General features: G+C 34.6%; 1 protein-coding gene and 1 long non-coding RNA gene across 2 annotated transcripts; one reads left to right on the forward strand and one right to left on the reverse strand.

Moving 5' to 3' along the window:
* Positions 1-16,713: 16,713 nt before the first annotated feature.
* LOC141693829 (uncharacterized) lies at positions 16,714-26,497 on the forward strand. Its single transcript, XM_074498999.1, has 4 exons — positions 16,714-17,088; positions 22,353-23,432; positions 25,117-25,368; positions 26,175-26,497. The coding sequence occupies exons 2-4, from the start codon at positions 22,588-22,590 to the stop codon at positions 26,332-26,334; spliced, it is 1,257 nt and encodes a 418-aa protein (XP_074355100.1). The 5' UTR covers positions 16,714-17,088; positions 22,353-22,587; the 3' UTR covers positions 26,335-26,497.
* A 3,013-nt stretch (positions 26,498-29,510) lies between these two features.
* On the reverse strand, positions 29,511-30,137 carry LOC141690361 (uncharacterized). Its single transcript, XR_012562754.1, has 3 exons — positions 30,082-30,137; positions 29,712-29,753; positions 29,511-29,527 (listed from the first exon to the last, which is right to left on the reverse strand). It is a non-coding gene; the product is annotated as an uncharacterized LOC141690361 (long non-coding RNA).
* Between the last annotated feature and the right edge of the window lie 41,952 nt (positions 30,138-72,089).

Consider the following 72,089-nt stretch of genomic DNA (forward strand, 5'->3'; position numbering starts at 1 on the left):
AGGTGAGACTCGGTAAGGACCTGGTGCAAGTATCCAAATTATCTCGTGACTCTATCAGTGTAGCACCACTCCACCCATATCAAGTTAATGAGGGGACAAGGTGCACTCATAAGTGAAAGCTCGAGATCAGGGATGCATTGTCCCTCAACCGCACAATCATCGTAGGGCCTCCACCTAAAGGAATCCTCAGACATGGTATCTAGGTCATAACAAATGCCGCGTAAAGAATGTGTCTGCACAGTCGTACCATCCAATGGGACCATCCACCTAAAGCCAAATGTATTGTGTTAACGACATGGTTGTAATATTTCTGAACATGAAAGAAAGAGTCATAGTTAATTTAGCATACCTAAAAGCACGTGGATGCTGCATCAAATAAGCGTCTCGCTTTTTGGGAGCTAAGGCAGTACAATGCTCATATATCCAAACCTGGACCACATATGCATTCGAAAAATAAATATTTCTTGTACGCATGAAGTATGAACTATGGATAATGCACCTAATAGTATGCATGAAGTATGCAGTGTGTGTAATGCCCCCTACAGTACACATGGATAATGCACCCTACAATATGAAGTATGTTGGGTGGATATGTACTTGAAATAATGTCATGAACCCGCATAGCTTGGTCTTATATCCAATACTGGCTGAGCACAAGCTTCGGTAAAGATAAGTAAGACATGCACTGCCCCAGCTATAAGTACTGATCTGAGCCACATGGTACAAATGGGAGGAGGTTCTGAGGTATGCGGTAACCACTATAATTCGACATAGTAGAACCAATGAGCAGAAGAAACTGTGCACATGTGTGGTATAGTAGCTCACGCTCATGACTAGTAGATGAGTATAGACGTGAACAATCACCGGAATGACGAACCAACCAACTAATCTTAATTTCACCCATTTTGATGACATCTGTATCTTGTTGCGGGTCGGGGGAAACACCAAGAAGCTCATGTAATAATAATGCACCTGCATCCCCTGAAATAGGTAATACGGGACGTCCGACACTGTGCAACCCTAATATGTAGTAAACATCCTCAAGTGTCATAGTGGCCTCGACAAAATGGAGATGGAAAGTATGAGTCTCCAGGCGCCATCAATCAAAAAAGCCGATATGAGGCCAGCACATATCTCATATTTCCAGTTACCAGAACACCCATAAAACCAGCTTCTCTTATGGCATCCACGATAGGTTGTGGTAGTGGATTAGCCTCAATACAATCCCAGTATGTCTTAAAATTTGAGCGGAGCCGTAAATGATCGTCATTACCTTGCAAGTAATGATTATGTATTTAAAAAATGCATAATGAACTTTCAAAAGTTAATCGAAAATTGAGAAATGAATGTGTACCGTGCCAACCCAGACAATCTGTGAACGATGCATATTTTGTTGATTAAGTGATTCCTCATCGATTAGACCTGGGTTGATCGTTTTTCGTCCAACCATTTAATCATGTACAAGAAAATAATTTGTTATAAGGAAGTGTAAAATATTTTAAAAACTGGAAGCATTTCCCCTGTTCTATCACATTACCATGCTGGAAGCACAACTAACAAAATTTTGTCAAAATTTTTAAAATCTAAAAGAAAATAGACAGCATTTCCGCTGTATTATCACATTCCCATTCCAAAAACACAACCAACAAACTCACTATAACAAGTCTATAATGCAATAAATGTAAGCAACAAATGAAATAATGTTGCACATACGAATTACCCCGCTTTATTCAAATTATAAACAACAACTTTTTTATAATTACGAATAATTTAAATTTAACCAATGAATTAATTAACTACATTTATGCAATTAGGTAATTAATTAAATTTGAGCAAAGAATTAGTTATTGAAATGTAAGCAATTAATTAAATATATGGAACGAATTAAATTTAGGCATAAATATAAGCAATTAATTAAATATAAACAATTAATTGAAATTAGGCAATTACTTAAATATAAACAACTAATTAAATATAAATCGTCAAAATTATGTTGCACGTAAGAATTATCTTGCTTTATTCAAATTCTAAACAATAATTTATTTATAATTATGAATTATTAAATTTTACCAATGTATTAATTAACTACATTTAGGCACTTTAGTAATTAATAAAATTTAAGCAACGCATTACTTAATTAAATGTAAGCAGCTAATCAAATTTACACAATTAAATAAATAAAACAAACTAATTAAATATGAACAACTAATTAAATATAAACAACTAATTAAATATAAACAAGTAATTAAATATAAATCGGCAGAGAGAGAGAGATATACCTGAGAACGCCGGTTGTTCAGGGGAGGGGAGGAGTGTGATGTGCACCAGAGAACGCCACTTGTTTCGGGGGATTCCGGTTGTCACCTTCTTCTTTCCTCTCTCTTCTTTCTCTCTTTCTTCCTTATCTGCATTTTCTTTATTTCTTCTTTCTTTCCTACTCTTTTCTTCCTTATATTAGTTTTTATTATATAAGTTTTTATTATTCATATATAATATTACTTTCAACTAATATTATATATTTCATAAAACTTTAAAATCCCATAAATAAAACTAGTTATTTCATAATTTTAATTCATAAATTTGTATTTATATTATTACTATTTTCCTTAGTACTAATATATTATACTACCAAAATAATATATTTTTATTTTAATTTACAAGAACTTAAATTTAATTCCAGAAATTCATAAATTTCATAATATATTATATAATTTCAAAAATTTAATTCATAAATTTCTTTTGTATTTCATTAAACTTTAAAATTCGATAAATTAAAGTAAATATTTCTGTAATTTTTATGGATTGGATTTTAATAATGCTGCATTTTTGGTTAAAAATTTCGAGAATCTTATCTTCTGACGAAAAAGTAGAGTTCTCTTTGAAGGTAATCTTATCTGAAATCTTAACTAGATAGTATGAATAATTCATTCTTATCTGAAATGGGTAGTATCAGATTTCTCTTTGCAGAAATTATTGATACAATTAATAATTCACAATAATATTCGTCTTTTATTATACATCTCCTCATGCACTGCATATGTTTAATGCATACTTATGTTCAAATTTTTTAAAAGTTTAGCGAATACTTGTTGAGAGCTCCTACATATATAAGGGTATGTCGTCCTTACAATTATATGTGTGTTTAAACACATACATATATATACACACATTTTCTTCACTTCTGTTGCTTAATTGTTAATGTTTTATGTAAAGCATGGAAATGGAAGGGCACGTGAATGTCAAATTTTTTTGGGTGAAGTTGTTATTCGAGAAGGTACTAATATCAACTACTCTATAGATCCCAAAAAATGATGTTTATTATGTTTGGTACCACTTTTGATGAGCTTAAACATCTTGTGTACAATTTAATGAATATCAGCTCGTATCAATGGAATTTTAAATTGAGTTTGAAGTATCCTTACCATAGTCAATACAACCTAGTTGAAGGTTTTTTATCAAATGGATATATTATGTGATGATGATCTTACACGCATGTTAAATATCCCTGCCATGTTATTGAATGTTCAAGGAGATATTTCTTTGTTCATCGAAATAGAGGAAATTGCTGTTGATGACCCGTACTCATTCGAACTTAATTTAGGGTCACAACTGACACAAATAACATACGGTAGTAATGTCAACCTAGGGTGGTCAGATCTAGTTTTTAAAGGTAGAGAGTACAAAGGCGAACCTAGTGAAAAAGGTGGAAGATATGGAGGGGCAGTAGTCAACATGATGGAGGGTATGATGGAGGGACTAGTCAATATAGTGGAGAGTATGGAGGGGGATTAGTCAATATAGTGGAGGGTATGGTGGGTGGACTAGTCAATATGGTGGAGGGTATGGTCGGAAGACTAGTCAATATAGTGGAGGGTATGGAAGGAGGACTAATTAATATGGTAGAGGGTATGGAAGGGGGAGTAGTTATTATGATGGAGGGTATGAAGGGGGGACTAGTCAACATTGGAGGGTATAGAGGGAGGACTAGGCAGCATGGTGGAGGGTTTGGAGGGGAGAGTACTCAATATGGTGGAAGGTATGAAGGGGGAGTAGTTATGAAAATGATGAAAGTAATGGTGGAGGTAATGTAGATATGCCATTTTCACAACCAAAAAATATGGTGGGAAGAGGTTCAGGTAAGCGGTTAGCACTCATGGCAGATGAAGCTTTATCTAATTTATCTAGTAAGGAGAATTTTCACCTTCACGATGATGATGAAGAAGAATCTTCAGGCACCAATGGAAGTGAAGGGCATTTAGAGAGGAACGAAGAAATTTCCAGCATATTTCCAGTAGTTGGGGAAGAGCATCATGTTCCAAGGGTTCCATGGTTTCGCACAGAAAAATATATTGCCCCAATAATAGATAACCCTAATGATATATTTGCTAATGAAGACCTCGATCAGGGGGAACTGGGTGAAGGAATGTGTTACCGTAACAAACCCACCCTCTTGTTGGTAGTGAGGCGTGCTCATATTTCCACTGATCGTACATATAAAATGACAAAGAGTAACAAAGAACAACTCATTGTACAGTCCGGGAGGAGGGCTGTTACTGGAGGATGTGAGCTGCTTTCATGCATGATTGTGGATACTGGAGGATAAATCTAAATAGAGAGGAACCATATAGTGGGGTACAAGAAAGCTTGGAGAGGCAAGCAAATAGCCATTGAGGCAAGAAATTGATGTGGAAAGCTGGAACAACAACGTAAGTCTCGAAACATGATGCATACATGGCAAGGATTGGTGAATTCCCCCCCCCCCCCCGCCCTGGACTATCTTGCCAGAATATCCGTTGAGAGGTGGACACATTCCTATGACACTGGTGTTCGCTATGGTCAAGCAACCACAAACATGCTTGAGGGTTTCAACGGCAACATAAGAATGTCCCGTTTCCTTCCGGTAACAACAAAGATGGAGTAACTCTTCTACAAGGTGGTCACAATTATTGACATAGATCGAAATATAGTGGATGACGATCTGCAACAGGGTCAATAATTATGTGCACGTTCAGCCGTCATGTTAACAAAAATTCAAAGAAAGGCAACTGGACATACAGTTATTACTTTTCTCCATGTACGTGGGATCTTGAAAATACTTACACAACAGTACACAACTACTAAGGAAAGGGTAAAGGGAGGTAAAACCCAGGTCGTCAACCTCAATGACCGTACATGCACGTGTGGAAAATGGGTGACCCATCATATGATGTGCTCTCACCCAATGGCTGGTTGTATAAGACATGGATTGAGTTGGGATCATTTCATTTAAAACTGCCATAAGAACCAGACAATAGAGAACTTGTACCGACCAATGATTTATCCATTGCAACCAACTGAATACTGGAACTATAAATTACCCCTACCTTGGAAGGTGTTATTCCCTAACAATACAATAAAAATTACAGAAGGGGGGTTCAATGTAATTCTGGCTTCTTTTTTAGATTCTAAAAATGTTCTAACTTAATATATAAATATATAACAGTGTTTGATTGGCAGTAAGGCGGAATAAAAGAACAATAGAAATCAAAACACTAAGTACTAAAACACAAGCTTTAAAACTTTCTGGTGGATTTGAAAGTATCCACTATATATATATATATATATATATATATATATATATATATATATATATCAGATTGAGAACTCTGTGATGCTTTGAATATCACAGAGCTGACAAGTTGAATAAACAAAACTATAGAGAAATTCTTACAAAATACAGCTTGATATGTTTCTCTGAAAATAAGCTTTCTTTGTTAATTATTTTACTTGCTACACTTGGTTTATATATCACCAAGTTACATGACAGTAAGACAAGATAATTAAACAAAACATATCTAGTCTAACTCCATGCTGCTTCACTACTCTATTCCAGTATCTTTGAAAATCTTCACATTTGCATGGAAATGGTAATGCTTCTCTGTTCTCAAAATCCTGATTAACAGGATGCCACATTCCTTTTACAAATACCTGATGCATATGACTGTGTTGTCACTATCAACAGCTATTTTAAATTTGATCATCCGTCGGGAGTCTTGTTGATTATCTGTTGGGAGTCGTCTACCTTCTTTGGTTCTTCCTTAGAAAGAAAGCTGCTCTATAGACATTCTTCTTGAGTTGCTTTCCTTGTTTGAACTCTAGAAGATGCATCACCAATGATGAGCTCAAAAGGGTGATCTCTAGTCCATTTTCTTTATTGAGGTAGATTAGCTCTAGACGAAGAGGCCTCATCATTGTCTTGATGTGTGACTGAGTTTTGATTATAAGAAAATCCCCCTGAGTTAGTGAATCTTTGATTTGAAGAAGGGGTTCTTTCTGTAAGTGATCTATTTTGACTCTCAACTTCTCTCATTGTTCCGACGGATGATGCACTTTGTATCTCGACGGATGAAGCTAATTTTCTACTGACAGATGAAGCAGATTGTCTACCGATGGATGAAGCATTCTGTAACTCGACGGATGTTGAATTATGTGCTTCATTAGTTATAGATTTTTCTGAATTATCCTTGGCCACTGTTTCTTGGTCACTTTCACCATCACTGTCATCACTAACTATCTCCACATTATCAAATTTGAGGCTTTTATGGAAATCTCCATCTTGAAATTCTTTAATCTTTTTATCATCAAACACAACATGTATTGATTCCATAACCATGTTGGTTCTTAGATTGTAGACTCTATATGCTTTTCCAATAGCATATCTAACAAAAATTCCTTCATCTGCTTTGGCATCAAACTTTCCATGTTGATCAGTTTGATTCCTTAAGATATAACATTTACAGCCAAAGACATGAAGAAAATTTAGAGTTGGCTTCCTATTCTTGAACAATTGATAGGATATCATGCATTTTGCTTGATTAACCAAAGAAATGTTTTGAGTGTAGCATGCAGTATTCACAGCTTCAGCCCAAAAATATGTTGATAACTTTAATTCTTCTAGCATTGTTCTTGCAGTTTTAATAAGAGATCTGTTTTTCCTTTCTACTACTCCATTTTGTTGTGGGGTTCTAGCAGCAGAAAACTCATGCATAATCCCATTTTCTTCACAAAATGATCTCATTACATAATTCTTGAACTCAGTTCCATTGTCAATCCTGATTCTTCTCACTTTGAAGTCAGGATGATTGATGACTTGCCTTATATGATTGATGATGATTTCACTAGCTTCATCTTTGGATTTCAGAAAATATGTCCAAGAGAACTTTGAGAAATCATCTACAATTACTAGGAAAAATCTTTTCCTTGCGATGGACAACATATTGACTGGTCCAAACAAATCCATGTGCAACAGTTGCAAAGGTTCTTCAATTGTTGAATCAACCTTCTTTCTGAATAATGCTTTGATCTGCTTTCCTTTCTAATAGGCATCACACAATCCATCCTTAGTAAACTCCACTTGAGGAATATGTCTAACCAATTCTTTCTTGACAAGCTCATTCATGGTTTTGAAGTTCAGATGGCACAGCTTCTTGTGCCATAGCCAACTTTCATCTTGGCTTGCTTTACTGAGAAGACAAGTGACTGATTCTGTATTTGATGAGTTGAAGTCAGCTAGGTACACATTCCCTTTTCTCACTCCAGTGAGAACTGTTTTATTGCTCTTTTTGTTTGTCACAACACAGGCTTCAGTATTGAAAGTGACTGAGATGCCCTTATCACATAGCTAGCTGATACTCAACAAATTATGCTTGAGTTCATCCACCAGGGAAACTTCTTCAATGATGACATTATCCTTTAAATCAAGCCATATCCCATAATATAACTCTTGTTGACATCTCCAAAAATAATACTTGGGCCAGCTCTTTCCTTAAACTCAGTGAGCAGGGTAGAATCTCCAGTCATGTGCCTTGAGCAACCATTATCCAGATATTAAAGATTCTTTCTGTTTCCCTGCACACATTAAAATTAAATCAAGTTGATTTTGGTATCCAAGTTTCCTTGGGTCCTTCCTTGTTAGCTTTCTTCTTTAGTTTCTTAGGCTTGACCTCATTTGACTTGGGAATTTCAGATTCATCCCTAGACATTTGAGTTGAACCTTTGAAACCAGCCATTAAAATAGAATTATCATGCACATTTTGGTTTACATGAAAAGGCATGCTATTTGCAAACTTGTTATTCCGGTAAGACATGCTAAATGGCATTTGAGGCATACTAAATACATCATAGTAAGGATTAGGTGCAAATGGCATATTAGCAAATTGTGCATTCATATTCTGAGCAGACATAGCATTCATAAGCATGGTAGTCATGTTGGGAAAAGAAGAAGGTACAGACATGGGAGTAGGCATAGCATTCTTGCAATTAATAGACAAATGATTAACACTACCACACTTAACACATATTTTTCTTTGAGCATATTTATCAGGTGTGTAGTTGTTATGTTTGTTAATTCCTACTTTCTCATTCCTATTGTTTTTCTTTTTGGATTCTGTTTTAACCTTAATCTTTTCTAATCTGTCATGCAATTGCTTGATAGACAGTTTCCCAACATTAACTTTCTTTTCTTTTGTAACTTGACTTGATTCTCCTGGAACAAAGTTTTTAGAAACTGATCCATATTTCTCATTCAATTTAACTAACTTAGCTTTGCTAACTGGTTTACTCACAACCAATAGATGTGGCTCCTTGTCTCTCGGCGGATAATCCTTTTGATTATCCGACGGATGATTTTCATCATCCGTCGAGTCCACATCTGTAAAGAGTCCTTCAACCAGATTGGAGTCAAGCTTCTCTTTGCTCTTTTTCCAGGCTGCATAACAAAAGGTTTCTATACCTTGAACTTTATTAATTTGAGCATGAACATCTCTAGATGATTTCCATGCTTTAATTACTTCATGTTCTCTCTCAAGCTGTTTCCTTAAAATCTCTTCTTTCTTCAAGGACTCAGTTAATTCATCTTTAGCAATTTTACACTCAATTCTCAATTTTTCAAATTCAATAAATTGAGACTCTAGCACATTATTCCTCTCACATAAAAACAAATTGTTTTCTTTTATTTTAGCATTTTCCTTAGTGAGAGACTTAAGTGTAACACGCAGGTGATATAATTCTGTAGACATGTCATTTATTGCATCATTACACTCAGCTTTTAATAAATGTGCTAGATTAGTGGTGATTACCTGATTGCTTGAAGAACTAGTCTCTGTTTCATCTGATTTGGCCATTAGGGCTAAATTGACATAGCTTGTTTCTTCATCTTCATCCAATCCATCTGTAGCCCGGTCATTCTCCTGTGTGATGAAAGCCCTTTCCTTTTGTTTGAGAAACTCAAAGTATTTCTGTTTATAATCAACAGGCTCAAACTTCTTTTTGCTGGAATCAGACTTTCTACACTCACTAGCAAAATGACCTGCCAAGCCACATTTTAAACACTTAAATTTTGACTTATTAACCATGTTTCTATTTGGCTTGGCTGCTCTAAAATTCTTCTTAAATTTGAGCTTGGCAAATCTCCTGGATAAAAATGCTAGATGCTCATCAATATCATCCATGTCATCTTGACTCAACTGATCTTCATTCTCAACTACCAGCCCTTTACCCTTGCTTTCACAGACCTTTAATGTAGACTCAACAACTTCCACCTTTATCTCTTTCTCCTTCTCTAACTCAGCAACCAGTGCTATGGATCCTCCTTTCTTCCTTCCTTTCTCCATCCTTTCATCTTGCTCTATTTCAAGCTCATAGGTTTTTAGGATGCCATGCAGTCTCTCCAAGGTGAATTCCTTGTAATCCTGAGAATTTCTCAATGAGACTGTCATTGGCTTCCACTCTTTTGGGAGAGATCTAAGGATCTGAACATTCATGCCTAGGTTTTGGAACAGATGGTTCATTGCCAGTTGCAGCTCTCATAGGTACATGAGGACCTCTCTCTATGCAGTCCACATAGGCCTCATCTTGGGAAAGAAGACGTAGGTGCATCTTTACCTTCCGTGGTGATAATTATCTTTGTCCAGAAATGGGATCTTTACTCCAACATCCTTTTTGTTCATCTTGTTGTTTGTTATGATCTTTACACTCTTTGTACTTCAAGATCTTGCTCTGATACCAATTATTATTCCCCAACAATACAACAAGAATTACAGAAGGGGGGATTGAATGTAATTTTGGCTACTTTTTGAGATTCTAAAAATGTTCTAACTTAATATATATATATATATATAATAATGTTTGATTGGCAGTAAGGCGGAATAAAAGAACAAAAGAAATCAAAACACTACGTAATAAAATACAAGCTTTAAAACTTTCTGGTGGATTTGAAAGTATCCACCATATATATATATATATATATATATCAGATTTAGAACTCTGTGATGCTTTGAATAGCATATAGCTGTTTTACAAGTTGAACAAATAAAACTACAGAGAAATTCTTACAGAATACAGCCTTGATAAGTTTCTCTGAAAATAGGCTTGCTTTGTTAATTGTTTTACTTGCTACACTTGGTTTATATATCACCAAGTTACATGACAAATAGACAAGATAATAAAATAAAACATATCTAGTCTAACTCCATGATGCTTCACTACTCTATTCCAGTATCTTTGAAAATCTTCACATTTGCATGGAAATGGTAATGCTTTTTTGTTCTCAAAATCCTGCTTAACAGGCTGCCACATTCCTTTTGCAAACACCCGACGCATGTGACTGTGTTGTCACTATCAACAGCTATTTTGAATTTGATCATCCGTCGGGACTATATTGGTAACTCGTCGGGAGTCTTGTTGATTATCCGTTGGGAGTCTTGTAGATCATCCGTCGGGAGTATCTGTCACTTGACTCAATTTCACTTATACAAAATTACAAGATATCTCATATTTACAATTAGCCAACCTATTCTGCATATTTATTTAGAAGTCAACATGACTTGGAGAATCCTACAGAATCTACTGGACTAAAACATGTTGTTTGCAGGAATGTGCTACAGTACTTATTTGTTACATAAGCTACACTCTCGATGGATGTCAAATTGTCATCCGTCGGGACTATAAAGTTCATCCATCGGGAATGTAATAGAACATCCGTCGAAAGCTACAAAATTCACTAAGTTAAATCTACTAAGGTGTTTTGTTTAACTTATCATCAAGTTCACAACATATTCATAATAGAAGGCTATGGAAAGTTAGTGGTGGATGAGTCATTGAAAAAAAGTAAGAAAAAACGTAGAGATAAGGGCCAACCGGTGCGAATCCGAACGGAGACTAATGGTCCGCGGTCAGGAAAGAAATATAGTGTATGCAACCAATAAGGTCACACCAAGAGTAGCAAGAAATGCCTAGGGCACCCACACTTAACAACGTGAACTTATAGTTACTCATCATCGGATAAGTAGCAATCAAAAACATAGTCGGGACTCATAGCAAAATGATGATACATTCTTGCGCTATGATGGTCGTCATCTTCAGCAAACTCCCTACATTTTGTTTGTAGATCCATCCGGTTTAAATGCATTCTCACTCGATTCTCTTCCTCTCTTGCACGGAATAAATCTAGTTCTAGTTATTGAGGGGTGTCTCGCTACATGTGTATGGCGCGTTGTTTAGTTATTCACACTCCATGATCTTGACATTGGGCTACACATCTTTGCAAACACCCTACACGCCATTCCCACTCCCTATGCATCGTGATTACTGAACCTCTTGAGTAACGTAAATTCGGATCCATTGAATACCTAAAATCGTCATCACGAAACCATTTCCGACCAGTAGCTCGAATAATATCACCGGGAATGTAACTCATTTCTCTTTAACTAATATACATCATCAACTTCCAAACAACATTTTATTTAGATAATAAACAAAGATGAAAGACCACTTCATCTTATCTATTTTTTAGTATAAAGTAATTATTGTATTTTCAAATCAAAAACTATTGTACCTCATAAATGAAGTAGACATTCCAGTAACATTCACGTGCTACTTAATTTTCATACTGCTTTGAAACACATATAGTTGATTTGTCAAATTATACAGTTTTTACAACTTTTGCTGTATTTGACAAGATTACTCATTTACTTTATTGCATTCTGCATGTGGCTACCTAGCAGTGGCATGCCCTTACAAATTTGCATTTGCAAAGTGACATTCATACATGTAACTTTATTTAATTTCTTCTGCAAAAAGTGAAAACTTTTATCAAAGAGTTATCTGCATTTACAAAGTGACATTCATACATGTCATTATTGTTTTCCATGTCTCCTTTAACTTGAACCTTTTCAGTGTTTCACATGTCATTTCGTGTCTCAAAATTATTGAAAATGCTTGCATGTGCCTTATACTTTGTATTCATGGGATACATAACTCATTTACTAATAAGGGTCTATAAATTAAAACCTACACGGCCATAAGTCATATTGCATTTCTTTTGCAAATGCATAAGTAACAAACCATTTATACTATATTTCAATGGATTCAGTACAGTATACATCACTAAGAAACCTTCGGCCTGTAAGTCAAATTCAGTGGAGAATCAAAGTTCAAGTATCACGACAGTGGGATGACTATATAAATAACAACGTAGCATATCGAGGTTTGCAGATGATACTTGTTGATGAATATGTAAGAAGCTTTAAAAACTTAATCTTTCCAATCACCAAATTCATTTATATGGTTCTCATAAATCTATTCATGGGTCTGTACAGCGCAACCGTATGCATGCATGGATATCGTTTGGGGAGGTAGGTCGTTTTCATGGTTGAATTGTCGAAGGTCAAACTTATGATATTTCAAATTTTCTTGTGAAACCCTACGAGGGCAATTATAAATGTGTTGAAGGGGACATGCACATTCTCATTTGTTATTTAAATCAAATTACTGAAGTCCTCGACACTTATGAAGATGTATTTGACTTTGTTGATCTTTCAACAATTGATAAGGTTCACTTCCAAAATGATCACTGCGTTGGTAATCATTGTACTCCATTTTCATTGAAACTTTTCGTATTACATTTCATTATATATTAACATTTTCTTCTTTTCTGGTTTGTAGATGTGGTTGGATTAATTGTTGACCGAGGAAATGTATAACAAGTTACTAATGCAAGAAATGTACATCAAAGGTCATTCGAAATGGTTATTGGTGATGAAATGTAAGAAAAACAAGTTAAATCCATCCTAGTGCAAAGAGTTTTCAAAATATGTATTCTGTTTTCTCAAAATTGCTACTATATTGTAGTAACAAAGTTAAAGTTGTATTTTCGAAAGCAAATGTTATACTAGTTAATAGGTAGTTAAACTTCGCTGTTCTGCAACGTCTACACCCATATATCATTACCATTTCTGGATGCAAAATAAACCTTGATACTGATACAGGAGAGACCTGGCTGACCGATGCACCTTCAACCAGGTTTTATCTTAATCGTTAGAGTGCGGAAGACAGTGAGTTACGCTGCAGATTTAGGGTTAACAATACACCCCTTGTGTGGACATGAAGTATTGTTTACCCATGATCATGGTGATGTTGAACCTCGATCGCAGCATGTTGACGAGAATCATTGTGTTCTGATTTGACGGCATGCAAATTTCCCTTTCGTATTCTGTATCTGTATTATTTTTCCATTTCATTTTTTCTTTTTGCATTTATGCATTCTATATCTATATTAGTTGTATCTTTCTTTATTATAATGTTATTATCATTAATAGTTACGTGTTAATTTTAATTTTGTGTCGAATTATTGTTTTGTATTACAGTTAAACCTCGATGAAGTAATAATCGATAAAGTAATAACCTCGCTAAAATAATATTTTTCTCTGGTCCCAACATAATGGACACAGTGTATTTTTACTCCCGGTAAAGTAATAAACTTGCTAAAGTAATAATTTTTTCTTGGTCCCGACCCTATTACTTTAAAGAGGTTTAACTGTAGTTCTTTCTTAGTTTATCATGAATTTATCCTACCATTTTTTGGTAGTCAAAATTCATAAATTTTAAATTTACTTATTTTTAAAAATATAAAGTAATCAAAGTACTACAGAAGTACTACTACACGGTAAGAAGTTTTTACAAAAAAAAATTGCAACTACATTTGAAAACCCCGTGAAATTGTGTCTTCATTAAAAAATGCACACTCGACTCACAAGGCACCCTTTTGAAGCTACGAAAGTCATATATATACAATGTTTTGATTAAAATAACAAATACGTACTAAAAATAGGTTTAATCACTAACCAACAAAAAAAATTAGACCAAAATAAATTTTCTTTAATTCATTATAATAGTTCAAAACATGCACTTCACCATGATTTTTCACCTCGTAAATAATTGCACAAGGCACAAATGGAGGGGGATGAAAGAAAAAAAAGGAAAATGCCCCAGAACGCCACTTCTTGTGGGTATCTGTGGCAGAACCCCAAAAGTAGTGGCGTTCTGTGCCATTTTTGGAAGAGTTTGAACAACTCTGCCAAAAAATGAACTTTATGTTAAAATGTGCCAAAAATCTACAGGAGCCTTAGTACATGACACATAGATAAGTTAAGGGATCCGTTGGTTTTTTGACATATTTGAATGAAAAATTCATTTCTATAGGAAAGCTGTTCAGAATTTTGCAAAAATGGCACAGAACGCCACTATTTCTGGGGTTTTACCATTGTTACCTAGAAGTAGTGTCATTTTGGGGTATAATACCTTTTTTTATAGACATACTCACAAACCTATGTGCGCGGTTGAGTATCCTCAATGGTACGATAGAGTCACTAGGCGTTTTATGATCAACCCCAGGATTTGGAGGGACCAACAAAGATTCCAAGGGTCGCAGGGGCATCTACCCATGGCTGTAAGCTTTCTCTTCTTAGATTACTATCTCTTCATTTGTCACAATATAATTTTATGTAAATACGTTGTCATGTTGTCAATACAGGTTGAGGGCCTGTCCGCTACCTACCACCAGATTCGGAATTCCGGCGTGGCAGAAGATGATGGTATCGGTGAAGAGGCACTGCAGGGTTTATATGGCACATTAGATGCCATAGGTTTCACATATCTTGTACAAAGGCCCCCGCATCCACCTCCTCCTACACCACGTACTAGCGGTGCTCATGCCAGTAGGCTAACTACTTCATTTCTTCATGTCGCACCAGCTCCTCAGGATGGTTGGGAGCCTTGGCCTCGTCCATCAGGTGGAAAGGCTATTTCAGTATACACCTCCATTGGCTCAGGTTGGGAGCATAGTTCTCAGGGACATGGACATACTGAGCATATGTCGGACCATTTTGTTCAGGGAGAGGGAGCTTCTGTTATGTCTACTTGGGTCACAGTTCACAAGTCCATGATGCTGGTGGGTCTTCTTGGGGGCAGAGCTCTCAGAGCCATGATGCTAATACATCTACTTTCGGCCACACTACTCAGGCCCAAAGCCATATTGTCGGTACATCTATTATGGGCCACACTACTCGGGCCCCTGATGTTGTTCCTAGTGCTTGGGCTACTGGATCCAGTTGGGGGCATTCTACTCAGACCGATTACGGTCATGTGGTTCAGGATTTTCCATAGCCTACATACGGTTTTCCACCCGAGACATGTGGTTCGGGATTCTCTTTCCAGACATCGGCTAGGGGGTTCGACCCCCGGTTAGGACATGATACCTTCTCACAGAGGTTTGAGCAGGGGTGTCATATGCATACACCCTCAGTCATGCAGGAGGAGGATATGGAGGATGACGATGATGAGCAGGATGACGATGATGAGGAACCTGATCCTCCAGTACAGCTGAGGCAGCAGCCCCGTAGAGCAGTGAAAGGAAAGGGGAGACTATGCCACACCGGCAGGAGGTTCTGTAGTTGATTAGTACTGTTTTCATGTTTCCAGTATTTTCATGTATGACTTTCATACTTGGTGTAATACGTATTCGTTGATTACGCATTCAGTTCAGACTTATTTTTATTAGTTCTGGTCACTTCCAAACTTGTTGTCTTTATTATGCAATGATATGGTCACTTCCGTTTATGGTATTACTTTTCAAAGCGCTTGGTAAATAATATTCAAAAATTTTAAATTAATTGAAGATGAATGCATGTGACTTCTGCTTTAATTTTTTCCCAGAATTTTTCCCCCATGGTACCCTTTTCCAGGCAACTAAAACCATACAAAAAAAATTTAAAATTAAAAAAAAAATACATACTACAAATAGGTTTACATCACTACTCAACAAAAAAAGAATTCAACCAAAATAAAATTTAAAACTATATTTAAAACAATTGTGAAAATGTGTTTTCGTCAAAAAATGAGCAACCATTTCTCGACCTTCAAAAATCATATATATACAGTTTTTAAAATTACAAAAAAAATACATACTAAAAATAGGTTTACCTCACTAACCAACAAAAAAAATTAAACCAAAATAATTTTTTGACAATTGAATATAAGAGTTCCAAAACAAGCCCTCACATGATTTTAGGACCGCACATATTTGCACAAATACAAGGCAATAAAGGGGAGGAAAATAAAAAGGTATTATACCCTAGAACAACACCACTACTTCTGGGTAACAATGATAAACCCAAAAATAGTGGCGTTCTGTGCCATTTTTGTAAAATTCTAAATAACTATCTCATAAAAATAAAATTTTCATTCAAATGTGTCAAAAAAACAAACCATGCGAGACTAAACAATATGCCAACACTCAGCCCAAATCTGAGAAAACAAAGTCTAATGGCCCAATAAAACAAATATTACCGGCGAACATAGTGAGAATGAGTTAGTAGTCCATGAACGAACATCCCCAAATGAACCAAAAGCCCTCTGAAAACCCTAAAAAATGGCGATTCTACTGGGAATCACAATCACAACTCCCAATACTGAAATTAAAGCTCTTCAATCCTGAATTCAACCCTTTAACTCAGTGCACCAACCTAAAACTCCATTTACTTGTCCAAAACTCGGTGCTCCAGCTGCGTTGGCTCGACTCCGAAAACCAGGTGTTCCTTACAGTTCCTGTTCCTAATGTGTTGGTCGATACTGCTTCTCCGCTCTCTTTTAAGCTGTTGGAGGATTACATTGAGGTTAAGATTTCTTTGCTTCTTTCGGTTGATCATCCCATGCTTTCCACTTTGCACAATGTCATTCATTTCCATAAGGATGCTCCGCTTAGGATGGATTATGGTGAGCTGTTATGTTTCGGTTTGAGTTTCGTCCCGTATGCTGTTGTAATTATTTTGATGATCTGTAAAGTAGGAGTTGATACAATTGCAGAACTTGTAGTAAAGCTTTTGCAAGGTGTGTCATGTTGAGTATACAACAACGAAAGCAAAACCCAAAGCGAATAAACAAGAACAAGAAAATAAACGATAATCACACAAGATAAAGATTTACGTGGTTCGGAAATTCCTACTCCACAAGCCACACTAATTTTGTATTGATCTCTCACAATTTGTTGTGTTATGATTTTACAATTACATGAGTATTTATAAGAGAAGAAACTAGGCCTAAATCAAAATTACAGTCCAAATCTGAAAAGTAGACTAATCCATAAACTAATCTGAATCTGAATCTGAATAGTCTATTTTCATGGGCTTAATTAATAGACTCCACAAAATCCAACAATCTCCCACTTGGAGTCTGGCCAATCTTCACTTCACTCTTGTAAGTCTAGTAAATCAATTCTTCAATCAATAACTCTAACTAGTGCAGCGCCTTCTCATCAATCAATTTTGAAGGCCAGTTGAAGCTACGCAAAGCTTCAACTTTTCATTCATAACCACCTTAGTCAACATATCTGCAGGATTCTTTGAACCAAGGATTTTCTTCAAGGACAAAGTACCATTGCTTATCAACTCTCTTGTAAAGTGATATCTCAGCTGAATATGCTTCGTCCTAGCATGAAACACGGGATTCTTCACAAGATGAATAGCACTCTAACTGTCGCTATACAAAGCACTGTCCGCCTGTTTCTTTCCCAACTCCTCAAGAAAATTCTTCAACCAAATCATCTCCTTGCTAGCTTCAGAGATAGCCATATATTCTGCTTCTGTGGTTGAAAGAGCAACACTCTTTTGAAGTTGAGACATACAACTAACTGCGGTGCCACCCAAAGTGAAAATATAACCCGTTGTACTTTTTCTTGTGTCCAAACATCCACCCAAATCTGCATCAGAGCACCCTTCCAAGATAACATCTTTCTTACTGAAACATAGTGCAACCTTGGATGTGCCTTTCAAGTAGCGTAACAACCACTTGACTGCTTCCCAATGATCTCTTCCTGGATTAGACATAAATCTGCTAACAACTCCCACTGCATGAGCAATGTCTGGCCTTGTACACACCATAGCATACATTAAACTGCCAACTGCAGATGCATAAGGAACTTTAGCCATATCTTTCTCGCCTTCATCCGTTTTAGGTGATTGCTTCTTTGTGAGATTAAAGTGACTCGCCAACGGTGTACTTCTGGTCTTTGTATCCTGGACACTGAATTTCTGTAACAATTTCTCAACATACTTTTCTTGAGATAATTTTAAAGTACCTTCAGTTCTATCCCTTATGATGCTCATACCAAGTATTTGTTTTGCTACACCTATATCCTTCATCTCAAACTCCTCAGACATCTGTCTCTTTAACCTGTTGATTTCCCTCATATTTGATCCTGCTATCAACATGTCATCAACATACAACAACAATATGATATAAGATGAATCAAACTATTTAAAGTAACAACAATGATCCATAACACTCCTCGTGTACCCATTCTTCATCATAAAGCTATCAAACTTCAAGTACCATTGTCTCGGTGCTTGCTTTAAACCATACAAGCTTTTTATAAGCTTGCAAACAAGGTTTTCTTTCCCAGCTACCTGAAATCCCTCTGGCTGAACCATGTAGATGTCTTCCTCAAGATCACCATGTAAGAACACAGTCTTAACATCTAGTTTCTCTAGATGTAACTCCTCTGCAGCCACAATACTTAGCACAATTCTAACTGTAGTCATCTTAACAACGGGAGAAAATATATCGGTATAATCAATACCCTTTTTCTGTTGATAACCCTTGACTACTAACCTTGCCTTGTATCTCTTGCTGCCATCATGTTCTTCTTTGATCCTGAACACCCACTTATTCTGTAAAGCCTTCTTTCCTGCTGGTAACTCTGTTAAAGACCAAGTCTCATTCTTCTCAAGAGAACTCATCTCCTCATCCATGGTTGATTTCCACTGAACTGAATCATTCACTTGTACTGCCTCTGAATAACACTGAGGCTCCCCGTCCTCAGTCAATTACATATAATATGCTGAAGAAGAATATCTTTGTGGTGGCCTCACACTTCTGCTAGATTTTCTTACCTCAGTCCTGGAGTTACTGGAACCCTGTCATCAACATACTCCGAACTCCCACTATTTCCTGCAAGATCTGTTTCTGTAATATCTTCAAGCACTGCTTCCTCTTTCTCAGGTTATTCCTTTATAAACTCAGAATCGACTACAAGCTTATCCTTATACACTGCATTCTCATTAAAAGTAACATCTCTACTTCTAACGACCTTCTTAGTCAGTTCATCCCAAAAACGGTAACCCATATCATCTGAGCCATAACCAATAAAGATACACTTCTTTGATTTCGGATCAAGCTTGTCCCTGTCGGAATCTTTAACACGTACATAAGAAAACACAACCAAAAACTCGCAACTGTGAAAGATTTACCTCTTTTTCCTGCCACTCTTCTTCAGGAATCTTGAACCCCAAAGGACTTGAAGGTCCTCTATTTATGAGATACGCAGCTGTGCTAACTGCATCAGCCCAAAACATCTTTGGAAACCCTGCATGTAATCTCATACTCTTGGCCCTCTCATTCAAGGTTCTATTCATGCGCTCTGCAACACTATTCTGTTGTGGTGTCTCTGGAATAGTGTTAATCATTCTAATCCCAAATTCCACGCAATAACTTTTAAACTCATCACTACTGTATTCACCTCCATTATCTGACATCAAACTCTTCACTTTTAAACCGGTCTGATTTTCAACTTCAGTCTTCCACTTTTTGAAAGTAGCAAACACATCTGATTTATTCTTCAAAAAATAAACCCATACCTTTCTAGTGGAATCATCAATGAAAGTGACATAGTAGCGAGATCCACCCAACGACGCAACTGTTGTTGGACCATATACATCTGTATGAACTAACTCTAACTTCTTAGCTTTGGGGGTCCTCCCTGATTTTGCAAAAGTGACACGTTTCTGCTTTCCAAGAACACATGGCTCACAAAATCCAACTTCCACATTCTTCAACTCTGGAATCTTCCCCTTCGAAGTTAACAGCTTCATACCTTTTTCACTCATATGACCAAGCCTTTTGTGCCACAAAGTTGAAGACTCAATCTCATCAGCAACTGTATTTGCTTCATAGCTAGATTGTTCAACAATGTATAAAGTCCCCTTTTTCTCTCCACGAGCAATGACTAGATTCCCCTTTATAACCTTCCATTGTCCGTCTCCAAAAGTAACTCGATACCCTTCCTTATCTAACTGACCCACAGATAACAACATCTTCTTCAGTCCAGGAATGTACCTTACATCTTTCAACGTCCAGCTAGTTCCAAAAGAGGTTCTGATATTAATATCTCACATGCCCGCAATATCCAAAGTCTCATCATCAGCAAGACGAACTTTACCAAAATTTCCAACTCTGAAATTTAACATTAAATCCTTGCAAGGGGTAGCATGGAATGATGCACCAGAATCCATAACCCATGATTCAACCGAACATTCAACACAACAAATCAAAGCATCGTCATCCTCCACTTCTTCAACTACGTTAGCTGAATTATCCTCTTTACTCTTTCCTTTTGGAGCCGCGGGAGCCGTGCACTGATTCCTAAAGTGACCCTTCTTCTGACAATTCCAACAAACAATATCCTTGAGATCTTTGGATTGTCCTCTCTTCTGTGACTTCGATTTGCTACGCCCCTTATTCTGCCCCTTTTCGAACTTTCTGCCTCTACTCTCAGCACTCAACAAGGAACCTGACGACTCTCCTGAGTTTCTCCTACGAATATCTTCTCCAAGAATCGAATCTCGAACTCCATCAAAAGTCATCTTACCGCTTCCAGATGAATTACTTATAGCAGTGACAAATCCCGACCAACTGTCTGGTAATGAGGATGCCAACAACAAGGCTTGTACTTTATCATCGAATTTAATATCCACCTATGCCAATCTTGCTAGGATGGAATTAAATTCGTTCACATGATCAGCAACATAATCGCCTTCATTCAATCTAGTGGCAACTAACAAGCGAATCAAATACACCTTATTTGAAGCAGACGGCTTCTCATACATGTTTGACAAAGCCTTGATCAAACCATAAGTTGTCGTTTCCTTGACGATATTGTAAGCAACGTTCTTCGCCAAAGTCAACCTGACAACCCCAGAGCCTACCTGTCCAAAAGCTTCCAGTCTTCATCCTTCATTACAGTTGGTTTTTTCTCTTCCAGCGGTTCATGTAGTTTTTTCTGATACAAATAATCCTCAATTTGCATCTTCCAAAACCCATAATCTTTGCCATCAAATTTGTCGATCTTTACCTTCCCGTCTTCTGCCATCGCTCCCACTCGCCTGAAAACCTAGGCTCTTGATACCAGTTGTTGAGTATACAACAACGAAAGCAAAAACCAAAGCGAATAAACAAGAACAAGAAAATAAACGACAATCACACAAGATAAAGATTTACGTGGTTTGGAAATTCCTACTCCATAAGCCGCACTAATTTTGTATTGATCTCTCACAATTTGTTGTGTTATGATTTTACAATTACATAATTATTTATAAGAGAAGAAACTAGGCCTAAATCAAAATTACAGTCCAAATCTGAAAAGTAGACTAATCCATAAACTAATATGAATCTGAATTGGCCTGGATTCCGTTACTCCGTTACTGTGTAGGTTACAATCTTTTTCATGGACAGTGCAGATGACTATGAATTTCGTATGTAGTAGGATTGGTTTTATCATGGTTTAAAAAATCACTAAGAAACCATTACTTCATTAGTCACCCATGTCGCTATAGTTATAGGAGAGCCGTATATATATCATGTACTATTTGTTAATTTCCAACGATAGAGAAGATAAAGCAACCATTACTCCATTACCCACCCATGTGGGTCGTTCGTGTTAGTACATTTAAACCCCTTTGTCTTCTGATGCTCTAACTTTCTTTAGTAAGTGAGCATCTTCTCCATCTATTTTTTTTCCAAACGAAATTTTGTCCTTAAATTTGATATTGTTATTGCATGTAGCATGTGTTATCATGGCATTTAGAAATCTGTTATTGCCTGCAATGTCAAGTGCTCTTGATTTCTATTCTACATGTTGCTTTATACCTTTTAATCCTATTGTTTACAGAGTATATAAGTTTTTCTAATGTTTCAATCTTTTACAGATATTGAGTGCTTGTCGTCAACGGGAGATGTATCCTTTTACTGTAGAAATTGCTCCACCAAATTATCTACATCTCTCAGGTAAGATTATAATTATGATCTTACTTGCTGAATAATCATCAGTATAGTGGTAGTCGGCATTTCATTCCGAGTCCTCAGGTGGGAATACGATATATGATTATTTTAATCACGAGAAATGTATTTGAGTTTAATAGCATTCACCCAAGTTTTCTGTGAATGCAGTTTGCAAGTAGATTGTGTTGTTTTTTCTATAAAATGTTTAATGTCTGCAGAACCTTTGAGGAGATGCCGTCGGTTAACTGGCGAGAGGTAGCTGATAATTGGTTTGGGAATTGCTGTTGCTCTTTTGGAGGAATTAGTGAAAAATTGGTTATCAGTTATGCAAAATCTTATACAAGTACAACAGGTCTTTGTCTCTTAAACAGCTCATCTGTTATTTTAAGTAAAGATAATCTCGTGGGTTTTAATATACCTGACTGGAGCCGAAAGAAAGATAATGAACTGGAATTTTCTGTTAGCAATGGTGTACACCGGACCACTGAAAGTATAGATGACACGACCATGTCGTTTCATGGTCAAACAATTATGATGAATGAAATTGACCGAAGACTTAAAGAGCAATGTTCTTTGAAAGATACCCAGAAAATTGAAGTAAAACCTGAAAATATCGACTCTGACACTTCATCTCAAGTGTCGCCAATATCGGAGGATGTGAAGAATGTGGCATCAACTCCTGTACATTATATTCGAGACCTTGATATCAAATGTTGCGACCACACTGGATCTGAACCTTCTTCAAAGGAGCATAACTCAAGTGCCATTGGACTCCTAGAAAATCAGAAATCCTTTCTTGATGGATTTCTTGGGAATGTTTTCATGACTAAAGCCTCAAATTTATCAAAAGATGTTCAATGGGTTGAACTTTCCTGTCCATGCTGTTCTTTTCTGCTTGGAGCATATCCATGTGGTAATAGTAGTGCAGTCTTCGACAGTGGAGTTCACTTGTTGAAGTGTTACATATCAACTTGTTTGGATGCTGAAGCGTCAAAAAATCTCTTCAGGTATCTGGCATATCTCTGAAGTCACGTGTATATGTTTAAGTATGTAATTTAGTGTATACCTAACCAGTTGTGTGAAACTTGTACCCCTGGTGTCTTAATATTTCGTTTATTGTTGCTTTGTGAAATTTTGACTCGGAAGTTGACTGTGTCTGTGATTTGCGTAAGCTCCCCATTTGGATATTTCATACTACAGACCTTCCGGTGAAACTACTTGTTACTTGGTTTAGTTTTAATTATATTTGTGAAGTTCTGGTTAATTATGCTTTTGACCATTCCTTACATGTCAAGATAAAACTCTTAAATTTTGACTTCTCTAATTTTTTTACATTTCAAGATAAAACTCTTAAATTTTGACTTATTTCATTTTTTTTTTGCTAAACATGACTTCTCTCATTTTAAATGAATGAAAGAGATTGATGGATTAGCTTTAATTAAGGGCATCACTAGTGTAGACGAATTGATGTGCAATAGTAATTAAAATATTAATTAGTATTTTATTTTATTTTTTTATTGGGGAATAGATTTAATTGTAATTTATTATAAAGTAATATATATAAGAATATTTTAGATAATGGTAGAGAACAAAAATGGATTTGTTTCCATTATTTTTAATTGATCCCTAAGTTTTGGGATTTACTCATATATGACTATGTAAGGTGATGTAATCTTCTATTATAAGAAGACTTTGACTGATTAATGAATTGAGTTTGTTCTCTGATGTGGATCGCACCAAAAAGAAACGAAACAAGAAGAAAAAGATAAGAGAAAAAAAGGATATTTCAAAGGGACTCGATCAATCCGGAAACGTGAATTTTGAATTTCAAATTTCTTAGATCAATCCAGAAACTAAGTAATTCGAATCTAACATTTAAAACAATCCAGTAATTGAAATTTAGAGGAAAGAAAAAATTACTCATAATTTATATCAAAACAAAAGTTTTATATTATCCATTATCTGTCTTAAAAAATTACATTAGAGGGGCATTTATTAGCTTAGATAATAACTAATACCCAACAGGAATTCAAGAGAAATTCAATATCAGTTCGAATTAGGCAATATCTGAATCCTTCTAGGAAACAAATTTAAAAACCAAATCAGGATAAAAGAAAGACAAAAACCAAATCCGAAGAGGAAAACAATACCCTATGTCTTTCAAGTGAAAGGTAAAAAATAGTAAATAATAATTATATAATAACCAACTATTTGTTTAACTTCCATTACTCTTTTATTCCTTGTTGTCCAAGTAAACTTCATAACCCATATTTGCATCCTCTCCGATTGAACATCACAACAAGTATACATAGTCAAATCTCAATTAACATATTCATTCTTTGATCCTCATCATTCCTCTCTTGTTATGAGTTGCGATCCTAACAAACTTTTCTTCTCCGGTTGAGATATCCTAGAAGCAGTGATTCTTCTACGGTTAAATTACCTTGCGGGTGTGGGTTTTCTGTTGTTAATCCACAATTATCGATCTTTTTATTGTATTTTTATTTTTATTCTTTACATGCATCACGAATCTATGAAGTAGGAACTGGTCATCTACGTCTCCATTTTCAAAGCTGTTAGGATGCAGAGGCGTACATTATCGTGTGTCACTTCCGCTTAATATCCTCTTCAAATCTTATTGATTCATCTATTATATTGTACAGCTGCTAATATTTCATTATTATATATCAGGATGTACACCTTGGAGAGGATGTTTTCTAGTCAGTTGCTGGAATGTGCTAAAGATGAATTGTCATTTCGAACTGTGGTTAGGGATCTACAAACCAAGCGCCCTATGTTAAAAATTGTCCTCTTAAACCCGAGTTCATGGTGCTGCTTTGGTTACTGTTCAAGCCCTGTGGGGCAGGCTCCAAGAATAAACATGTCTCCTGCCATTAAATTGCTTTTCTCTGACTGTAGCAGAAGTGATGAATCTGAATTGAGGTACATTACTTGTTTAATTGTTCACATGCCTTCATATTTATACTTTTACTTCCTTTTTGACCAGGATGTTGATGAATTTGGATGTTTACTTGATCAATTTCTAGTACATAATTAAAAACAAGGTTTTACAGCACTAAAATTGTATCTACAAGTAGGGTTGTGGATTTTGTATGGAAGACATCAACATACATTAAGACACTATTCAGAATATAATTTTCCACAGATAATCTTCCTTAATAATGAAATACCCTCACTCCCAAATGGTTATGACTTATGGTAGTAGTGCGAACATTGTTAACTCTAGTCACCGCCATAATTCAAAATTTAGATGCACGGTATTATATATGAGTTTTAAATATAAAAATGGTGGAAAAACTCACGCATGATAGTGAACTCAGTTTTATTTAATAAACCCTATTACTTGCTTTACCATTAAAATTGGTCTTTCACATCTTAAATGTCAGTTTATTGTGCTGCAATATAATTTCTCACTCAACAGATCACTTCAAAGGTAAGAAATTACTAAAAACAAACTAATCAGAGCTGTGTGTCAGTTGCTTTACCATCATTTTGGTTATGGGTCGATCCAGGTCTTCATGCATTTCCATAGAATCCCCAAAGAAAAATGCACACCATTCCTTCTTTTTAATTGAATCAATTATAAACACCCCCCTACATTCCACGAAATTGTGCACCACATTTGTATCTATTTTTGCTGAAAGCTAAGAAGTTCCTTCCTGAAGTACTCTTGCATCTTCCTAGCGTTGTTTTCTCAGTTTCTGATGTGTGCCAATTGATTTGTGCAGGATGACAGAAGAATGGAAAGTCAAGAACCAAGCTGATGAAGTGTACATGTTAGCTTCTCAGATAAAAGAATTGATTAAATCATTAGAATTGGTAAAGAATGTTCTGCCACCTTCACATATCTTGCTACAGGGATTTTCATTATCTTCCTTAAGTGTGTGAAATCAACTTGCTTTTTAATTTTTTCAAATCCTCTAAAATGAATGGAAATAGATTTTTGAGAATCCTAGAACTTAAAATATTGGTACATTAGAATATTGATGTGTGTCAATTTTTCTTTGGAGGTGAGCTTTTAGTTGAACTCTAACCGTCATTAATTCTATAGACGTAGTAATTTCTTAGGCGAATCTTCCTGTATTGTAATTTTGTGCACATTACATTCATTTTATCAATCCATGAATTGCAAAAGCTACCTCCTAATTTTTAATAGCTCAGCTGAATAGCTAATAATGTAAACATGTAAAGTTATTGGGTTTGAGAATTACCATATTACATTGCTAGATGTTTTTTCTTATTTTGTGTCAAAATGCTAGGTTGAAGTCAAAAGCAGCAGAATCTTCAAATCTTAAAAGCATTATATGAAATAAAAAATTGTGAGTTTCAGCTGATGTCTTCGGATTGGACCATAGATTGGTAAACTTTTCTTTATCGTAGTGTTCGGTGTCTTGAAAATTATCTCAAAATATTTTCCGAATAATATGACAGGCCTTATGACATAATTTAATTTTTGGTGGTATAGAATACGTGCAGGATGTTATATTATTATTATGTTATAATATTATTAGTCAAGTTACCAATTACATTCGGTAATACATTAGCACCTTTTCTTTATAAAGTACTATATAAACTGAAGATCTATCTACCCTGATAACTGAAGTACTATATAAGGTATAAAGAAAGAGGTAAAAACACCTGTTAATCTCATTATTTTTGTGCCGCACCTTATTGGCCCAAACTTAAAAGTTGTGTCATTACCTAGACAAATATTCTTGGAGAATCTCTGATTTTATTTTAATTCAGATCCAGTTACTTGTTCTAGTTGTAGCTGCGATTAGTTGTCTATATATTGGTACTAAGGCCATTTTTGTTTTATGGTATTATAATTTAAAGGATTACAATATTATCCCTTAATATTATCCCTTACTTGATACCATAAAACAAACATGACCCAAGTGTTAATGTTATTGATTTGGAGGGCATATATATGTTTGACATACTAGGGTAAGACAGATAAAGCTTGTACTTTACAATTTGGAAATCCAAATGTCAGAATTCTGACACCAGCTAGCCCCTCGGCAAACATTCATTGTTTGAAATTGGGTCAAACAAGTAGACAGCTGACTGAATTACACCCTAGATATTAAGTGTGCTGGGAATATATTCGTTGCTTGGCATCTAGTAGTGTAGTGTAGTAACCAAGGGGTCTGGAAGAAAAGGTAGGTGACACTGAAATGGAATAACAAGATATTCTTAGGGGGGTTGCTACAGAACCAGAATTAGAGGGAACCAAATGCTATATAGTAGGAGCATGGGAATGCAATACAAGGTGGAAGAGAGGTCTTACATGGAAGGGGCAGAGTCTTTGGTCAGTAGCCAAGGATGATTTGCCTGCATATACATATATATATGCCTTACATGAAAAGAGTATTAGTTGCTTAGAGTTTCAGTAGTTGTTTGTAGAAGTATAAATCAAGCAAACTCTATGGTTTGGATTCCCTGGGGGAGGGGGGAGGCTGTCAAGTCATCTTGGCTAAAATGACAGCCTCCACCCTATCTGTCATGCTAGATCCATTTCTTCTCCACCTTCATCCATGAAACAAAGGGTTGATATCAAAACTACAACTATAATGTTTTTTGGCCGGCCTTCCTTACATTACATTTGCCTAGTTTTAGTTTGTGATATCTCTTCATTTTGTTTTTTTTTCTTTTAATTACTTGTGTAGTGCAAGACACAACTGAAAACTGTACTTGTGTACTGCAAGACACAACTGAAAACTGTATTTCCGGAAAACTACTATGTCACGTACACATGTTACTAATTTATTTTACAAAAATGAGATGTATTTTTGATGAAAAATGTGATAATTTCAATGTATTTACTAGTAATTTTTTTCCGCATAAATGTGTTTTTATTTACGAAACACAAATATGTTTGTACGAAAAATGTAAGGAGTTTTATGTAAGAAGAAATTTTATCTAAATTCCCCCAACACGTTTGTGTAATTAAGATCGACGAATTTCACACTTAATATGCAAGAAGTTACCAATTTACGATGAAAAACCGGACGATGGCTTTTAAATATTCCTAGCCTTAAAACCCGTGCGATTGCACGGTTGTTTTAAACACTACAAGAAATCTGGCCATTTACGACAGTTTTTTTGAACTGAAATCGTCGTAATTGAGCCATTTACGACGGAAAAAAATCGTCATTTTTGGTCGAGTAGTAAGTTTGTTTTTTCGTCACAAGATAAAATTGCGTCGCAAGTTAGGAAGTTGGGGCCCACATACTCAATAAAATAATAAATCTACTTACAACGAAATTTATCGTCGTAAGATACAATAATACGACGAATAGTAACGTCGTAAGTTATGTACTTACGACGGAAAAAACGTCGGATATTACTTTACGAAGCCCACTTTTAATGAGATAAAAACATAAATTTACGACGAAAAAATACGTCGTAAATTAGTAACTTACGACGGAATATGTGATGAACAACCGTCGTAAGTTTGTATTCACAGAATAGCCTGATTTTTCAATTTCCGGTCATTTTTTAAATTCTTTACAATGCCAAATAAAAAGTAATCAAAACTAGTGAAAGAACACATTTTTTTGGGTAAAGGAGAATGAGCCTCGTAAATACATATAAAATACATATAAAAAAGAAAGAATATACAAAGGGAGTCCCTAAATATTTACCTCTTGAAACAAACCTTTAAGAGGAAAACAAATAAGAAAAAAAATAAAAGAACAAAACCAACTACAAAAGAACCTAATCTCAATCCAAGCCTCGAAGGGTTAGAATAAAAAACAAAAATAGGCCGAAATAAATTAAAATACCATATTTGGCACCACCAAAAGGGCACCAGCTAATTCCCTCCAATCAAAACAAAATCAAAATAAAAACTAAGAAACCCAGGAAGAAAAGTCCACAACCACCTACTCCAATTGTTGCAGAACCATCTCGACACCTTCACAGGGAAACTAGACAAAACGGAAGCAATCGACTTTTGAAGGATCATAAAAAAATAAATCACAGCCAAATCCCAAGTAAACTCGCACAACCAGGCAACAAGTGAACTCCAACAGCAGAAAACTTGGAAAAAATCTGCACCTCACACGACTAAAAGTCCCTGCAACAATGAAAAGTGAAGAGGGGACATAAGTATGATTGTGCCTAAAACTATATTACCAAGTAAAACCCTGTACGAAAGAATGCAGTAGCTATAAGACATAAGTATGAATTAAGGAAGCAACTTAAAAGACATTATAGCGTAAATCATTAGGAGTGGACTCCAATAGCTTAGCAGTAACAACCTCCCCAACAAACGGTCGAAAAATCACCAATCTAAAACTCACCTGTCAACAACCACAAACACTACATCAAAATCCCACACTCTAATACCAAAACAAACTACACCCATCATCCATAACATTTATATGTTACCGTATAGGTAGATGCACCATCACTCACATCACTTAGAAACACAAACCCTCCATTAATGGACTGTATATCATAAACAGGTACAACAAGACCCAAATTAGCAACAACCTGTCAGAAACACATTAAACACTTGTACATGAACCGAAAACACAATGGCTCGAACTGAAATTTAAAGATTCAGAATCATCAACATATAATATTTAGGTAAAAGATACTTATCAATGCATTAGATGTTCAAATTACCTCCATTTACAATAAAGTTCATGAGATGGAATACTTTTTGAGTTGTCCAACCATACTCGGGCACTCTGACTTCAATCCTTATCAATTGTATCAGCATATACTTCTAGATTGTAGGTGATAAATACTTGAAACTGATTTAATCAAATAATCAGTCATTACCCCCTTGGATAAGCACTATACCTACCAACCTATGATGTGCGACACGAATTGTTTCAGTTGCATAATGTTGGGCAAAACCAAGCGTAAAAAGGAAAAAAACGTACTAACTAATTAAAATATTACACTAATAATATACAATAAAAATGTGTAATTACATAAACATGAGCATATGGCTAGAGTTGGCTATATTTTAAATACTGCACAAATACAATGTCCAAACAAAAAGTACCAAATATTAACAATTCAACCAAGAAGACATACTTGTAAACTTCCGGACAGGCATTTAATTTAACAATATTTTCATAACAAAATAGCAATCTATATTTAGGAATGCCTAATGAAAAAATGCAATACATTAATGTACTAGGAATATAATGGAACCAGTATAACAAAAGAAGACAGTGTTATAAAAAGAACAAAACAAACCTGCCAGAAGATAAAATTAGAAATAATGGTTTGTGCAACAGCCTCATTTGCCCAGGTGTCCCTGTTAAGCTATACAAACATTCAAAAGACCGCAAGTGAATTCCCTAAAGAAAAAAAAAGAGAGGGTTCCATGAATATGAGAAAGAGAGAATGATAGAAACTACAAAATATCAGCCAACAATATTAAAGAAAGAGATAATTAAAGAAAAAAAGAGAGGGTTCCATGAACACAGTAAGCAATTGCAATATTAGACTGTTGCACAAACAATCAAACAGTTGGTCTGCGTTGGAAACCAGTGGCTGGTTGATCACTACTCAGAAAAGTTTGGAAACTAATTACAACCGGGTGCTGAGAGCCACGACGACATCGTTGCTGCATCTCATCAACCGTATCAGAATCCCCGGAGAAGAAGACTTTTATTAGAGGGGAAGGTTTAACAGGGATGTTGCGATTTTTAGTTGGATTATGCTAAAGTTGTATTGGTTTGGGGTCTGATGAGTTGAAGAAGAGGTTAAAGAGAGCTGAGGAAGAAGCGGCCAGATGAAGAAAACCGGCCAATTAGGTTTATGTTTTATTGAACATGGAAGTAAAATTAAAAGGGGGAACATATAGGGGGAAGTGATTTGGATGAAGGAAGTCAACCAAATATTATTATAATAATATTTAAAATAAATATCATTATAAAGATAATGTAACCAAGATTATTTATATATATATATATATTAGTAATATATATATATATTAGTGAAATAACCAAAATTTCATAGTAAGATAATATTATTTGATTAGTCATTTTAACAGTTAAGCATCAATTTGACTAGTACATCTAACTAGTGTTTAATCGTGAATTGGTATTTCGATTATTTTAAAAATATTTTTCAACGATCCAACTGTATGGATGTATATATATATATATATTAGTGATATAACCAAAATTTCATATCAAAATAATTTTATTTGATTTGTCATTTTAACAGTAAAGCATCAGTTTGACTAGTATAACTAACTAGTGTCTAATCGTGAATTGATGTTTCGATTATTTAAAAATATTTTTCAACGATCCAACCGTATGAATGTCAATAGATATATATAGTAGTGATATAACCAAAATTTTATATCAAAATAAATTTATTTAGTTTGACATTTTAACAGTCAAGCATCAGTTTGAGTAGTACAATTAACTAGTGTTTAATCGTGAATTGGTGTTTCAATCATTTTAAAAAAAATCAACGATCCAACCGTATGGATGTCAATATATGTATATATTAGTGATATAACCTAAATTTCATAGCAAGATAATTTTATTTGATTTGCCATTTTAACTGTCAAACATCAGTTTGACTCCTACACCTAACTAGTGTTTAATCCTGAATTGGTATTTCGATTATTTTAAAAATAGTTTTCGACGATCCAACCGTATGGATGTCATTAGATATATATATTAGCGATATAACCAAAATTTAATTCTGATTAAAATAATTTTTTTATTTATCTGTGATATCAATTTTTTATATTATTATTAAACTCTTTATTTTAAAAAAATTTTAAGTAAATTTTATGAAATGGTTTTATTTATTGAAGTGAATTTTTTGAAGACTTGCAATTTTTTAGAGAGAAATGATTTATTAAAAAAGTCAAGGACAAATAAATATATATAATCAAATCAATTTTTTTAATCAGGTTAATTATAGTCAAATCATTGTTAAGCATCAGTTCTGAATATGTGGAAATTAGTTACTCAACCCCTAAATTATAATTTTTATAAATAATTAAGATTTAAATATTTAAATTAGTTAACTTTTCCCGTACACACTTTATTTTTTAGAATATTCACATCTGTACAGTTGGATTAATTTTATTTGATTTATCAGTTTAACAGTCAAGCATCAGTTTGACTTGTAAGGCTAACTAGTGTTTAATCCTGAATTGATGTTTCGATTATTTTAAAAATATTTTTAAATGATCCAATCGTAAGGATTTCAATAAATATATATATTAGTGATATTACCAAAATTTCATATCAAAATAATTTTATTTGTTTTGTCATTTTAACAGTCAAAGATCAGTTTGACTAGTACACCTACTAGTGTTTAATCCTGACTTGGTGTTTAGATTATTTTAAAAATTATTTTTCAACAATCCAACTGTACAGATGTCAATAGATATATATATTAGTGATATAACCAAAATTTCATATCAAAATAATTTTATTTGGTTTGTCATTTTAACAGTCAAGCATCAGCTTGACTTGTACAACTAACTAGTGTTTAATCCTGAATTGTTGTTTCGATTATTTTAAAAATATTTTTCAACGATCCAACCGTATGGATTTCAATAAATATATATATATTAGTGATATAACCAAAATTTCATATCAAAATAATTTTATTGGATTTATCATTTTAACAGTCAAACATCAGTTTGACTTGTACAGCTAACCAGTGTTTAATCCTGAATTGGTGTTTCGATTATTTTAAAAATATTTTTCAACATTCCAACCGTATGGATTTCAATTAATATATATATTAGTGATATAACCAAAATTTCATATCAAAATAATTTTATTTTGTTTGCCATTTTAACAGTCAAAGATCAGTTTGACTAGTACAATTAACTAGTGTTTAATCCTGAATTGGTGTTTCGATTATTTTAAAAACTATTTTTCAACAATCCAACCGTATAGATGTCAATAGATATGTATATTAGTGATATAACCAAAATTTCATATCAAAATAATTTTATTTGGTTTGCCATTTTAGTAGTCAAACATCAGTTTGACTTGTACATCGAACTAGTGTTTAATCCTGAATTGGTGTTTCGATTATTTTTAAAAAACAATTCAACAATCCAACCGTATATATGTCAATAGATATATATATTAGTGATATAACCAAATTTTATATCAAAATAATTTTATTTGATTTGCCATTTTAAAAGTCAAGCATCAGTTCGACTTGTACAACTAACTGGTAATTAGTTCTGAATTTGTGTTTTGATTATTTAAAAAAAAAATCAGCGATCCAACCGTATGGATGACAATATCTATATATTAGTGATAATCAATGTTTCATATTAAATTATTTTATCAAAATATTTAATTTTTTTTCTGAAATTCTTGAAATGTCACCCAAACAAATAAATGATGACATTAATATGGTTGGATCATGAAATAATATTTTTTAAAAATTGAAATTATCAAAAAACATGTGCTAATTTATGCCGGAGTCCGTCCTAAATTATTATCTACAAAAAATTGAGAAAAGTCAAATTTACCGCCAAAATTTTGGGGAAAAAGTTAAATTTCCCTCTTTAATAACTTACGACGAATTTTAATTTCCGTCGTAAATTAGATGTTCAAATATTTTTTGTCAAAAATATTTTATCGTAAATTTAGATGAAATATATTTTTTGTTTAATTTCAAATTAAAATTTTAATAAAAATATTTAACTTACGACGAAATGTTCAAACCGTCGCAATTTCGAATGATTTTTATTTTCCCGCCAAAAATTTGGGGAAAAAGTTAAATTTCCCTCTTTGATAACTTACGACGAATTTTAATTTCCGTCGTAAATTTTAATAAAAATAAATAACTTACGACGAAATGTTCAAATCGTCGCAACTTCAAATAATTTTTATTTTTATTTAATCGTATCGTCAATAATTTTATTAATAAAATACTAAACTTACGACGATTTTGGGTTTCGTCATAAATAATTACGACATTTTACTTTTTTCCGTCGTAAGTTGGGCGCGCATTTTTTTCCGTCGTAAGTTGACCGTCGTAATTGGCCTAATTTGTTGTACTGAAAATTTTGTTATTTTATTATTTTTATTTTAATATTATATTAAATATAATTGTTAAAAAATTAAGTAATATGTCATTTTTTTAGTTCGATATCATTATGTCGATTAACGAATTATTTTTTAATTTAAATTTTTTTATCTCAGCTCAATAGTATAATTGTTTTGACACCATCATTAATATCTATTATTTTATTTTAGCACGAACATCGTCTATATCTACGCAAATACTGTATCATACTCGCGTCCTGTATCGGGTTATATATATCTTTGTTAGGGGTTTCATAATTTTTAACCATAATATTATATAAAATAATTATGTCAAAATAATGAATTAATTCAGTGAGGCAATTAAGTAATTTCAGCAAGTATCGACCGACTATTAAATTTTTAATGTTTAGTGTAAACCTGTGCGATTCACGGGTGTTTTAAAAAAATTTTATTTTAATGTTAATATTTTATTAATTATATTTGTTAAAACCGTAAGTATGTCTGAATAAGTAAAGCAGAATATATTTTTTATTATATCATAATACCTATTTTATAATAATTAGATTTAAAAAAAAGATAATTTAATAAACTCTCAATTATATTGGTTCAATTCTGATCCGTAACAATTTAATATCAATGTTGGAGAACTATTCTCACGCAAAATATGTCTAGTTCAAACTTCGATGTTGATTTGATTTATCAACATTAATTTCATAGTCGTAAATAGGAATCTTATCAAATTCAAGATAAAACTCTCTTTTTACCTGTCCATTCTTTTGTAATATTATAGAAGATATTATGTTAAAATAATAAATTAATTAAGTTGGGCAATTATGTAATTTCAGCGAGTACCGACCGACTACCAAATTTTTAATATTTTTTCTATTTTATTATAGTATAGATTGATAGATAGATAATCAGTATATATTAAAAAAATTCAATGATATTCTTAGAGATATATTTGTTTTAGTTGGAGAAAATAAAAACGGCAACATGGTTTACTTAAAAAAAGGTATAGATTAAAAAGAATTGTCTAAAATACATTTAGAGAAATAGTTGTTTTAGTTGGTGAAAATAAAAAAAAACCAATGAATTTTACTTATAAAGGTAATTGGTTATATTATAATCAAGTAAGGGTAATTGAGTAAATTATTAAAAAATCTTAAGGAAGGGCAATTATATAATTAAAGGAAGGACAGTATCAACCAAACTTTTAATGTTTTATTTATTATATAATAGTATAGACTATAGCATAAAATCTGTGCGATGCACAGATTTTTTTTAATATTATAGAATTTTTTGAATTAATTTTGAAATGAAAATTTTAAGATATAAAATTATTTTATATAAAATTTCTAGTTATGATTTAATAATAATTATAAATGTACACATGTGTATAAATTAGTGATATTTTTTAAATAAGTGGTTTTTAGTTAAAATTATAATAAAATTAATGATTAAAAAATAAAATTTTTATTGATATTTATAGGTCTATTCAGAAAAGATAATTTATGTTTTTTTTAAAATATAATTTTAAATCGTATTAGTACTATTCGAATTATCTTTTGTTTGGTTTTAATAAAATAATATGAATATTATAAAAAATTGAAAAAGTATGTGAACCAAAACATTCTAACGTGTGAGGAATATGTTGTAGGCTTGATGATATTTTACCAAAACACCTTAGTAGATTTAATTAAATGTAATTGTAGTTTTCAACAGATAATCTCACTTCTCATCCGTTAAAAGAGTAGTTTATGTTTAAATAAGTTTTTGTAGCACATTTCTGTATACTGTAATGTCTTGAAGGACTAGAAATTGTAGGATATTCTAAGTCATGTTGAATTCTAGTATGATATGTAAAATAAGTAGGCTAATTGTAAATATTAGATCCCTTATAATCTTGCTTAAGTGAAATTGAGTCAACAACTATGAAAATACTATCAACGGATGTTTCTACAAGGTTTCGACGGATGACGTAAGTCATATAACGACTCGTATCTATGTATTATTAAAAGTATAATTATTGAGTAATTAAATAAATAAAATATGTGTACTGATTCTGTCAGCTATGTGTTGCCTTATGATTAATTGTGTGTGACTCATTGGTGTACGAGAATTATTTGTATAATTAATTGCTGAGCAGTATTGTTTTGTTTTCACTTTTAAAAGTGATTTATTAAATATTTATTTTCATAAATACTTGAATTGTCTCTAAAATTACTTTATGATTTTATAATTTCAATATTTATTTTTGGGAATTTAAAAAATTTAGAATCAATATTTCATTGATTATTTATCCCTTTTCTAATTGTATTTATGAGTAAATTCAGTATTAAATTTCAGAATATTTCAAAAATCATGAAACTCAAATTTTCTTAAGTTTTTATTATTTCAAAAATTTTAAAATTATTTCTGAAATTTTTCGGATTAAATTCCTCGCACGTTTGTTCGTTAAATCGGAAAATGCGGGTATGTTCCACGATTTAAAAATACTTTAAAAATTATGAAAATTTTATTTGATTAGTATTTGGATATTTTAAGAGTTTTAAAAGTGTTTCGGGAATTTTTGGATCTTATTTCACTCGCAACTCGGTTCTTTAAATCGAGGAAAAATGAAACAGAAAATCAGATTACTGAGCCATACTGTACACGTGTTTTACGGTGAATATATATACTTGATATGTGTTTAAATTTGGTGTGATAATTGCAACGTGTAGTGCGGTGGTTAAAGGAAGGAAAAAAACAAAAACCAAACCCCCCACCCCTCTTTATCTCTCTCGACCTCACTCTCTCGCCTTTCTGCATCTCTCAATCCCTCGTCTCTCTTGATCCCTCTCTTACTCGTCTCTCCTGTCTCCCTTCTCTCTCCTTCACTCTTCTCTCTATTCTCCTATTTCCTCCATTTTTTCTCTCATGTTCTGTGTTTCTCGCCACTGTTTTCCGATGAGTTTCCGGTTGTGATTTCGGTTGCTTGCCCCGTTTGATCCCGATTTTGTTCATGTTGGTATATGTATATATATAAGTATATATATAAGTGTGTGTGTGTCATCTCTGTGTGTGTGTGTAATCCGTATGTGTGCGTGCGATTGTGTGTGTGCGTGAGATTGTGTGTGTGTTGGTGGCGTGTGTGCGCATCGTGGGGCGGTGGTGTTTTCTTTACGTGGTTGTGTGACTTCGCATGGAAATTTTTATTAATTAATTTATTTATTTGATTTCTGTAGGAAATTATTTGAGTGATTTTGTGAAATAAAAATATATATGTTTCGTGCGGGGAAAATTAAATTAATCGTTAGAATTTGTTTGGAAACCCAAATATTATTGGGTGCCAATAAATTTTACCGCCGTTGACGATGAGCCTCGACGAGTCGACGGTGGACCGTGAAGATTTATTCTGAGTCCTACATATATAAAATAAATAAATTAGTTCATAAAATTATTTTTGAAACGAAAAAAATTATTTATTGTATCGAATTTGGGTTGCGAAATTGGGATTATTGGTTGTGTTGCGTCGATTATGTTTCGACGGGAAGTCCGATAAATAGAGGAGACGATGTCCGATTTTCGAGAAATGGATCTCGAAAATATGGAACGTAAACTGTAATTATCGAGAATGCCAGTCGAGCGTATATATGTATATACTTGAAATTAAATATTGTATGAACCCTGATTGTTACGTGTATTATAATAATATGTATAGTTATGAGTCGGGATTTGATATCATTCGGGTAAAGTTGTTAGCGAGGATATGTCAAGCATAACTGGTCGTCTAACATAGGGTATTTCGATTCTATAAATTCCAGTCGAAGGCCTCGAGAGTTAAAGTCGGTTTATAGTCGGACTAGCATATAGTTATAAAGTTTCGCCAGGAAAGTACCCCTGAACAAATCTTTTATGGTTCAGTAATATATGAATAACTGTTGATTTAAATTACGTAGTGGAACAAAACGTTTTAAGTTACGTATCCCCCGTGTTTGAAAATATCTTATTTAAAATTATGTTTTGGGGAAAAGTAACTTCTGAAAATGCCTATCTCTAAATTGTGCATAAAATTGGAAAGGTTTTCGAAAGTGTGTTGTGATAAATTATTTTAAAAAGAGATAGGTATAATTGGTTTTGGAAACTGGATAAAACGGATCGGATATTGGATAGTTGCGTAAGAGGCCCGTAACGACCCAACGGGTTTGCATAAGAGGCTAAGTCGGTTGCGCGCCCTATTTGAACCGCTTAGTCCAGCGTGATAGAGACCTAGCTAGTCTCTAAGTTCCGGAACTAGTTTGTGGTGGGATAGACTAATCTGCTGTCCCTAGGATTCGTCCAATATATATATAATTTTGGTTTTGTGGTTCCCGTAACGGAACATATAGGTTTGTGGTTCCTGTAATGGAACAATGGATTTGGAAATGAAAGTAGCATGCTAAAATTGGACTCTGTATTCAAACAGCACACGAATGATGTTATGTTTTACAGAGCATGCTAGTTGTTGATATTTAGTTTATACCCGTTTTACTGTTTTCATAAATGATTTATGATTTCTGTTCCTATAACTGTTTATAATAAACTGTTTTACTGTTATTCATATCGTGGTACTGCTGAGCAATTGATTGCTCACCCTTGCAGCTTGTTTTGTGTGTATATATATATACATTGTAGATGCTTAGGAGACCCATCCATCTCAGTCAGGGCAGAGTTCCAGTCCCTCCCGGTCCCGACTCCTCAGAGGTAGTTTGTATCAGACCAAATGTGGTCTGATGAGTTGTTGTAATAAGTTAGGGTGTCAGACTTGTTGAATAAGTTTGGTTGTATAGTTTTGTAACCTAAGTCATACTTAAACCTGGAAAAGGTTTTGGGATTAAGGGGGTCGTGCTTATGTATTTATGTTGATTCAGGTTGTATAATGTTTATTGTTGTTGTTGTTGTTAGTGACGTCAACTCCTGACCCCGGGGTTGAGGCCGTCACAGGTTGGTATCAAAGCTACAGATTTAAGTCCCTGATTTAGGTTAGGAGTAGAGTCAGAAAGGTGTAGAAATTTTGTCCTAAAGTGTGAGTCAGCAACTCATTTCCTGTGTTAGTCCTTTAATCAACTGTAGAGGCGAGGTGAATACAGTTAATACAATCTAATCGACAATGCTTCAATAATATCAACAGTTTTTATATTATCTGATTAAAACTTATTACAAAAGTACTATATCAAAAGGATGAACAAATATCCTTGAGAGATGATAGGTTATGCGAAAGATATAACAATGTCGTAATGCTTATAGCATGAACCTAATATGTGCTTTATATAGAGCACAACTACCAATGTATAAGGAATCCTATTCTATTAACAACAAGGAAAAATATACTATTACTTCTGAGATAAAGTCCTTCACCGCCTTGAGTTTCTGTTTCCTTTTCCTCCTCGAAGATCAACTGATGTGACAAATACTGATTTCATTATCCATTAACATCATCATCCGTTGAAATCATCATCCGTTGATATCCTATCATTTGTTGATATTCCATCATCCGTTGATGTCATCAGCATCCGTTGATATATAAGTTCTGATGTGAAGTTCTGATAGTTTCTGTTTGATATCATCAATTGCTCCTAACAATCTCCCCCAACTTGTTCATTATGGAATTATGTACAAGTTCCACTTGATGATGTCAAACCTATCTAAATGCAGGAATCAAGTTTGCATATTCAATCTTGCTTTAATGAATATTAGACTTTAACTCTTCATCCTGAACTGCTTCTTTAACTTGAGCAATGTGAGAGATTAATTTCACTTTCTCAGCTCAGAATGCTTCCAGAAATCTTCCTTCTTTGACCAACTTGGATGATTTCTGCTTCAATTTAATTTTCTTCAGTATCAAAAGCTTGAACTACTATATAGATTTAATCTATCAGAGTTTAAGATTTAGATTTCTTAGATACTGACTCCAGCTTTGGCTTTAGTCTTTGGGATCCTTGAATTTTCTTCTATCTTCTATTTTCCTTTAAGCTTCATGTCAGAAGTTCCAATAGCTTGTGATCTGAGAGATCTTTTATCTTCTGCCTGACTGATTTCCCTTATAACTATACACCTCTGTTTGGTCTGTTAGAATGATCATCTTCATAAAGTACTTGAGAAATAACAACAATATCAGCATTTGTTGTCTTCATAGAATTTTTAAAGTCTTCCTCCGTTTGCCTTAGTTGTTCAAGATTAACTCCAGGATTTTCCTTTGCAAATATTCTTCTACTCACCTCAGAGTCAAATAATTGAATCTTTGGATCCTTGTAGAACAGAGTTGTCTTTCTTCCTTTAACTTTCAGAGTTTGAAGATATTGGCTTGCTTCAGTACCAGCTTCTTTCATCAGCAACAATTGTGACGTGTGAAGATTGTTGCATTTTAGTAGTCACAATCAAATCTTTAACTCTTCTTTAATTCCTCTTGCTTCCTCTTCCTTGTCTAGACTGAAATCTAGTGATTGCTTTTGATGAACCACTAACTTCAACTAGTTCTTCATCTCTTCTCCTTTTGCTCTCCTTTTATTCCCCCTTATTACCTCCATCAAAATTTTCATCATCAATACATGTCAATGTCAGCTGCTTGCATTTAGATTTATCAATTTTCTCCCCCTTTTTGGCATCATCACTAACCAGTAGAGAAAGAATCAGCTCAATTGAATTATGTACTTCTATAAGTTGATCAGATATTTGAGCTTGATGAGCTTCTAATCTAGCTTGACTGGCTTCAATTACAGTTTGTCTGGTAACTATTGGTTTCCTGATGAGTAAGAAGCTTTGAAGCAATCAATGATTCTTTAATCTGATTGATTTGAGTAGTAGTTACTTCATGAGTTGTATGTAAGGATCAGACAAGCAAAGTTGATGCTTTTAGATGATTTAGCACATCAGGACTTGTAATCTTCTGTTTTGATGTTTCCAGATGTTTAACTGCTTGTGTTCTAGAAATAGGATATGTATTATCTTTCCAATAAGCATTCCAGAGCTTATTAGAATAATCTTGCTTCTTCTTAGCATCTAACTCTTTCATTTTATGTTGTCTCACACACATAGGCATATCTTCAGGAAAGAAAAGGTCATCCTCAAGATCTAACATAGCATTAGATACATGAGTTTATTTACCATCATTAGATTCTTCAATAGCAGCTGGATCTTGCACTAATTGTTGAACTGTATCACCAGCTTTAGTATGTAGAATAGAATGAGAAATTGGTGCAGCATATGATCTAGTGGCTTCAGAAGCTTCCACACCTTCAGGAAAAATATCTCCACATCTTCAAATATTGTAGATAAATGAATTGTAGCTTCAAGATTAACTTCCAGGAGCTCAGGTCCTGTAGAATGCTGTGGTGATTCTGAAATGGATGAATTTTTATGAATGGACTGTTGTGCTACTACATCTTCAGCAACAACAGGGATTTCCTCTGTAAAAATATTGTAAATAAAACTTAATCTCTCTATTCTTTTACAGTAGTCTCACTACTCCTCACACCACACATCTCATGACTTTTAATAGTCAGAGCTTTCTCACAAGGATTACTAAATCATATCTCTCATCTACCTCTCCTTTTTCCAGGAAGGATCCTTCCTCTCTTAAATTCTATTTTTCTTTCAATCTTTTCACACATCTCATAGGAAATGGCTCAGAAAGATTGTCCTACAGAAATAGGAGGTGGCTAAAGAAGGGTGATCTGTGATCATACATCTAGAGGTAGTCTTTAACTAAGGTCTAGATGTAATCATGTCAACAAGATTTATATCATGAAAAGCATACTATAAATGCTGAAAGAACTAAATCATTATTTAAAATAAATGTTGGTTAAGTAACACCAGTATTTATACCTTGTGAATTCACAATTAGGCTCACAGTTCATACTATGGTTATGACAGTTGTTGTTCATCGTTAATGAGAACATCCACTTGAATTGGAGAGGATTTGATCAGGTTACTGTCATGTACCATGATCTCAAACCTTGTTCTTCTTGCAAAGAACTAACACCTGAATATGTTTATTGAAAGCTATCATAGAGTCTTCAGTAAAAACTGATGAAACCTCTGTGTCTCTGTTCGTATCATTAAGATCTACCTTAGCGAGTAGTCTCTAACCAACTAAATATTATTTCTGAGTGGTGAATCATAACTAAGAATTATGTCACTTGATTTTTGGCAACATTTGAGAAAAGAATTCAAGTGTTTCAGTTGTAAGAAGAAATTTAAGATATAAGATATATGAAATTTGAGATCGAGTGTGGACAACTTTCTTGATCAGAAAAAGAAAGTTTCAATAGATTTTAAATTGTAAGCAACACTCAAAGATTATAATTCTTAGTGATTATGAATTAAATATTCCTTAAATTTTCCTCTTTAACAATATTTACTTCCTGTAGTGCTCAATCTGTACTGAAATGGTCCCATGAACTTAAACAGAGATTAATTAATTCATATGCACTATGAAAAATATCTGAAGTTTAGCATGTAGTACTGATTTAACATTTAACATTTAAGAACATTGAAGCATACATAAGAAAGTAAACAAGTAATCACTTAGAAAGCAAAAGAAGCTTAAAGATTTTCATTAATAATAAAGAAATAAAGTACAAGATTTTATAGAATTTTAAGCATAAATTCCTAATACAATCTACCTACTCGGATTTCTTCTTCTTCTTTTCCGCTCGCTCTACCTGCATCACCTTGCGATGATAAATCCTCATTATGCCTACAAGAGAGATAATATTCTCTTGTAGCTCAAGAGCTGCTCGTCGAGCACGTTCTGCCATCTCAGCCCGAAGTTCTTCTTGAAGAAGAACCACTCCAGTGAAGAAGTGTAGTTCCAACTGATCATGCCAAGAGAGATGATCGTAGACTAAAGTTGGAACTTCAGTTGGATGGTAGATTTCACCACGAATATGAACCTTATGTCAGTAAGGGTCAAAGTATATCTTCTCATCACTAGGATTAAAGAACAGTAGATAACAACCACCGCTGTGTGTGTAGAACTGAGGTTGAACCTTTTTGATGAGTAAGATTGTGAATGAAGTAATGAGAATGTGGTGAGTTGAGTATGAAGAAAGCAGTGAGAAGTTTTGAGAGTGGAGGGTCGTATTTATAGAAAAGAAGGTAGAAACTGAAGAGACTCTTTGATTGACATGCAATAATTAGACATAATGTGTATACACGATTACGCGTATCTAGGTAAATACAAAGTAATCTCTCTCTCTTTATATTCCTATTCCCTATGAAAATACTCAAGTATTACAAGATACTTCCATCAGTAGCTAACCCATTTAAGCAATTAAAAGATATTCCGCTCACTCACTGATTAATTAAAAATACTGTTAACAATTTATTTTGAATAAATTAAAATAATCAATGAAGTATAACAGTCAATCATGGATTGACCATAATCAGTATTTTAATTACTTCTATTAGGATTTATCAACTACTGAACTATTAGTCAAAACAAGTTTAACTAATAACAGAGTTTATAAGCATAATCAGTAGTTCAACATGCAATTTTCACATAAGGTCATTTAGCACAGTTTGCATGTTATCATGGCATCAACTATTTATCATAAAAATCAGTATTTAGCAAGTACTGGCACATAATAAGATACCATGCTTCAAAAAATCAGCAGACTTAATCATCAGAGTTTGAGAATTGTTCTAATATCATTCCCAATTCATTCACCAATCTTGTGAATGTGGCTTCACAGAGAGGCTTGGTGAATATATCTGCTACTTGCTGAACTGTTGGAACAAAGACCAATTCCGCTGTACCCGCTTCCACGTGTTCCCTTATGAAATGGTATTTGATACTGATGTGCTTAGTCATTGAATGCTGCACTGGATTTCCTGTCATTACAATAACACTTTGACTATCATAATATATAGGAATAGAAGAATAGTCTAACCCATAATCCAGCAGCTGATTCTTCATCCATAGAATCTGAGCACAACAGCTTCCTGCAGCAATGTATTTTGCTTCTGTAGTTGATGTGGAAATTGACTTTTGTTTCTTGTTGTACCAAGAAACCAATCTGCTTTCAAGAAATAGGAAGCTTCTAGAAGTACTTTTCCTGTCTATTTTGCATCCGGCAAAATCAACATCTGAATATCCAATTAGATTAAAGTATGAATCTGTAGGATACCATAATCCCAGATTCATGGTGCCTTTGAGATACTTAGGAATTCTATTCACTGGTTAATAGATGAGGTTCTCTAGGGTCATCTTGGAACCTTGTGTTAGTGTTTGTGCCCTAGAGACAACACTATGATGTTTTAGTTAAAGATATTTAGATTATTAATGTTTATGTTCTATCGATTATTCCCTTTATAATTTATTAATTCATAATTTACTGCGATATAAATGTTAGATTAATAAATTTCCTTGGAATATGATATGCAATTCTATATCTCTAAGTACGTGACTTAGAAATGAGATTATGAGAATAGTATCAATATTCCTAAAGGTCCCTAGTTGAGTATTAATATTAAGGGACAATAATAATGCATTAAGACTAGTATGTTTGTTGATTGATGATCCCATCTCATTGATGACTAGTATGTTTGTTGACTGATGATCCCATCTCATTGATCATAGGTATAATGATACTAAAGTCAAAGACACGGGCAGATGTATATGTACATGGTGCTGGATAGACCCGATGTGAGATTCTACATGTTTGTTGTGTCATAAGTAATTCTCACAGTGATAATGATGTAATGGTCCTTAGACCTAAAGTCATTATATTTCTATACGAGAATTAATATACATTGATTCATTAAAAGTTATCCTTGATTATGTAATGATAAAAGTGGGCATTGGATATATTAAGAATCGTATGAGAAATATGAATGATCTAGATGGGATTTAACCCTCCTTTTTTAGGAGTGATATTATTGGCCTCTTGTGTGAGCTAGACTATGAAATGGGTGGCCACGCTCAAATGTTGATTTAATATGATAGTCTACTCATTGATCAAGGAAACCAGGATTAAACTATGATTAGAATGACACATTACATGCCTCTAGTTTAATCTATAATATTTGGTTAAAAGGATTATATTACATTGTATATTATTCACGAAAGGTTTAATCGATCACCGATTCAATTATTATTACTTGGGTAGCAATGATGTATTACTAGATGCCGCTCATTGTTTACGATTTTAAATTAGATTTAAAATTCGTTGCCAATGTAATAATAACCTATGGGGTCACACACAAAGAATGCTTAAAGGATTATTTATTTAAATTGGATTTAAATTAAATTAAAGTAATTTGAATTATTTATAATATTAATTAAGTTTGACTTAATTAATTAGATAAATAATGATATTCAAATTTACTAATATTAATTATGAAATTTATTTGTTAAATAATTAAGTGAGACTTAATTATAATACATATAGGAATTTTGAATTAATAATAACTCCTAATTAGTTAAGAGTTATAATTTGTTTCTCTACTCTCTATATAATATCTCTTGTGTGGCTGATTTTTTTGTCTGCAAAAGATTTTTACAAAAACCCTAGCCACCAAGAGAGAAGATGGAGAGAACAAGAAGAAACGGGTTTGTGCTAGTACACATTCAATTTTTGAGTTCAAGTATTCGTATGGATACCGATAGAGCGTAGATCGCAAGAGCGAGATGCGTGGTGATTGAACAAGCTTTGGATCTCCATTAGTCAACCAATTGGTAAAGCTTCTTAAGGTAAACAATCTGATCTACGAATTAAATATATGTTTTTCGCATGGATCCTGCGGTGGGTTTTGAAAATTCTGATTTTTTATGTTTTTAATTACTGTTTCCGTTGCGTTTATATGATCGAAACCCTTCAATGGCATCAGAGCTACTTGCAAAAAGTGTTTAATTCGTTTATGTGTTTAAAGGTCTTAAGATGATAACATGTATACAATATTCCACGATTGTTGTGTATGCGATTTTGTATGTTTTACATGTTGTTATGTTTATATATGCGTATGTATATATATGTTTTGAATATATGATATTCATGAGAGTTGTATAATCAAATGATGATTATATAATCTGCATATATAATGATATATAAGTGTTTTGTGTTTGTTCTTATTATAAGGATCGTATTTGATACGGTTCTGAATCTGATGCGGAGAATTTGCTGAAATTTGTGTCCGGTGTCCGATTTTGGCAAATGAATACGCTACTTCATATGGAATCGAGCGTCTGAACGTAACTGATAGATAAAGCTATCATCAACTGATCTATAAGGCGTTTGACGTCGTTTAGGCCCTGCAATCTGCGATTTAATGTTATCAGATTTAGTTTTGAATTTTCTGATTTTTTCAATATTTGGTTTTTATTATTAGATCATGATGGGTATGATATGTTAAGATCAGATTATGTGTTTTAACATGTTATTTTGTGTTAACTGAGCATGGTGGATGGTTATGGCTTATGACCTTAGGTTAATGGTTTTGGTTTATTAAATATGGCTTGCATGTCGTTTAATCTTGTAATTATTAAATCTCGAATGTAACTCGAGTTCTTCTTGTAAGTTCATTAGATTAGTTTTCATATTTCATTCTTGTAATGTACATGAAGACATGAAGATTTGAAGATCAAGGGTAATCCCACAGAGAGGCCATACAAGGAAGCAATACAAGAAAGAAAACATGTAATAGTTAGCCTGTATTTATTTTCCACCTTAGATTGACCTAGGTCTTTGTCATTAGCTTGATAAAGATCACATAGGATGAAGCCATAACCAACCACATTTATTTATTGCACTTTACATATATATGCGCATATGATGAATGTATGTGTAGAGTAGTTTATAGAGATGCATGCTCAATGAGATTAAGGATGTATGTATTAGATACGACACCCATGCCATGCTTGCTAAACAAGATAAAATCTGTAATGATTCATGATTTTAAAATGAACAAACGATTATGAGATTCTCGTGTTTATGAAACACAAAATAAAATACAATTTTCTTTGTTTCTGACATGGGGCAATTTTGACAAAAGCGAGTTCATTGAACTTGTAAGGTTGTGGATTTTAAGCGAGACCGTTGTGACTCCCTCACTACCTGGAAGTCAAATCATTGACGAATATTGATTTGAAGTATTTTATTCAAGGAAAAATTTGGAATATCTTTATGATGGGATCATGATTGTTTTAAAATTAACAAAACCCTAAAGTTAATATTAAGTTGATCGAATGCCTTCCAATAAGTCTAATGCGTTAACCCTAGATCGATAAGGAGTGGGTTTGCCCAATCTATCATGGGAGATGTGTTGAAGTATATTGATATTTTTGACTATTGGATTTGACTTAATTAAGTTATCACAATAGGATTGTGAACTTAGAGGCATAGAGTTTGGCGAGATTTATTAGATAAATATGAACAAATGTTGTTCCACCAATCTATCCAAAAGTTATATATTTGATATAATTGACAAACGTTGTCTACTTAAATAATCATGTTTTAGGAAAAAAGCCAAAGCTGACCTAACGCATGGTGAAATATGGATCTTGGCTCACTAGAAAGGATATAAAACATATTCTTTCCGAATTAATAGTTAGGGCTATTGATTTGATAAAAATAGTGGGAGATATATATTGTGTATATATATATGAATAATCACTTGAACATAATTTAATGATCATCTGTAGACTAAGTCATTTTATGCACTTTAATATTATAGATATCAAATGACAAATAACACAAATAACTTTTCTATGTAATAGTCCTTGAGAAGGACAAGCTAACATGAAATAATTTCCTCAATTGACATGGAAACTTGAGGATTGTACTCAGGTTCAAGGATGTCACTCCAACCCCTCCCTTATTTCTTCTAGTTGAGAATGAAACATGTGATGAACAAAATGCTTACCAGAAGCAAATTTATTATGCAATTGTTGTTTGAAGTCTCATACTTGTAATAATAAGTGCTGAGCTTTAGAAGCAATAATAGAATAGTGATGCTTATAATGTGATTGAGCACCTTCAAAGGATGTTTGAAGGATAGGCTCGTCAGAAAGATTTGACTACGATGGAGGAGTCTCCTGGGCATCTGCAATACATATATACAAAACATTCTGCAAGGGTGAGCAATCAATTGCTCAGCAGTACCACTATATAAATAACGAGTAAACAGTTTATGATAAAACAGTTATAGGAACAGAATTTATAGCTTGTTACAAAATAAGTAAAACAGGTATAATTGGATATCAATACTAGCATGCTCGGTAAAACAAAATAAACAGTCGTGTGCTGTGTAAACATCAGAGTCCAATTTTAGCATGCTATTCACAACTGTTATTCATCTGCATAAATCACTTACTCCCTTACGGGAATCACAAAGCCAAATCAGATATGTAACAGATATGTGAAGACAGCTGATCAGGCTATCAACACCAGACGCTCCAACTGCCATCCCATAAACTTGTTCCGGAACTCAGAGACTAGTTAGGTCTCTGACCTGCTGGACTAATCGGTTATGTAATGCGCGCTGCCGAGTTAGCCTCTTACGCAAACTCACTAGGCCACTCTGGCCCCTATGTATCCCATATCTGATCGTTTTATCCAGTTTTCAAAACACTGATTCCTATCTCATTTTAAAACCATTCATTTAACAACACACGTAAAATTGGTTCATAAATCATTTTCATTCGAGATAGGTACCTTTCGAAGTTACTTTTCCCCAAAACAGGTTTGAAAACAATTCTTATAAATACAGGGGATACATAACTTAAAACGTTTATGTTCCTGTATAAAAATAAAGTAACAGTTTATTCATATGTACTGAACCATAAAAGAATGGTCAGGGGTACTTACCTTGCAGAGCTTTACAACTATCTCTGATTGGCCTTGAACCGATTTTAATGCTGGCTTTATCGTCTAACTATTAGACTATCCTGGATCCGACTTCAACACTCAGGTTCTTCAATTAGAACCTTGTTGAGCTTGTCGACCGATCACTAGGCTATCTCTAGTCCGACGTCAACTCTCGGGTCCTCCGACTAAAACCTATAGAGTCGAAATACCCTATGTTAGACGACCAACTATGCTTGACATATCCCCACTATCAATTCTACCCGATCGATAATATATCCCGACTCGTAATTATATGTACTCTTATAATACACATAACAATTAGGGTCTACATACTAAGAACTTGGTTCGATAATCTTTTTCGGAAAAAATACATATACCCGTCATTTCGTAGAATAAGGTCGTTAACTATTCAATAAAATATTTTATCATAATAAGCAAATAGGTTCGTACAATATTAATTTATAATTGTATAGCTATATATGTTTGACTGGTAAGCCCGATAATCACAGGATATGTCCCTGCATTTTCGAATTTAATTTTACGAAAATCGGGCAGTGTCTCCTCTGTTTATCGGCTTACCCGTCGAAATATAATCGACGTCCACAATCCACAAATCACAATTCACAGTCATTCAGCTAATTACGATTCTTAATATTAACTATATATTCATTAAAACAAATTTATTTATTTAATTATATTAGGATTCAGAATCGCATCATCACAGTCCACCGTCAGCTCACTGATGTTCATCGCTGACGGTGGCGAAATCTGTCGGTGCCCAAATAATTCATGTGTTCAGACCGATTCCACCGATTATTCAATATTTTTTTGCACAAAACAATTATTTTATTTCATGAAACCAATCAATAATTCCTGCAGAAAATGAAACAATTTAAATAATTAAAAGATTCCCAACACAGGCGCGTGCAATCGCACGCACAACATCACACAATAACCAGAAAAGACAGAAACAGCTGGCAACAAACCGGAAGAATACGAGCACATGAAACAATCCACACACACGAATTGAACACACGCAATACACACACAATATACCAGCAACAAGCACAGTCCCGGGAAATTCACCGGAAAGGTGAATCGGAAAAAGAAAGAAGCACGACAGCTACAAGAAAAACAGGAGAAAAGACGATGACACGGAAGAAGTTAAGGGTAATAGTGAGTGGAAGAGAACGAGATCGCTAGAGAGAGAGAGAGAGGAGATTAACAGGAGTGGGAAGAATGAGTTACAGGGAAGGTGGGGGTGCTTTGTTGTGCTTTAGACATTTTATTTTGTTTAGCAATCACAGAATGACATGTATCATCAGAGGTGATAGATATGCAAGGAGCTGACACGCGTCTTTTTTTTCTGATGTGTACACCTGAATTTATCCCGCATTTGGTTGTTTTAACGAACCAATTTGCGGTTACAATTAACCCGAAGAATTATAGAAATAATCGTAAAATATTCGAAATAATTAAAAACAAATAAAATAAATTCTTCAAAATTGTTAAAGCGTTTTTGAAACACACAATAGACCCATGTTTTACAATTTAGCGAATAAACGTGCAGGTAAAATTAATCCCAAAAATTCCCAAAATAATTTTAAAATGCTCTGAATATTATAAACTTCATAAAATATGAGTTCCATAATTTTTGAAGAATTCTTAAATTAAATACTGATTTTACAACTAAATGAAATTAGAAAATCATTTAAAGATAAATAATCAATAAAATATTGAATTCTAAATTTTATAAAATCCCAAAAATACTTGTTGAAATTATAAAAACATAAAAATAATTTTAGAGGAAATCCAAATATTTATAAAAATAAATCTGCCATAAAACCACTTTTAAAAGTGGAACAGAAATAATACAGCTCAACAAACAATTATACCACTAATCATTGCAGTCCAACAATCACGTATAAATAACAATAAACCACACATAGATGTCGGACCCAATACAAATATTTTATTTATTCAATTATTCAACAATTACACCTTCAAATAATACAAAAATATACGAGTCATTATAGTGTTGATGCAACATGATAACGTTATTGCCTACGCATCCAGACAGTTAAAACCTCATGAGCAGAAGTATCCAGTGCATGACTTGGAGTTAACAGCAATAGGTTTCGCGTTAAAGCTATGGAAACAATACTTATATGGAGAAAAATGCGAGATCTACACGGACCATAAGAGCTTGAAGTATATATTCACCCAGAAGGATCTAAATATGAGACAACGGAGATGGTTGGAATTGATTAAGAATAATGATTGTTTTATTAATTACCACCCAGGCAAATCCAATATAGTAGCTGATGCCTTGAGCAGAAAGGAAAGATTGAATGCGATTAGGATTGCTGAAGAATTAGTAAAGGAATTGGAAAAGCTGGAAAATGAAGTTCGAGTGCCAAGAGGTAATAAGGAGCAATTGTATGAGAACACTTTTCAGCCAGAATTAATGGAAAGAATTAGGAAGTGTCAAGAAGAGGTCATGAATCAAGGAGTGGATAGTTTGATTGGAGAAGAAATTTGTACCCAAAAGGATAGCAAGGGTATATTTAGGTTTTCCTCGAGAATATGGATTTATAATGTGACCAAGTTGAAGAATGAGATCTTACGAGAAGCCCATAATTCTAGGTTTTCTATTCACCCTGGGAGTACTAAGATGTATCAGGATTTGAAACAGAACTTTTGGTGGCAAAGAATGAAAAAGGAAATAGTGGATTGGTTCAGTAAATATCACACTTTCCAAACAGTAAAAGCAGAACATCAAAGACGAAGTGGATTATTGGAACCCTTAAAGATTCCACAGTGGAAATGGGAAGAAATTGCGATGGATTTTGTAGTGGGACTACCAAGGACGAAATTGAATCATGATGCTATTTGGGTAATTGTTGATAGGTTGACAAAGTCCGCATATTTTCTTCCGATCAACGAAAGATATTCTTTGGATAAGCTATTCAAGTTGTATTTGGATGAAATTGTGACCAAGCATGGACTCTCTGTTTCAATTGTATCTGACCGAGATCCAAGGTTTAACTCAAGTTTTTGGACAAAATTCCAGGAATATTTGGGGACTAAGTTGAAAATGAGTACCGCTTATCATCCCCAGATGGATGGTCAAAGTGAGAGCTTTATTGATTAGATTTGGACATAACGGCAAGCTGAGTCCTAGGTATATCGGACCGTTCGAGGTATTGAGAAAGGTAGGTAAAGTTGCCTATGAATTGGCACTGTCACTGCAGCTGCAGCAGATCCATAATGTGTTCCACGTATCTATGCTAAAGTGGTATTTTCCTGATTTAAACCAAGTCATTGAGTATGAACCATTAGAGCTTCAGCCAGATTTATCATATGTCGAGCAACCAATCCAAATCTTAGATCGTAAAGAGCGAGTCCTTAGGAATAAGTCTAATCCAATAATTAAAGTGTTTTGGAGAAATCCTCGAGTAGAAGAGGCTACTTAGGAGTTAGAGTCAGATATGCTTGACAAATATCCTCACTTGTTTAATTAGTTAAGATTCCGAGGACAGATCTTTTTAAGGGGTGTTAGGTCCCAATATGTTTGTAGAAGGGGGGTTGAATACAAACTATACCGTTTAATCGAATATAATGCGGAATAAAAAGTGAAACAAAATTCAAGTTAAATAAAATTATTATTAAACTTGAAAGGTGTTACAACAACGATATCGTTTACAAGGGATTAATCTCAAATAAAATATTCCAAATCTAGAATAAATTCGACATGAACTTTTTCTATTTTTGAAATAAAAAGATCAAATGCTAAAAGCAATTTGAGATTAAGTTCTAGGGATTTTGATCCGCTAGATAATTACACAAGAACAAGAGAATGATTTCTAGTGGTTTAGATTTAACAATAAATACTAGAAATTAATGTCCTGAAATATTGCAGTTGAAGATAATAAGTTCTCTGCTGCTTTCCTTTCCTGTTCTTGAGTTGTTGGATATTGAATGTGTTGATTTGAATGATCTGCTTCTGTTTTCTTTAGTAATCAATTAATAGAATTGAATTGTACTGGCAAGACAATCCGTTGATCTAGCAAGACAATCGGTGAGACTATTGAATGAACTGGCAAGACTATCGGCAAGACAATTGAATGAGCTGGAGAGACTTTCGATATGATAATTTAATTGTACTGGAAAGACTTTCGGTATGACAATCAAATTGTTATACCAGTACAACTATTTGTCTTGCTGAATTAATATTGAATATTAATTCAAAATTAATTCTGAAAATACATAATATTAATTCAGAATTAATTAACCAATTAATTCAATTAATCAATAAATTAATCTTTGCAGATATAATTTATTTTCTTAATTAAATTATATGAATTATTCAATTAATAGAGAATTAATACTATTCTTGAACAGCAACCACTCTTCTGACAATCTTCTGAAAATCACTGAAAATTATGAATCAATTCCACAACTTCAATGTTGACACTCGATGTACTGTCTGGTTCATGAATGACTAACTTCCGTGATGTTTCTTCATGTCTTGACTTTGATAAAATGATTTTCTTCCGATTAAATCCTTGTAATTAATTGATACCCTGACGAGATCTCTGTCACTTGATTAAATCAACAATCTTGATTTGTATCGCTGAGACTTGATCAATTTCTTGAACTTCTTCCAGTGAAGTAATTCCTCAAGTCTGTAGATGAACATTGTTTCTGAATCCTTTGACAGATGTTACTTTGAGAGATCTCTTTGACGGTGGATGTAATATTTACTTATTACATTCTTATTCGAGTTGAGTTAAATCCTCGAATAAACAAATAGGCTATGACATATGCCTTTCAAGGGGGAAGGATATAACGACTCGTATTTATGTATTATTAAAAGTGTAATTATTGAATAATTAAATAAATAAAATATGTAAATTGGTTCTGTCAGCTGTGTGTTGCCTTATGATTAATTTTGTGTGACTCATTCGTGTACGAGGATTATTTGTATAATTAATTGTTGATCAGTATTGTTTTGTTTTCACTTTTAAAAGTAGTTTTATTGAAGATTTATTTTCATAAATACTTGAATTGTATCTAAAATTATTTTATGGTTTTATAATTTCAACAACTATTTTTGGGAATTTATAAAATTTAGAAATCAACATTTCATTAATTATTTATCACTGAATGATTTTCTGATTGTATTTATGAGTAAATTCAGTATTAAATTCTAGAATATTTCAAAAATCATGAAACTCATATTTTCTTAAGTTTTTAATATTTCGAGAATTTTAAAATTATTTCAGAAATTTTTCGGATTAAATTCACCCGCACGTTTATTCGTTAAATCGGAAAATACGGGTATGTTGCGCGATTTAAAAATACTTTAAAAATTATGAAAATTTTATTTTATTAGTATTTGGATATTTAGAGAGTTTTAAAAGTGTTTCGGGAATTTTTCGATCTTATTTCACTCGCAACTCGGTTCTTTAAATCGAGAAAAATGAAAATCAGATTATTGAGACATACTGTACACGTGTTTTAAAGTGAATATATGTACTTGATACGGGTTTAAATTTGGTGTGATAACTGCAACGTGTAGTGCAGTGGTTAAAGGAAGGAAAAAAACAAAAACCAAACCCCCACCCCTGTTCATCGCTCTCGACCGCATTCTCTCGCCTCTCTGCATGTCTCAATCCCTCGACTCTATCAATCCCTCTATTACTCATCTCTCATGTCTCCCTTCTCTCTCCTTCACTCTTCTCTCTATTCTCCTTTCCCCCCTTTTTTTCTCTCCTGTTCTGTGTTTCTCGCCGCTATTTTTCGGTGAGTTTCCGGTTGTGATTCTGGTTGCTTGCCCCGTTTGATTCCGGTTTCATTCTTGTTGGTATACATATATCTAAGTATATATAAGTAAATATATAAGTGTGTGTGTAATCCGTGTGTGCGTGCGATTGTGTGTGTGTTGGTGGCGCGTGTGCGCCTGGTGGGGTGGCGAAATTTTTATTTATTAATTTATTTATTTATTTTCTGCAGGAAATTATTTGAGTGATTTTGTGAAATAAAAATATATATGCTTCGTGCGGGGAAAATTAAATTAATCGGTAGAATTTATTTGGAAACCCGAATATTATCGGGCGCCAATAAATTTTACAGCAGTTGACGATAAGCTTCGGCGAGTCGACGGTGGACCGTGATGATTTATTCTGAGTCCTGCATTTATAAAATAAATAAATTAGTTCGTAAAATTATTTTTGAAAGAAAATAGTTCTTTATTGTATCGAATTTGGATTGCGAAATTGGGATTGTTGTTTATGTTGCGTCGATTATGTTTCGACGGGAAATCCGATAAATAGAGGAGACGATGTCCGATTTTCGAGAAATGGATCTCGAAAATACGGGAACGTAAACTGTAATTATCGGGAATACCAGTCGAGCTTATATATGTATATACTTGAAAATAAATATTGTATGAATCCTGATTGTTACGTGTACTATAATAATATGTATACTTATGAGTCGGGATTTGATATCATTCAGGTAAAGTTGTTAGTGAGGATATTTCAAGCATAACTGATCATCAAACATAGGGTATTTCGATTTTGTAGATTCCAGTCGAAGGCCTCGAGAGTTAAAGTCGGTTTAAAGTTGGACTAATAAAGCTACGCAAGGCAAATACCCTTGAACAAATCTTTTACGGTTCAGTAATATATGAATAACTGTTGATTTAAATTACGTAGTGGAACAAAACGTTTTAAGTTACGTATCCCATGTGTTTGAAAATATCTTCTTCAAAATTATATTTTGGGGAAAAGTAACTTCTGAAAATGCCTATCTCTAAATTGTGAATAAAATTGGAAAGGTTTTGGAAAATGTGTTGTGATGAATTATTCTAAAAAGAGATAGGTATATGTGCTTTTGAAAACTGGATAAAACGGATCAGATATTGGATGGTTGCGTAAGAGGCCCGTAACGGCCCAACGGTTTTGCGTAAGAGTCTAAGTCGGTTGCGCGCCCTATTGAAACCGCTTAGTCCAGCGTGAAAGAGACCTAGCTAGTCTCTGAGTTTCGGAATAGGTTTGTGGTGGGATAGACTGATCAGTTGTCCCTAGGATACGTCCAATATATATCTGATTCGGGTTTTGTGGTTTCCGTAACGGAACAGATAGTTTTGTGGTTCTTGTAATTGAATAGTGGATTTGGAAATAAAGTAGCATGCTAAAATTGGACTCTGGTATTCACACAACACATGACTGATGGTATGTTTTTTAGAGCATGCTAGTTGTTGATATCCAGTTTATACATGTTTTACTATTTTCATAAATGATATATGATTTCTGTTCCTATAACTGTTTATCATAAATTGTTTTATTGTTATTCATTGTCACACCCCCAACTTAAACAGCAAAATAAATATAGCTATTACATCATTTAAATGAAGAATACACAACCAAATCCAAGATCTTACAGTTTAGGGTTTGGAACAGCCCAACACTACCAACTATTACATCTGATTACAAATACCGAGTCCTCACACAACTATTATTACTTATTCTACCTGAGCTCGAACATAAGCATCAGCATCACAGGTCTTACGGGCAGTCTGCTTGAATCTAAACATAGCTGCTAGCTGTAATATCAGGGTAAAGCAAGGAGTGAGCCAAATGCTCAACAAGTGCTAATAGTACGACACAAAACATAAATTGAGATATACTTTTAAGAATGTCAATGGAAAGACATAACTAATGATAATGAGTAATAAAACTATGTGAGATGGCATCATTTTGCTTGTATCAAAACAATTTTAAAAAAAATCATGTCTTAATCAAAATCATTTTATGACGCTACGGATTACAGCCGGTGATCAGCCGCGAAGTAATCCCGAACCTCGCTGGGTTCTAAAACATTAACGGGAATCCCTAGGCAACTTTTAAGCCTAATATAAGTATGGAAAGGACTCCCGTCTCAGTCCAGATCCACTATTCAAGAAAACATTTATCCCCCTTTGGGACTGAAAACCCACATTTTATTTATTTCAAAAGCTGATGCCGAATTGTAACAAAATCTCTTTTAACAGTAAACATTTTTATTAAGGGAATATAGATCAACTCGAAACACGGGAAGTATGGTACTAAATCTCAGAGCCATGATTCACAAAACTAAACTCTATTAGGGTAACTGAATGGTTTTCATGTATCAAAGTTTGGACAAGGGAATTTAGTGAGGCTATTGGATATCATGAAAGGAAGTGCCAAATTAGGCTTAAAGCAATGGTTTCTCATCAAGGTTCAAGTGCTGGATCATCAAGAATGTAAACTTTATGAATACTAAGGGTGTTAAGGTATGAAGAATGATTTTTAGCTCAAGATATATCAGAATTGACAAGCTTTACGATAAGAAAGAGGGGTATCAATCGTTGAGGGTTCATGTTGATAAGTTTCTGACTTGCAGGGTTCAAAGTAAGGTTCTATAGGGATTCAAGTATCAGGATGAGATACCAATACATAGGAAACATCAACATGTTAATCAAGAGGATCAATCAAGTAATATATCAACTCTTCATTTTATCAAGGCATTAAACTATCATGAAAGACTTTTGAACTACTTGCAATACGTACTCAAGGGTTCATGGCATCTCTATGTAACTCAAAGATAAACAAAAGATACGCTTGATTTAAATATATCAAAATGACTCAGGATAATTGCATCGATATATATGAACTGTTTATAGTAAATATGAAGGTCAAGTTGAATCACTTGCCTTGAGATAGGCTGGTCTGGTCTGACTGGTAGGAGCAACAACTGGAGCTTCACTCGACTTTTATGGCAAGTTTTCCCTCGTCTCGAGATCCTACATAAATAATAATCCTCATTATAATATATTCTTACCATCTCAACCTATTTACAACCCGAAATTAAACACGGATGGCACTTAGGCCTATATGCACTTAATTTATATTCACTTTTAAATTACAATTGCACACACATAGCCATATATACCATATATTATAAATTACAATTCACATATCATATATTAACACCAAATAACACCATATATACTATAATGCAACACTAGGCTTGGATGATCTCGACTCACAACTTAAGTCACTTGGTCGCTAAACTAGACAAGGTCTTCAAATTTTGGCTTCCTAACTCGATGTGCCTTTCCTAAATTATCCAAAACCTATTGACTCTCACTTGTGCCTTTTGCTCTACTGACCTTATACTATCTTACAATTATGGTGGTCGACCTAATACTCACTTCTAAGTGTTCTAAAACTATGTGATAAGTGATAGTTCTCACTGGTACAAATTTCAGAATGACAACTATAGTTTCTTGAGTGCATTAGGCACTCTTAAACTACAGATTTTCCTTCAAAACTTTTACACAAGACTCTCCTGACCTACGGGCATCTCACAAACTTGATGTGGCTCAAGGGCCTGGTTGGCTTGGGCCTTGTTGGGCCTAAGCTAAAAGTCCAAGGTTCCCCTATTTTTCTGGGCAGGAAATGCCCTGACTTGAATTAACTTGTGACACATGGTTCTAACTCATATCCTATGAACTATGGTTGGAAAAACTTCTCTGACATACCCTCTAACTAAGGCCCAATTGGGCCTAGTGAGGGCCTACCCATGACATGGTCAAATCTCCCTATTTCTAAGTTGCAACAAAACTGTCCCCTGCTGGACAGATTTTGTGATTCTACTTGTGCACCTAACCAAATGACATGCAAACCTCCAACCAACTCCTAAAACCTTTTATATACTCCCAATACTAACTTCTGGTAGCTTGGGCCTCAAAGTGCACACCAATGACATGGTCAAAACTCACTCTAAACCTCAGGGTGCTATACTGATTTTTCTGCAGAAACTATAACTCTCATTTTCCAAGGTTTTGATTTGACAAACTCAACTAACAACAACTCAATACTTAAACCAAGACTTATACATGGTGATCTACTGAAATAACTCCCTTATTCTCAAAATAAACTTGGGTGAGATCATCCATGCCCAAAAACAACAACATGCAACCAAATATATAACATGCAACTCATGGAAAGCACATAACAAGATTTCGGCTAGGCATAAAGTTTTAAATGCTTGCAAAATTGACTTGCACCTAATACTCATCCTTAATAATCATGAAATATAACTTCCTTTAAGTATTAATAAGAAATTTATCATGGAAACAATCTATTTTAAGCACACATATTTCGAATTTATGGATTTTTAAACATAACTACATGATTTCGAAAAGAGTAGCATGCAAAACATGGTTGATCATCATTTTAATGTCTTAAAACTAGCATGCATGGCTAAACATAAATATATAATGAAATTTCAGTAGCATGCAAAGGATTTTAAAGCATGATAACTCCATAAAACACTTAGTTAGCACATATACATAATATATCTCATAGAGAGCTCTTGAATTCACAAGAATCAAGAGTTTCTCTTTGGAGATCGCATAAGAACTACACATGCATCCATGGAACTTCAACTTCCAAGTCACAAAACACTTGGAAAGTATATAAGATGAATGTAGGTAGAAGATTTACACATGGGAAGATGAAGAATGAATTGAAAAATGGAAGGGGGTGGGGGATTTTGGCCTTCGGCCGAGAGCAAGGTGGGAGGGGGAAAAGGAGAGAAATTTGTGGCGTGTTGGAGTGTGGAATGAGTGGAATGACTTCTCCCACTTTGATTTCTTTGTTTTATGCTATTTGGTTTACAATTAATGAGTAGAAGTGAGAACTTACAAAAATGTCCCTTGTTTAAAGTTAGGCCATTTTGCATGCAAGGCTAAGGTAGTAATTTGGTAATAATCAAATGAGTTAGTGGGGTTGAAAAAGTCTTGTTTGCCCTTTGAGAGAATAGATGGGTGATTTGCATGCATGGTCTCTTATGTAATTTGATAAATATGACAACTAAAATTTATAATAATTTATTTTTATAAAATAAAATACAAGCTCAAAAATTATAAAATTTATACCATAAAATAACTTGGATTTTTAGAGACTTTATAAAATCATTTTCAAAATTTGTGAACAAAATACCTTTTAAAAGAAATTTTTTCCAAAACTTAGAATATTCCTTATAAATCAAAAATAAAGAAATTAAATAAACTCTTGCTTTGAAAAATCATATACTACACAAAGCAAATTTATAATGCAGAAATTTTCACTCACACTAGCGTACAATCATTGAATATATTTTCATTTGACTTTAATATTATACCCAATCCACAAATAATATTACATAAAATGCCGGTCGTAACATCCTCTCCCCCTTAAGGGATTCTGTCCCCGGAATCTAAGAGAAAAGATGAGGATGCCGGGAACGCATATCAGACTCTAACTCCCAAGTCGACTCTTCGACCTTAGGGTTCCTCCAAAGTACTTTTACTAACTTTACTGACTTATTTCTAAGACTCTTTACTTGCCAGTCGAGTATTTTAACCGGTTGCTCCACAAATGACAAGTCTGCCTGAATTTCTACAGGTTCATATTCTATCACATGGCTAGCGTCAGGATTGTACTTCTTAAGCAACGACACATGGAACACATTATACACATGCTGATACTGAGGTGGTAAGGCCAACTCATAGGCTACCTTTCCCACTTGACTCAAAATCTCAAAAGGACCTATGTATCTACGTGTTAACTTCCCTTTCTTGCCAAATCTCATCAACCCTTTTCTAGGTGACACCTTCAGCAACACAGCTTCGCCAATTTGGAATTGAACGTCCTTACGTGCTGGATCCGCATACTTCCTCTGTCTATCTTGAGCAGCAAGCAACCTTTTCTGAAATAACTTGACCGATTCATGCAACTGTTGTACCAAATCCGAGCCGAGAATTCTTCTTTCTCCTACTTCATCCCAACTTGTTGGTGATCTACATTTTTGCCCGTACAAAGCTTCGTATGGTGGCATGCCGATACTGGAATGATAGCTGTTGTTGCAAGAGAATTCAATCAACGGCAAATGGTCGTCCCAACTTCCTGCAAAATCGATTGCACAACTGCGCAACATGTCTTCAATTGTTTGAATTGTCCTTTCACTCTGGCCATCAGTCTGCAGGTGGTACGCCGTGCTCATATTCAACTTCGTGCCAAGACATTCCTGAAATTGCTTCCAGAATCTCAAGTTAAATCGGGGATCTCTGTCTGAAACTAATGATACGGGTACTCCATGCCTTAGTACGATTTCGCGCACATACAGATGAACCAACTTGTCCAGTGACGACTTCTCATTTATTGGAAGGAAATGCGCCGACTTCGTAAGACGATCAATTATAACCCATATTGCGTCATGCCCGGATTTCGTTCGCGGTAGTCCCACTATAAAGTCCATAGCGATATTTTCCCATTTCCATTCTGGAATCTTCAGGGGCTGAATTAATCCGCTTGGTCGTTGATGTTCTGCCTTTACTTTTTGACAAGTATAGCACTTCGCAACCCATTCTGCCACGTCTCGCTTCATATTTGGCCACCAAAAGTTCTTCTTTAAGTCTCGATACATCTTGGTGCTTCCCGGGTGGATTAAAAATTTCGAATTGTGGGCTTCATGGAGGATATCATTCTTAATTCAGGTACATGGGGAATCCATATTCTGGATGAAAACCTTAGTATCCCTTGCTCATCCCTTTGAGTATTAATCTCCTCTCCAGATAACTGATTCTTCTCTTTTTCCATTACTTCCTCTTGACACTTTTTTATCTTTTCCACTAGTGTTGGCTGAAAGGTCATTGCACGACAAACTTCCTCGACTTTTCCATAAGCACAAAGTTCCAATTCTAATTTTTCGATTTCTTCAGTTAACTCTTTTGATGTTATCATCATATTCAATCTCTCCTTCCTACTCAGAGCATCGGCCACTACGTTCGCCTTTCCAGGATGGTAATTTATCGAGCAGTCATAGTCCTTGATCAATTCCAGCCATCTCCTCTGCCTCATATTGAGCTCTTTCTGAGTAAAAATGTACTTTAAACTCTTGTGATCCGTGTAGATTTCACACTTCTCTCCATAGAGGTAATGTCTCCAAATCTTAAGTGCGAACACTATGGCGGCTAGCTCCAAGTCATGCGTCGGGTACTTTAACTCATGCGGCTTCAACTATCTTGACGCATATGCGATCACTTTACTGTGTTGCATCAACACACAACCCAAACCCTTATGTGAAGCATCGCTGAATATTACAAAATTCCCTTGATCATCTGGAAGTACCAACACCGGAGCTGTTACCAACTTCTGCTTTAACTCTTGAAAGCTATCTTCACATTCTGCACTTCATTCAAACTTTTGATTCTTTCTGGTTAACTTAATCAATGGCGTGGCGATCTTCGAGAAATCCTTGACAAATCTTCTATAGTATCCGGCCAATCCTAGAAAACTTCGCACTTCCGTTGGAGTCTTTGGCCTCTCCCAACTCATAACTGCCTCAATCTTTTCCGGATCCACTTTAACTCCCTCATTTCCAATAACATGCCCCAAAAATTGAACTTCCTTTAACCAAAACTCACATTTGGTAAACTTGGCATACAACTTCTCTTGTCGGAGTATCTCCAATGCTATCCAGAGGTGCTGCTTATATTCTTCTTCCGACTTAGAATAAATAAGGATGTCATCAATGAATACCACGACAAATTTGTCCAAGTACTTCTTAAATACCCGATTCATCAGATCCATAAATGCGGCCAGAGCGTTGGTCAATCCAAACGGCATTACTAGGAATTCATAATGCCCATATCTGGTCCTGAATGCGGTCTTAGGAATATCTTCTTATTTGATCTTTAATTGATGGTATCCCGATCTCAAATCAATCTTCGAAAAGCATTTTGCTCCCTTCAACTGATCAAAAAGGTCATCTATCCTTGGTAGCGGGTAGCGGTTCTTGATCGTCACCTTATTCAACTCCCGGTAATCTATGCATTGACGCATACTCCCATCTTTCTTCTTTACAAACAGAACAGGTGCTCCCCATGGCGACGTACTTGGTCGTATCACTCCTTATCCCAATAATTCTTGTAGCTGGCTCGCCAACTCTTTCATTTCTGCTGGTGCCATCCTATATGGGGCCTTTGAAACTGGTTCCGTGCCTGGAGCAAGGTTGATCTCAAACTCAATTTGTCGATCTGGTGGTAAGCCTGGTAGTTCGTCGGGAAACACATCGGGGAACTCGTTAACTACAGGAATATCTTCCATGTTGAGGCTGCCTCTCTCTGAATCCACTACATATGCTAGGAATGACTCACAACCTTTTCTAAGCAATTTCTTAGCCTGAACGATTATAAAAAATAGTTGCTCTTGCCTCTGCCCCTTAAATACTACCTTCTCTCCACTCTTCGTCTTTAAATACACTCTCTTGGTCTTACAATTAATCTGAGCGCTATTCTCTCCTAACCAATCCATTTCTAAAATTATATCAAACTCTTCCAACTTGAAGAGTATCAAGTCGGCTGAGAACTTATATCCTGAAATGTCGATCTCATACTTCGGACAGAATTGATTCACAGGAATCTTCTCTTAGTTCGAAATTACCACATTTACTACCTCACTCATAACCATTTTATCACATTGATGCTTATCAACAAAAGATTCTGATATGAAAGATCTTGTTGCTCCCGAATCAATCAATACTTTAGCTTTGACATTATTGAGTAAAAGTGTACCTGCTATCACCTCCGAATTCTGAACAGCATCCTTCATCTTTAGATCAAATGTCCTTGATGTTGCTTGCGGGGTTGATGCGGGTGGTGGAGGTAATGCCAATACCTCAGCTGCCATGCTTGCATTGGTACTTGCCACGTTCATCAGAGTTTTGACTGGTCCGGTTGCCTTACACTCCCTAGCCATGTGTCCATTCTTCCCACACTTGTAGCACGTAACTCCTGGCTTCGGCATCTTGCACTCATTCGCCAAATGTCCCTTCTGATTGCACCTATAACAGGTCATGCTCAACTTATTGCATACTCCGGGGTGCCTTCTTCCACAGTGCTTGCATTCCAGTCTCTGGAACCTGTTTTCTCCAACTTGCCCTTGGCTTGCCTGGTTGTTCCCTTTTGATTCTTGCCTTTTGCCCAAATTTCCCTTCTTTTGAAAATTTCCGCCCTTCTGGAAACCAATCCTCTTTATATTCTGATCTTGCGAACTTCCAGCTTCAGACTTTTCTCCATAAAATGGAACCTTCATCTTCTTGTTATCCCTCTCTTTCCTTGACTGCATCCCATTATTCTCAATCAGAGCAGCTTTCTGTACTACTCCCGCATAAGTTTCAAGCTCAAACATAGCCACCCTATCTCTGATCCAAGGCTCCAATCCTTGCTGAAATTTCTTTGCTTTTTCCTCCTCAGTGCTGGTATACTTTGTCACAAACCTTGACAACTCAGTGAACTTCTTCTCATACTCCAATACAGTCATGTTCCCTTGCTTCAACTCTAGAAATTTTAGCTCCATCTGATTCTGCATGTACTTAGGGTAATACTTGTCCAGAAATAACTTCTTAAATCTCTCCCAAGAATCCTGCTGAGTGACTTCCATAGCCTTTACTGATTCCCACCAATAGATAACTTCTCCCTTCAAGAAGTAAGTAGCATATGGCGTCTTCTGATCATCTCCTAACTGTACCAACTCAAAAGCCCTTTCCATCTCCTTGATCCATGTGTTAGCTATCACTGGATCAGTGGTATCATGAAATATAGGTGGATTCACATTCTGAAAAGCCTTGAAAGTGACAATTTGTCTAGGTGGTACTGGTGGTTCAGGTGGTTGGTGTGGCTCACGGTTATCTTGGTTTTCAATTCGTTGTTGAAGAGTTAGTTGTTATTGAGCTATAGCATTGGTTTGCTGTTGCAAGGTTTCCAGTAGTCGAAGAATATTTGGGTCTGTGGTGAAGGTGGTTGTTGGGTTCTTCTTTTTGGGAGGCATGATCCTGAAATAAGAGTTGTGTCAAAATAAATATGAATGATAAAATGATTCGAGGGTATCGCATGGCATTCTCATTTACATATGGGGTCAAGTTTCCAAATTAAGCAGATATGATGATAAAAACATAAAATAACAGTTGAGAGCAAATGGGACAATAGCACATAATTATTGAAATTTTAAAGGTCACAGTACATAGGATTGGGACATAGTCTGATTCTAGGAATAACAGGCTTATTTAAAGGAAAACGGAAACAACTGGGGATTCCATAGAGTCTGATAGTACAACAACATGAAAGGTAAATGGAAAGAACTAAGGCTCCACTCCATCTGAATGGGGCTTGGTTGTCTTTTCCTCTCGAAGCATCTTCACAATGCTCTAGAGCTCATCCGCCACCATCTGAATGACATACTGGCTGGTACGGTCCCGGTGTGCTGGCATCTCCTCAAGCTTAGTGTTGACGTACTGAACCAAGGTCTCAAGTCTCGCAGTCATCTGCTCCTTGGGCTTCCCTTCGTAGTTTCGGCTATCCGGATACACGTTCTTCAGTCGGTCTATCAGTCGGTCATACTTGCCCTGAAGCATGTCGAACTCGCGCCTCAACTCAGCATACACGGAGAAAGCAATAGTGTCGTCCGACCCAGAGGATGACGAGGAATGCGCCCTTTGCTGACAACCAATAAGAGGAGTATTAATAATAATTTACTTAACCTACTCTCTCGCATAATATCTATAACCTACACACAAATCCTATAACCTATTTGGGCTGTCCAGGGACTCTAAACCGAAGCTCTGATACCAAAACCTGTTACACCCCCAACTTAAATAGCAAAATAAATATAGCTATTACATCATTTAAATGAAGAATACATAACCAAATCCAAGATCTTACAGTTTAGGGTTTGGAACAGCCCAACACTACTAACTATTACATCTGATTACAAATACCGAGTCCTCACACAACTATTATTACTTATTCTACCTGAGCTCGAACATAAGCATCAGCATCACAGGTCTTACGGGCAGTCTGCTTGAATCTAACCATAGCTGCTAGCTGTAATATCAGGGTAAAGCAAGGAGTGAGCCAAATGCTCAACAAGTGCTAACAGTACGATACAAAACATAAATTGAGATATACTTTTAAGAATGTCAATGGAAAGACATAACTAATGATAACGAGAGATAAAACTATGTGAGATGGCATCATTTTGCTTGTATCAAAACAATTTTAAAAAAAATCATGTCTTAATCAAAATCATTTTATGACGCTACGGATTACAGCCGGTGATCAGCCGCGAAGTAATCCCGAACCTCGCTGGGTTCTAAAACATTAACGGGAATCCCTAGGCAACTTTTAAGCCTAATATAAGTGTGGAAAGGACTCGCGTCTCAGTCCAGATCCACTATTCAAGAAAACATTTATCCCCCTTTGGGACTGAAAACCCACATTTTATTTATTTCAAAAGCTGATGCCGAATTGTAACAAAATCTCTTTTAACAATAAACATTTTTATTAAGGGAATATAGATCAACTCGAAACACGGGAAGTATGGTACTAAATCTCAGAGCCATGATTCACAAAACTAAACTCTATTAGGGTAACTGAATGGTTTTCATGTATCAAAGTTTGGACAAGGGAATTTAGTGAGGCTATTGGATATCATGAAAGGAAGTGCCAAATTAGGCTTAAAGCAATGGTTTCTCATCAAGGTTAAAGTGCTGGATCATCAAGAATGTAAGCTTTATGAATACTAAGGGTGTTAAGGTATGAAGAATGATTTTTAGCTCAGGATATATCAGAATTGACAAGCTTTAGGATAAGAAAGAGGGGTATCAATCGTTGAGGGTTCATGTTGATAAGTTTCTGACTTGCAGGGTTTAAAGTAAGGTTCTATAGGGATTCAAGTATCAGGATGAGATATCAATACATAGGAAACATCAACATGTTAATCAAGAGGATCAATCAAGTAATATATCAACTCTTCATTTTATCAAGGTATTAAACTATCATGAAAGACTTTTGAACTACTTGCAATACGTACTCGAGGGTTCATGGCATCTCTATGTAACTCAAAGATAAACAAAAGATACGCTTGATTTAAATATATCAAAATGACTCAGGATAATTGTATCGATATATATGAACTGTTTATAGTAAATACGAAGGTCAAGTTGAATCACTTGCCTTGAGATAGGCTGGTCTGGTCTGACTGGTAGGAGCAACAACTGGAGCTTCACTCGACTTTTATGGCAAGTTTTCCCTCGTCTCGAGATCCTACATAAATAATAGTCCTCATTATAATATATTCTTACCATCTCAACCTATTTACAACCCGAAATTAAACACGGATGGCACTTAGGCCTATATGCACTTAATTTATATTCACTTTTAAATTACAATTGCACACACATAGCCACATATTCACATATCATATATTAACACCAAATAACACCATATATACCATAATGCAACACTAGGCTTGGATGATCTCGACTCACAACTTAAGTCACTTGGTCACTAAACTAGACAAGGTCTTCAAATTTTGGCTTCCTAACTCGATGTGCCTTTCCTAAATTATCCAAAACCTATTGACTCTCACTTGTGCCTTTTGCTCTACTGACCTTATACTATCTTACAACTATGGTGGTCGACCTAATACTCACTTCTAAGTGTTCTAAAACTATGTGATAAGTGATAGTGCTCACTGGTGCAAATTTCAGAATGGCAACTATAGTTTCTTGAGTGCATTAGGCACTCTTAAACTACAGATTTTTCTTCAAAACTTTTACACAAGACTCTCCTGACCTAAGGCATCTCACAAACTTGATGTGGCTCAAGGGCCTGGCTTGGGCCTTCTTGGGCCTAAGCTAAAAGTCCAAGATTCCCCTATTTTTCTGGGCAGAAAATTCCCTGACTTGAATTAACTTGTGACACATGGTTCTAACTCATATCCTATGAACTATGGTTGGAAAAACTTCTCTGACATACCCTCTAACTAAGGCCCAATTGGGCCTAATGAGGGCCTACCCATGACATGGTTAAATCTCCCTATTTCTAAGTTGCAACAAAACTGTCCCCTGCTGGACAGATTTTGTGATTCTACTTGTGCACCTAACCAAATGACATGCAAACCTCCAACCAACTCCTAAAGCCTTTTATATACTCCCAATACTAACTTCTGGTATCTTGGGCCTCAAAGTGCACACCAATGACATGGTCAAAACTCACTCTAAACCTCAGGGTGCTATACTAATTTTTCTGCAGAAACTATAACTCTCATTTTCCAAGGTTTTAATTTGACAAACTCAACTAACAACAACTCAATAATTAAACCAAGACTTATACATGGTGATCTACTGAAATAACTCCCTTATTCTCAAAATAAACTTGGGTGAGATCATCCATGCCCAAAAACAATAACATGCAACCAAATATATACCATGCAACTCATGGAAAGCACATAACAAGATTTCGGCTAGGCATAAAGTTTTAAATGCTTGCAAAATCGACTTGCACCTAATACTCATCCTTAATAATCATGAAATATAACTTCCTTTAAGTATTAATAAGAAATTTATCATGGAAACAATCTATTTTAAGCACACATATTTCAAATTTATAGATTTTTAAACATAACTACATGATTTCGAAAAGAGTAGCATGCAAAACATGGTTGATGGTCATTTTAATGTCTTAAAACTAGCATGCATGGCTAAACATAAATATATAATGAAATTTCAGTAGAATGCAAAGGATTTTAAGGCATGATAACTCCATAAAATACTTAGTTAGCACATATACATAATATATCTCATAGGGAGCTCTTGAATTCACAAGAATCAAGAGTTTCTCTTTGGAGATCGCATAAGAACTACACATGCATCCATGGAACTTCAACTTCCAAGTCACAAAATACTTGGAAGTATATAAGATGAATGTAGGTAGCAGATTTACACTTGGGAAGATGAAGAATGAATTGAAAAATGGAAGGGGGTGGGGGATTTTGGCCTTCGGCCGAGAGCAAGGTGGGAGGGGGAAAAGGAGAGAAATTTGTGGTGTGTTGGAGTGTGGAATGAGTGGAATGACTTCTCCCACTTTGATTTCTTTGTTTTATGCTATTTGGTTTACAATTAATGAGTGGAAGTAAGAACTTACAAAAATGTCCCTTGGTTAAAGTTAGGCCATTTTGTATGCAAGGCTAAGGTAGTAATTTGGTAATAATCAAATGAGTTAGTGGGGTTGAAAAAGTCTTGTTTGCCCTTTGAGAGAATAGATGGGTGATTTGCATGCATGGTCTCTTATGTAATTTGATAAATATGACAACTAAAATTTATAATGATTTATTTTTATAAAATAAAATACAAGTTCAAAAATTATAAAATTTATACCATAAAATAACTTGGATTTTTAGAGACTTTATAAAATCATTTTCAAAATTTGTGAACAAAATACCTTTTAAAAGAAAATTTTTCCAAAGCTTGGAATATTCCTTATAAATCAAAAATAAAGAAATTAAATAAACTCTTGCTTTGAAAAATCATATACCACACAAAGCAAATTTATAATGCAGAAATTTTCACTCACACTAGCGTATAATTATTGAATATATTTTCATTTGACTTTAATATTATACCCAATCCACAAATAATATTACATAAAATGCCGATCGTAACATTCATAGCGTGGTACTGCTGAGCAATTGATTGCTCATCCTTGCAGCTTGTTTTGTATATATATATATATATATATATATATATATATATATATATATATATATATATATATATATATATTTCAAATGCCTAGGAGGCCCATATGTCCCATTCAGGGAAGAGTTTCAGTCCCTCCCGATCCCGGCTCCTCAGAGGTACTTTGTATCAGATTAAATATGGTATGATGAGTTGTTGTAATAAGTTAAGGTGTCAGACTTGTTGGATAAGTTTGGTTATATAGTTTTGTAACCTAAGTCATACTTAAACTGGGCAAAGGTTTTGGTATTAAGGAGGTCGTGCTTATGTATGTTGAATCAGGTTGTATTATGTTTATTGTTGTTGTTGTTCTTGACGTCATCTCCTGACCCCGGGGTTGAGGTCGTCACAAGTCATATTCGACGGATGATCCAATAGAGTCTCGACGGATGATCCAACGGAGTCTCGACGTATATCAAATTCAAATAGGATTTGATAGTGACTTGACAGTTACATGGGTGATTGTATACAAAAGGAATGTGGTAGTCTGTAATCAATATTATGAAGATCAAGAAGCATTTTCATTTCCATGCTGACTTGAAGAAATACAAAGGTGCTGGATGGAGAAATGAAGGAACATGTGATTAGACTTAGACATGTTTATTTTATTAGTTTGTCTTTTTCACATGTAACTTGGTAATATATAAACCCTCTTTTTTTGAGAAAGTATAAAAGCCCTCTTTCATTTTTTATTTTACTTTTATCTTTCTCAAAGCATTTTACTCTCTTCATCTCCAAAGCAAAAACCCCTTTTTCTGTAACTACTATAAATCACTGCAATGACACCTGTAGTCAAAATCATGTCTCAATCTGGATTTGTGTATGAAAAGAACAACTTTGTAGCACTGATGAACAAAGATATTGCTGGTCTGAGGACTATCACAAGATGATGGACTTCATTCGAAGTTGCGAACTGAGTTATGCTATGCTTGAATCTCCGGTCATCTACTGCGAAGTTGTGGAGGAGATTTGGACTACCGTAGTGTACAACTCCAAAGATAAGACCATTGTCTTCTCTCTCAAAGGTAATGACTATTGCATTAACTTTGATGAAATTCAAGCATGCTTTAAACTGCCTGAAAATAACACACTTGTCCCACACACAGACACAAATCTGAGCACCATGCTTTTGTCTATGGGTTATTCTCTAAATCCTGCCAAATTAGGTGAGGTTAGGAGAATGGGCCTTAGAAAATGTTAGATATATTTGTGATGTCATGTCTAATTTGTTGTGTTTAGTTTCAGAATTTAATATCAGGACTTACTGGAAATTAGAACTTAATAAAGTCAGAACTTATATCAGAACTTAAGGCCGTCAGGATTTATATCAAGACTTAAGTGCGGGTACTTCAGATAAAGAATGCGGCTGATTTACAGGAGAGGATCTGGACTAAAACAATAGAAGATATGCATGAAGAGTTGGACAGCTAGAAGACTTGTAGAAGATAATATCTGATTGATATATTTTAGGAGAAAGAATTATATTCCATATCAATTAGAAGATATCTTGTAACTGTGTACTATATAAACACAGCTTAAGGTTTACATTATATGTATTATCATTCACGAGAACATTATTCATTGTAACCTAGCAGCTCTTAGTGATATTGTTCATCACTGAGAGAGTAGTTTAACCTCCTTTGTAACAGAGCTTATTATATTGAATAAACTTGATTACTGTTACATACTTGTGTTCTAAATCGATTTGATTGTATAAACACTATATTCAACCCCCTTCTATAGTGTTTTGTGACCTATCAAGTGGTATCAGAGCCTCTCTGTTGATATACAAATAGTGAGATCCAGTTTACAATCATGTCTGAAGAAACACAAATTCCAACTAAGCCCACCAAAACTCAAGATACTCAAAACAATCAAACCCACAGTCGGTATGAGAGTATTAGGGTTCCCATACTGAGAGCATCTGAGTATCCTATATGGAAGGTAAAGATGGCTATGTTTCTGGAAGCCACAGATCCAGGATACCTTGATAGAATTAATGATGGACCATATAAGCCTACCAATCTCTCTGTTGCAGTTGCTGATCAACCAGAAAAGATGATACCAAAGGAGAAAGGTGATTACACAACTGAAGACATCTCATCCATTGCCAAGGATGCAAGGGTAAGGCATCTGCTTCATAGTGAAA

The sequence above is a fragment of the Apium graveolens genome, chromosome 10 (genome assembly GCF_009905375.1).
Source record: "Apium graveolens cultivar Ventura chromosome 10, ASM990537v1, whole genome shotgun sequence".
NCBI classification, from domain to species: Eukaryota; Viridiplantae; Streptophyta; class Magnoliopsida; order Apiales; family Apiaceae; genus Apium; species Apium graveolens.

What these genes read in the sequence shown, in the direction of transcription:
- LOC141693829 (XM_074498999.1), top strand. Translation starts at nt 22,588, where the DNA reads ATGCAGTTTGCAAGTAGATTGTGTTGTTTTTTCTATAAAATGTTTAAT. An exon ending in GCGTCAAAAAATCTCTTCAG is followed by an intron (nt 23,433 to 25,116) that starts GTATCTGGCATA and finishes ATTATATATCAG; the next exon opens with GATGTACACCTTGGAGAGGA. An exon ending in AGTGATGAATCTGAATTGAG is followed by an intron (nt 25,369 to 26,174) that starts GTACATTACTTG and finishes TGATTTGTGCAG; the next exon opens with GATGACAGAAGAATGGAAAG.